At 44.7% G+C, this 70,371-nt stretch overlaps 2 protein-coding genes across 2 annotated transcripts; one reads left to right on the top strand and one right to left on the bottom strand.

Annotated features, from left to right (window-relative positions):
- Window positions 1-26,173: 26,173 nt before the first annotated feature.
- Window positions 26,174-50,257, bottom strand: GDAP2 (ganglioside induced differentiation associated protein 2). Its single transcript, XM_036389505.2, has 14 exons — window positions 50,164-50,257; window positions 48,395-48,641; window positions 46,698-46,837; window positions 42,648-42,801; window positions 40,637-40,725; window positions 38,671-38,747; window positions 37,491-37,650; window positions 35,873-36,023; window positions 34,878-34,954; window positions 34,156-34,232; window positions 33,454-33,593; window positions 32,792-32,846; window positions 27,868-28,011; window positions 26,174-26,947 (listed from the first exon to the last, which is right to left on the bottom strand). The coding sequence occupies exons 2-14, from the start codon at window positions 48,568-48,570 to the stop codon at window positions 26,900-26,902; spliced, it is 1,488 nt and encodes a 495-aa protein (XP_036245398.1). The 5' UTR covers window positions 48,571-48,641; window positions 50,164-50,257; the 3' UTR covers window positions 26,174-26,899.
- An 86-nt stretch (window positions 50,258-50,343) lies between these two features.
- On the top strand, window positions 50,344-69,784 carry WDR3 (WD repeat domain 3). The gene is made up of 26 exons (XM_036389296.2): window positions 50,344-50,584; window positions 51,933-52,142; window positions 52,551-52,669; window positions 53,620-53,698; window positions 54,031-54,126; window positions 55,249-55,362; window positions 56,072-56,173; window positions 56,294-56,391; window positions 57,327-57,422; window positions 57,769-57,999; window positions 58,738-58,831; window positions 59,162-59,263; window positions 59,946-60,031; window positions 60,446-60,581; window positions 61,288-61,344; window positions 62,025-62,125; window positions 62,269-62,380; window positions 62,495-62,629; window positions 63,903-63,953; window positions 64,161-64,226; window positions 65,033-65,125; window positions 65,680-65,727; window positions 67,139-67,182; window positions 67,637-67,765; window positions 68,245-68,338; window positions 68,957-69,784. Exons 1-26 carry the CDS (start codon window positions 50,414-50,416, stop codon window positions 69,110-69,112), a joined length of 2,820 nt encoding a protein of 939 aa, XP_036245189.1. The 5' UTR covers window positions 50,344-50,413; the 3' UTR covers window positions 69,113-69,784.
- Window positions 69,785-70,371: the final 587 nt, after the last annotated feature.

Raw genomic sequence — 70,371 nt, 5'->3', positions numbered from 1 at the left:
CTAAACTTGAAAGCAAACCCAGCCTTTTTCATTAACTGTGGCTTGGACTTAGTGTGGTTTACAGACAAGACATCTGTCATCCAAGACTTTGACTTTTTAAAAACTAACATGATGCCAGTGTTGTCATGTGTGTTAAACTTAGTGCAAGCTTACTGCTGGAATGCAATCCTAGGCAAGAATAACTCCTGCATGGAAAGCAATACTTGGCCTAGTATAGAGTGTCACTATAAAGAAGACTTAAGAGTTTGTAATTGCTGTCCTCTCTTGCATAGATGTTTTTGAAGCCAGCCTATGCTATAGCCATTGCAGAAGTGAACAGAGGGGCTAGAAGGTGCAGAAGGTGCCTAGAGGGGCTCAGACTCTGGTATCTGCCTTCTCTGTGATGTCATGGATGATCTTTAGGAATTGGTTTTGTGCATTGGCTTGCATGGAAGTGATGAGATGCTTGGGAGGAGTCCTCACAAGCTGGAAACATGGACTTGTTTTATTAGTCTTTAATGCCTTGGCTGCTGGACATCAGGCCAGGTGCATCTCCTGGAAAAGGAAATGCTAGAGAATGAAAAAAGGCTGAACTGGATTCCTAGTGAGATAGAGCTATGGAGAAGTTAAGTTTCATGCCATAACTATTGTGCTTTTGCTGATGTAACTTGATGCTGAGGCCTCTGAGGAAGCTTCACGTTGAATTGCTGCTCTCTGAACAGCTGAGTGCCTGGGTTTGAGCTTTGCAGGACTCTTGTGTTCCCTGTCTGGTTGTTAGGATGCTCTGGCATGTGGGAAATACAGATGCTTTATAACCTGGCTCTTAGATAGGAAACCCTCAAATGGTTAAATTGTATCCTGAAGCTGCACACTACCTGCTGCATTGACCCTGCATTGACCAGGGATTGCTGGGGCACGGCTCATCCCATTGCCTTCCAAATAATCCAGGCTTGGCAGGTAGAGGTGGTGTACTTGGTAGCTTTTCATCACTGTGCTGCAAGTGCTACCCCTTTCTGTTCTGGGTGGTGCTGGCAGCTTGATGGTGCAAGTGGCAGTGGCTCAATTTGCTGTGGGTTAGCTGGTTCGAGTTCAGGTTTATGGTGACCCCTCTTGCAAGGGGTAATTTGAGAATGAGCACTAGGTAAAAGTGATGACCCTGGGCCAAGTCTAGGATGCCTGCTTGGTTCAGTCACCCCTCTGCACTAATGATGCCTCTGCTCTAATAAATCTCTTCTAACCTCTTGTGTGTCATGTGGAGCTTAGAGAGAGACTACTGTGCTTCAGACTGTTACCTGATACATTCCCTCTGGGCAGTGGCATTAAAACAAAGCTGCAATAGCACTCAGTGCATCATTCCTCAGGATCAAGCTTCTACCAACTAGGCTGTGGTGTAAAATAGCTGGTTTCTTCGTGTAGCTTGTAAGCACTGCTAGACAAAGCCAGTCTGGGGTTAAGGACCTGTTGACAACATTTATTGCCAAGTACCCCTTGACTTGCAGTTTATTGTTGTGACTTCCTCACTGTAAGATAGACTTTTTTAATTGATGGAGATGCTACCAAAGAGACCTGGTAGAAGACAGTGTTTTAGTCAGTTTGGTAAAATCCCTGTGCTGATCCATGGTCACTGTGACAAGTTGTAAGCTTAAGCATAGTTTGTGCTTACTCTGCTAAAGATTGAATTATTGCTGTGTTTGTCCTCAGCTCAGTCAGTCAATCACTGAGTTGGGGGTTTAAGACTACTGCTTGCTTCTGAACAACCATTTTTCAAAAGATATTCATGCTTTCACTTATCAACTCCTCTACAAAGCAGTAGGTAGTATTTAAATCTAGTGCAAATCTTGTCACGGGCTGTGAGGCATTAGAGACATGGTAATCTAAAACTTTTTATTGAAACTTAAAGATCCGTATTTTGCACTTGAGTTCTGGGGTTAAGCATTCGGTATATGCCTAGGCTTTGTGGGTTCCCAATTCCTAGAATAACAACTGATGTTAGTGATCTCTGCATGTCACTAGATGAGTAGTTGGGGAAAGGCCTCTTAGAAGAGAACCTGGACAAATTGCCTTAATCCTAAACTGTCAGTGTACTGATGGTACGTGTTTCCCATTCCTCTCACTCAACTCAGTCAGGATTCTGTAGTTCTTAGGCACAGGAATGAGCAGTAACTGACCACAGCCACCAGCAGCTTCTTCTAATTTGGGCATTGGGTAGCCAAATGAATAATAAAACTTCTAGTGCTCACATCTAAGTCTTGCTCAATTGTTTCTTGCGTACAGTTAAGTGTATTTCATAAATGTTCTTTATTTACAGTGAAGCCAGATATAGAGTGGGATGTTGGTCTGTAGTAGAAACTTTGGGGGGAATGGTTGGAGCACTCTGGATTTTCTCACTTACATGTCTGGATTGGGCTTGTCTCTCTGAATAAAACTGCACTTCCCATTGAAATTTAGAAGGCCTTTTTTCCTATGTTTCTTATTATTTTTTACTATTAAAAGAAGTAAGCTCTTGGAAAACCTGTCATCTCTTTGGAAGAAGTGAAGTTTTTTTGGTTTTGGTTGGTTTTTTTTTGGGGGGGGAGGTTTGTTTGTTTGGTTGGTTTTTTGGGTTGGTTTTTGTTTTTTGTTTTGGTTTTTTGTTTTGTTTTTTGTTTGTTTTTTTTTCTTTCTTCCCCCTCCCTCTTTTAGCTGGAAAAACAGAGTACTAGAAATATTTGGATTTGTGATGAGCCCAAATGTGAGATTGGTCACAGTAACTTGGTCTACTGTTCTGCACTGTGGTGTTCATTTGTCATCCTTGGAAATTGGGGTTTGGACCTTAATGATGCTGAAATTCTTGTGCAAATAAACTTATGCTAAACCACTCTTGCCTCAAGCTATTTCTGCATCTGAATAATGCTGACAAAGTATGTGTAGAGCTTATTGAACAATGGGTGTGCAGGTGCACTTGTGAGGTGAGTAATAATGTGGGGTACACAGTAATGCTTGCTTTAGATGTTATTTGAGGTACATGTTTTAGATCTGCCTCAACTTATTGAAGATTAGTCAGTTGAGATGTGATTAATCTTTCACTATCATTAGAGACAGCTTCTAGAGAACCATTTTTTCCCTGTCTGACCATCATCAGGTCTCAACTTTAAGACATGGTGAAACACAGACCCAGACCTGTTAGGTAGGGTCTGGTCTGAGCTGGAGCCTGCCAGTCTGTTCTGTGACATGCTCCACTTTATGGAGCAGCACTCTGCTACTGCAAACTTCAACTCATGACCCAGGGGGGTGAGAAACAAAGTCAGCAATTGTTTTTCAGGTTGTTTACATGTTGAAAGCCTTTGCTTTCATGCTCTCCTAGACACTGATGCTACTATTAACCAATGGTCACTGGGAGTTGAGCAGGTCAAAGCTAAGTACAAGCTAGGGTTGTTTGGCAGTCCTGCTGCTCCTGCTCCAGAATAAAGAATAAATGCTCTTAAAAAGTGTGCTTGCTTCTAATCCCCTCCAGAGCTCAGACAATCTCCAGCCTCAGTAAAGTATTGCTGGAGAAATTCCAGTCTCCAGGACCTTCTAACATGTGCAGTGGAAAGGTCTGTGGAATTTAGAGGCTGTGTGATCCCATGGAAGCAATCATGAACCTTGTGTAGTCCCTTTTCCAGATCTAATTGCTTCCCTATGACCTTAAATAGAGAACTAATAATGCAGCTGGGCAACACAAACCATCTGCTGTCACCTAAAACTCTCTTACCTTAACTCCTGCTTGTCACACCACAAAAGCTGTGGAGTTATTTTGGGCACCACCCTTATGTTTCTAGAAAACCAAGCTCAGCTTTGCAGGGTCAGATAGCGAAACAACAAAATAGCTGTGCTTAGGCAAGTGCTGCCAGAGTACTCTGTATGTTCCATATAGAGCTTATACAAGGGTAAACATTCAGAGGTACTTAAGAAAGATGGTTTTGCTCTATTGCAGTTGTATTGTTAGTGAAAATAAGTATCCTGTTCTGGTGTATCTGCTAGAACTCTGCCTTCTCTGTGCTGTGCCAGATGAGCTCAGTCTTGTCATGGGCTGTGAGGCATTAGACATATGGTAATTTATATTATTGTCATTATTCTGTCAGATGTACTTGTTCTCTTCTTCCTTCTGTGATGGAATAGTTAATATTTTGAAATCAGAGTATTCAAAGTGCCCTTACAGAGACAGAGTAGTTGATCCTATGAAGGAGAGAAAAAAAAACTGTGCATTCCTGCTTCTTCAATATTACTTATTGCACATTAATATATTTAGTTCATCAATACATTAAATACTTACAGTTGGTATTTTCAGCAAAAACAAATTTTTATTTATTCAGCACTTGAATATGGGTATAAAACATGGCAGTTGTGTTTTGCTGCAGTAGCAGTACTGTGCTGTGTTCTGCTTTATCTCAAAGAGTTCCACATCCTATAGGCAAGGCTGCCCAGCCAAGGGACTATTCAGCCTGCCAAACCTTAGTGATTTTCCTCCTAGGAAAGGGTTGAGTCATCATGCTGGCAAAAAAGTGAGTCTTGACAAAAACTGTGTGTGGAGCAGCTGCTAGAGCCTAAGCTGGTAGTTTGTGTATAGGATCAAGGAATCCTATACATTTGTTAGTGTTACCCCTTTGGCCCTTGGATAAATGGTTTAATTAACCAGCAGGAATGAATTCCCTAGGCTGTGCAGCAAAATGCTGGGCTGTTTCTGTCACTGGTAAATAGATTAGAGGACAATCCATATCACGCCACTGCTTGGGGAATGGAGTAGTGCAAATTCTGGGAGAAGGCTGGCCAATGCAGAGGACTGGCTGGTCTAGTCTGTCAATAACCTTTTGTCACTGAAAAACTCTGTAGAAACTCCTGCATACTTCAGGAGACTCCCAAGGCTTGATTGCACCTCAAGCCAAGGGAGAATTGTCCTCTCTTGCAAGAGTAGGTTTGAAGTGTGAGAATTCTTATTTAGTCACTGCAAGGCAAATCTGAGTGTGCCAGATATGTGGAATGTGAATTACACCCACAGACTGCTCCCTTTGTGGGTGCCCTTCTTGCTTCAGAACTGACTGTCCACCTGCAACAGTTCCCTTCCCCACCCCCTCTCTGTTGCTTATCTGAGAAACTTACTCTGAAAGCTATATCTGAATGTTCCTCCCTGGAAATTAGTGCCCTGAGCTTACCCTAAAGATAGTGGCAATGCATTCTGTACTGGGAGAACCTGTTCTAATATTTGACTGTGGTCATTACTGAGAATTTCAATTGCATTTTCACACTGGGCTTTGGACTTCATCTTCAGCCTGTGGATTGCTGCATCCTTAGCAAAAAGGCTGAGAAGTCCCAAACAGTCTCCTGCTATCCACTAACCTCTTCAGTTCTTGGATGCACGGCAGAAAGTGGGCATTTTGTGTTGTATACGTTTGATTCAGAAGCTAGAAACATTTTAATCTCTAACTTCCTTGTTCCTGTTTCTTGTGACCCAGCACCAGCTGTTAGCCCAGTGCTCTACATACTCCCAAAAAATGGTGCTCAGATTTTGAGCAGCAAGTTCTTGATGTTTGTGTCCACAAACTCTGTCTGCCACTGTTACCTGTGGCATGCCAAGTGCTTGTGCAGAGTCAGTTATCCACAGTGATTTCAAATTCCATCTGCTGCTTTCTGAGGCAGCCTCTACCATCTGCTCTCAACAACATCTGTTCTCTTGGTTTCCAGATGTGGTATTTTGCACTTGAAGGTATTAGAAAAACATTTTGTCTGAATTCTGTGGGTGAATATTCATCTGTACTATCATTATCATAAGGGTGTTAGAAAAGTGTTTTGTCTGAAATCTGTGGGTGAATATTCATCTGTGGGTGAATTCTCACAAGGTGGATGGACAGAGTAACTCATCTTCATTGTTTTTCAACCATGCTGTTTTCAGTGTTGCATAGTTCTCACAGTTTTGCATTGTTCTTGCATACTGAAGGGTATGTGACGTGGCTGTGGGCACTCTGAAACCTGCAGATGGCTTAAAACCAGTGTCAGCACAAAGTCCACAGAGGTACTGGACGCAGGTTATTTTGGGAGTTTTTATTTACTCTGCAAATACAGAGCAGAGACAGCAAAGAAACCTTAGATTCTGTCAGTGCTTAACAGCAACTCCCCAGTCCTTTCTCTGCACCCCCACATTTAAAACACTGCAGTTGAAAATGTCCTTGGGGCTCACTGTCTAATTACTGATTTTACTTACTGTTAATAGGGAACAGATCAAAGGGTTAATAGGAACAGGTCAAAGGGTCTTTGGTTTGGCACAACTGAAGTGAAGAGCTCCATGTTTCTGCTCTTGCCATCACACCTGTAACTCATCACAGTCTTGCTGCTCCTGTGGGGCTCCCCAAATGCTGCACAGCCCTGACTAATTTAAATTTAAATCAGCCAGGACTGATTTAAATCTCTAGACCGCTGTGAGTTCCCTTCCACTTTGTCCTCCTGGGCAGCTTTTCTTAAGGCTGGGACAAAGGAAGTTATTTTGGGGATGAGAGCCTGCCATAGGCACAGTCCAAATTCCCTGTGACAGCAGTGGGAGTGTGTGCAGTGCTGTGAGGGATTTGCTGACAGCCTGGCAGACCTGAGTGCCATGGGCTCCTGTGTTACAGATGTCCTGCTGCCCAGCTCTCCTGGACTGTGTTTCCTCAACCCTGTTTGATCAGTGGGAGCAAAATGTGCAGATGGAGCTCAGCCTCCGGCATCAAATTCATGGAGTTACTCCAGAGAAATGCTGCTCATGGGAAAAATACCCCCAGCATCTGTTTTGGAACAGAAGAATATTTGAATGGGGAGTAATATTCCAGCTAAAGATGTGCATGCCTCAAAGTGGTGGTTAGCCTCCCTCCTTGCAGCACTTCTCTGGTAGAAGGAGGATTCCTGTTTGTTACCATTTCCCAGACCATGGGCCCTGAAGAGAGGAAAAAGCACATTTTGGTAACAGGCATCTGCCAGCAGGGCCAAGAGTGGATATTTTGGAAGCCCTGCCTGTTGATGGAGTGGGAAGGGAAAGGGAGGCTGGGTGGCATAGGGGCATTTCAGAAACCAAATAGAAGGCTTCAGGTTTTTAAAAAAGCCCACACAGATGACCCAGGAAACTGACAGAGAGGTGTTCCATCTTCTTACAAGCAGGTCTGACCTTGAAGTGCAGCAGCATATCAGCAGAAATTGCCATGGGGCTGTGTTATGCCCGTGCTTAGGATGCTCTACAAGTATAATTGGTGACTTTTGCAACAGTCGATTGCAATATAAATTGTGGCTAATGTGCTCTACTGTTATCAAGTGCTACACGTGGCTCTCCTCAGCACTTATGGTGTGAACTGTGGCCTTCAGAATGCTCAGCCAGATTTTTGTTGACTGGTTAAAATAAATAAAAGATTCCTATATGGGTATAATTGCAACTACAGTTACGAGTTTCAGTTGACCAGGACTTGAATTTTTGTTTTAATTGAAGTACTTGGTGAGAACATCTAGTTTAAAATATAAAAAAAGGAAATTTCTTTCATGAGTAAGAGTTCATTTACTAGCAATATGATACTTGACAAAAGTGTCTTGCTATAAAACTGCTTGTGAAGTTATGACTTTTAATTCCAAAGCAGCAGCTTTTACTTTGAGGTGCTTGCTGCCTAGTTGCTGGTTTTACTTACTGCTAATAAGGAGTAGATGAATACTCAAAGGGTCTCTAGCTCACCTCAGGGATCATTTGACTGATTTGCAGTATTACAATACCAGATCATCATCAGACAGTTTATGTGCACTGCAGCCAAAAGGTCGAGATCCCAGACCTCATGGAAAAGTACTGTTACAGTGCACTACAGTGGTCTAGACTTGAATGAGAGAAAAACTGCAGAAAAAAACAATTTAAACCTGTTTTGGTTTTGGAGGGTTTTTTTGTTTGCTTGTTTTTGGTTTTGTTGATGTTTTTTTGATGATGCCTGTTCTTCAGGCTGTTGCAGGCATGCTTGATAGATTCCAAGCCATGTTTCATTTGTGAGAGGGACCATCTCAGAGGAGAAGTTCATTTCTATACATATTGCAGTGGAATATGTGACAAACAGGCTGCAGTGTCATAGCACTGGCTCCTGGCACTACTTCAACCAGTCTGACAGCCTAAGTGGCTGAATTGTACATCCATTGAAGTGACACTACTCTTAAGAATTGTATCAGAGGACTGAGAAACTGCAGAAAGGTGTTTAAGGTTTATGTGGCCAGAGCTGTCTGAAAGGCAGTGGTGCCCACTGTGCCTCTGGAGGAGAGGATTTCTGTGCATGGGTCATTTTAGAGAGGGCCTGGGGTGCTGCTGAGCACTTGCTGAGCACATCTTGAGCAGCAGCACAGAGCCCTTCAGTGCTCTGCCACAGTCACTGCATAATGATGTGAAGTAAGTGTCCATTAAACCTTACCTCCAAATGGTGTGAGTTAAGTGGCAAGTTAAACCTTGCCCCCAAATTTAATCAGGCTTCTTAGAAACCTAACATACTTTTTTAATTTTTCCAGTGGTTTAATTTCCTTTTTATTTCCGTAGCAATGGATTCTTGAGAATCCAGACATGCCAGAGTGCTGGCAGTTTACCTAGACTTAAACCAAATCTTTATTCTCGCAGTATTGAGCGAGCAGAGAACACAAGCACTGAGTAAACAAGGTGTAACTGCTCTATAAATGTTGTAAACAAATCTTTAAAGAGTGAGTTTTAATGTATAGAGGACCCTTAGTACTTATTTTATTTTTTGCTATACACTTATTATATCTTTAAAGAGCTAAAATCTTGCTTTCATTAAATAGTTGCCATTTTCATTTTTCTTCAGGTAGGTGCTGGTTGTAGCCTGGCTCCCAGATATCACCTGGAGATTCCTGTCACAGGTGATAAGAACAGCAAAATGTAGGTATGGCTGTTGTTCAGGCTAATGTTTTACTTCCTGTGCTCCAAAGGGAAGGTAATTTTAAATAAAAAGAAAAATCTCGTGAAATATTGCACAGACTCACAACAATATTTTTCTTTCACAAAAGAGTATTTACATAAATTCTTTTCTTTAAAAAGATGCATTGAAGCAGGCCAAGGGGTTTATTTTGGCTGAGGGTTCCTGACATACAGCCACCCAAAATAAGCTGCTCATGGCATTTCACAGAGTGCTGTGTCCTGTGCCCAGGGTTACGGGAAGTTGAGGCAGCCCCTGATGTCAGTGCCTGGCTGCAAAACCTGTCTGGGGCTTTTCTGCTCCTTGGCACTTTGGCTTTGGGTTATCTGGGACCTGAGCTCAGCCTCTGGTTAACCTTTACAGCATTGCTTCTTATCCCAAACTGCTAGAAAATGACAAAAATACCAGGAATTCTCTTTCAAGCCCAGGGGAGATATGTCACCCTTTCTGGTGGCTCTGTGATAACAGCATGGGTCTGTTCTTGCAGGCTGCTGTGTTTCTTGCAGGCTGCTGGAGCCCTCTCTGCTCCGTGTCAAGCTGGCTGTCAGTGACTTTTTCAGCCAGAGTCTGCAGGGGTCAGGGTGGAGGTGTCTCCTGTAGGGATAGGGGTCTTTGAGTCTCCTGTCTTGTCCTCTCACGTGAAGCTGAGTGACTCACTTGTCTTGGCTTTTGTTTTTTTCCGTGCCTGAATGTGGCAGGAAGTGCTGCTGCCATGCAGGAGCAGAGGCTCAGGGAAGTCTGACTCAGAGGCCAGAGCTTTATCACAGAACAATTCACATCTTTAAAGCACATCCAGTCCATGCTCTTAAACATTTTTCTTCAGTTATCTTTGGTTGGCTGAAGTCACTGTCAACCCCATGAACTTCAAGGACTCTCCCTCATTTCCAAATGGAAATTACTCCAAACCATTTAGGAGCCAGATTAGAAAGCCATTTAGTACAGAGTCTGTGCTGGTGACCACACACCTGAGACTGGTTCAGCCAGGGACCATGCAGGGGTCTGGAAGCTGGTTTTGGAGTATCCAAATGAGAAACTTTAGGATATGAAACAGAGCATTCCTGCCAGTGGTTTGGTATATTGTGATGTGTCTCTAAAAGCCTAATGTCTCAACAGGAGGAAATTCTGAGGAAGATGGATAAGAAAAACAATTTGTGGAGAAAAAATACATTTTCAAACAGGAAAAGTTCCTTAGGAGGACTATATTAGTTAGACAAAGAGCTGTGTATGCAAGAGAGATGGCAGCTTCAGCTAAAACCCACCGCAATGAGCCCAGTAAGTTTGGAAGATGTTGACACCCCTGAGCTGGGAGGGGGTGGAAAAAGACATGCTTCAAACTCATTTTCCAATGTTAAAGTCCAGTTCAGAGTTTTAGGTGGTTTATTTTTAGTTGGGTTTTTTGTTGTTGTTTGTGTTTTTTGTTTGTTTGGGGTTTATTTGGGGGTTTTGGGTGTTTTTTGTGTTTTGTTTTGTTTTTTGTTTTTTTGTGGTTTTTTTCCTTCTGGTTGGCCGGGTGGGTTTTCTCCCTGTGAGCCAGCTTTCCCCGAGCAGCAGACAGTCCCTGTGGCCCGGGGGTGCCCGGCGGAGCGCTCAGCACCGCGGACAGCGCCCGGAGCCGCCCGGCTGGGAGGCGCACTCGTGTGTGTGTGTGTGTGTGTGTGTGTGTGTGTGTGTGTAGGACGTTCGGATGTTGCGCACATCCTTTAATTAAGAGGGCTAATTAACTCTTTTAAGACCTCTCTCTCATTTGGTGGAGGAATTTCCAAAAAATGAGGCGGAGGTGCTGCGGGCGTGTTTAAGCAGCAGGGAGATGGGGAGGGATGTTCCATGTGGTCCCGGTCTGAATGGAAGGCTCTAGAGGGAGAGCCTGTTTTCCAGGAGCTATTCCCACCAGCCTCTCTCTTCAGCTCCAGATGAAGCTTCATGCCCAGCCTTCTTAGGGCTCTTCTTGTACCTGTCACCTGTCCAAACATTGTGCATCCAAATACTCAGTGATCCTTGTGGCTTCCTAACAACTTGGGATATTCTGTGATGCTCACAGCCATGCCATATGTGTAGCAGTCCCATAGCCACAAATGGTTAATACCATTTTATTTAATCCTTTCACTCTGAGAGTCTCATAAGGACCAATTCATTTGCCTTTCAGAACAAGAGGAGAAAGTATTTTAACCCTAGTTTTATTTCACAGAGACCTGAAAAGAGAAGGAAAGAGAAGAAAATGGAAATCATCACACAGGAAAGTGCCTTTTTTTTGATCTTGCTATTCTGTGTCCATTCAGGGTCACCTCTACACTTCCCATGAAGCAGTTTTTCTTGCAGCTTGGACTCACAAGGGTTTCTTTGCTTCTTCCTCAAAAAACACTGACAAGCAGTCTCCAGGCAAATCCTCTTTAGCAGGCAGCTGCACAGAAGAGATAACTCAGGTCTAGGACTATAATAGAACAAATGTGAGAAGAGCTTTCCCACCTCAGCTCCTACCTTACACTCAGTGGATGCCAATCAAAACCCATGAGGGACTTGTTTCCAGCCAGCTGAGACCCCTCAAAAGGCAGAGCTTACCTGGATGTTGGTTTTGAACTGCAGATTCCCCCTTCTTCTTCTTCTGTGTTACAGTGTGAGCTCCTCACCTTGTTGCAGACTGTTTGCTCTGGGGCCTGAGACCACATCATGAATCTTGCAGCACAGTTGGGGCAGTATTTTAACTTGGAACTTCCAAGCCCTTTGACATGTGGTAGAAAATAAATGGGTAGGCCATGCTGTATGGGTTCCTCTGTAGATGTTTGCATGGAAGAGCATGATACCAGTGTGTGAAAGAAAATATCAGGAGGAGAGTGTGCAACTAAGAACAGGGAGGTCACGACTGGATCAGCCTGACCAGGGAAATGCCAGTGGAAGAAAGGAGCTGGAATACACAGATGACTTTTCTTGGTGCGCCTGTGAGAGCTCTGGCTGGGGTATGTGCCCTGCTGTGCCCCCAGTCACAGAGGACTCAGCTGCCTCCTTCCAGTGCTGCCCCTCTGGCTGGGGAGAAGAAGGGTGAAGAGTTTTGAGGGTTGGCTTGAAAGCCTGAGCTGTTTTGAGTGGTTTTTGACTCCCAGGAGAATGAAAGGTCCCTTCAACAATAGAAAGAGATGGAGAGGAAAAGCTGGGATGGGATTGAAGGGAAGAGGGGTTGTGCTGTGGAACAACGTGACCCGGGCTGGCAGCTCTCCAAGAGTGGAAGAATCATTATCCTCACCCTCAGGAATAAAAAGGTGCTGCTGATGGTGGACAACTGGGAGACCAGGACCCCACCCACCCAGGATGGCCTAGAGTTTAGGAACCATCCTTTATTCTCCCTCCTTTCTCACAGACCCCAACCCTCACAGCCCCTACTTGCCCCCTGCTAGCCTTCCTTTGCCATCCCTCTGCCAGGGCTGCTCTGCAGCTGTGCTGCTTTCATCCCCATGCTCTCCCTCTTTAAAGGCAGACCCCCATGTCCATGGCAGCTCTCCTGGCTTTTCCAGAGGACAAGGGCCAGTACCCTCCATCTCTGGGCACCTCTTGCCATGGGGGCTCAAGTCCTAGGCCTCCACCCAGCCTGGGCTTTCAGCAGCTCGTCTCTGCTTTCCTGTGTTCTCTGGGATGCTGGTGGTGCAGAATGCTTGGGGACAGCATTTCCCAGCTGCCCAGGAGCCCGTGTCCCTGCGGTGCAGGGGGAACCCCAGGCAGCTGTGAGTGCTCCTTGGCAGCCGGAGGGTGGCACGTTGTGTACACAAGAGTGTGTGAACTCAGTCAAACTTCACAAACAAGGATAAGAACAGAGCTAGGACGTAATCAGTGCTCAAATATAGCAACTCAAGGTCTCCTGGGAGTGACACAAGTGAAACAGTGAAGCAGAGCAGGTGTCACAGACCCTGTGGCTTTCACTTCCCCTTACCTTGGCTTCTCAGCAGTGAAGCTGGTGCTGGCCCCAGGGCCAAATTTAGACTTCAGACAGCAAAGCAGCCTGTCACAGGCAGCCTTGTTGCTATGCAGGGCAGGAGCCTTACTGTGCCCTATGTGATGACATGTCCAGAGCCATGCAGGTCCCTCACCTCTGGCAGGTTCCCCACCTCCTCCCCATGTCCATTGCTGCCTCTGCTGCTGCCTCAAAAGCAGTCAAGCATGATCCCAGCTGGCAGATTGGAGCAGCCTTGTAGCTGGCTCAGGAACCAAGAGCTGGGGGCTGTAGCTCTCTTGGCCTCTCTGACAGCTCTGGGCACAGCTTCCATGTGGGGGAAAGATTGGGCTGGTGAGGCATGACATGGGCCAGGGTGGCTCCAGTCTCTCTCAGTCCCTGGAAAGTGTTATGGGGAAGGTTGCCACTGCCCAGCAGTGTGTGCTTCTTCTCCTCTCCCTGGAGAGAAAACCTACACTATGGAAAAATGGAGAAATTCATCCCCTCCTGGGTGGGGTTTGGCTTTCTGAACTAACATGGGGCTAACCAGGGGTTATGCTTGTGTTTCCCACTGGTAAATTGCTGCTTCTCTGAGTCCCAGGGACCTGCTGGAAGAAATGGGCTCATGCTCCTGGGCTGTCCCAGGCATGGCTCTGAGCCACCTGTAGCTCTCTGTAGGCTTGGGCATGGCTTGGGATGAGTTACCTGTGTGTCAGACATGGCCTGAGAAAATGGAAAGGGAAAAGACAGGGCCAGGCTTAGAGCTCTCCTAGGGCTGGATCTCGGCAGAAGCTGGCTTGTGCTCAAGTAGGGACCACCAGAACATCAGCAGTCCCAGGAGAAGACCCTTTCTGTTGAAGGCATTGCCCTTGTTTTGTTTCCTGCTGTCACAACAGCAGCGTGGGCGACAGGTTCTGTGGCCATTGTGGCCATCCTGTTGCCCTGGAGGAGAGGCCGGGTTTCCTGGGGAGTTGGAGCCACAAGGGAAAACGTTTGGAAACAGGAGCCTCCTGGTCACAGTACAGCCAGGACACTTGGGGGCTGTCAGCATCCTGTGCAGCACATCCCTCTGCTGGCATCCATCAGCTGGGCTGGCTGCTTTGACCCCGGGGAGAGGTGCAGCAGGGCTTGTGGCTAGAAACAGCTGCTCTCTCAATAGCCTTTTCTGACTCAAAACAGCAGCTTTGTGAGAGGACACGGCAGCTAAAATGGGATGAGGTTGGAGGGCCAGGTGCAGCATGAAAGATTTCACAGTGTCCCAGGTGCTGATAGTGATAACAAAAGGAGAGAGAAGCCTGCTGCATCCTCCTGCCCACACACTTGGACTTCCAGCCAAGCACCTAAAGCAGGTTTTTCCTGGGCGTGTGAGTGAGTGGGCTCTGGGATACCCCATTTCTGCAAGATGCTTTGGTCCCCATCTTCCTCCTCTTCTCCCCTCATGCCAGTAGACAGTGTGGCAACTGAAGCTTCCTCTCTGTGCCTGACAAAAGGAATTTATCCCAATTTGTCCCCCTGCTTTCCTGCACTCCTACACCCCACAGAAACTCTCCTGCCCTGATTTTGTGCTCTGGCCTGAGCACCAGCAGGTAGGGGTAGGTAGGTGGAGGCCATGGCCTGCATGGAGCCCAAGGCAGAGGACTCTGCTCCAGCTCCATCCATCCTTTAAGTGTGGTAACCTGCAGGGTTTGACGCAGACAGTTGATGCACACCAGGCAGCCTGGCTGAGCTGGGTGAGGGTCTCTGAGCAGAGCTGTTGTATGGTGCCTTCAAACCCCTCAGCTCTTGGGGAAGCTGGGGGCTGACTTGCAAGCCAAACGCCACACACCAACAAAATCCTGTGTGTGCTGCTGTTTCCCTGGCCCAGCCCAGTGATGGACCAGGATCCCAGCACCAGCTGAGCACCTGCCTCTGGAGTGCTGTCCTGCAGTGAGGTCTGCAGCTCACCTGCTCCATGCACAGCCCTTCAGTGCTGTTTCCCAGCCCAGAGTCCAGTCCTGTGAGTGCCCAGTGCCACCCACAGCATGAGCTGCTTGTGCTCATCCCCATCCCATCCTGGGGAGCCTGGGGCTGCTGGCTGTCAGGGTGGGGATGTGCCCGTCCATCCTGGAGGAGCAATTTGTAGGTGAACCTGCTTAGGAAGGTTCTGAGCTGTTCATAGAGCATCTCTAACCAATCTGAAAAGTCAGTGTGTGGTCCCCAGGGATGCTTGCTCCTTTGGGAATGTGGAATAGCCCAATGTGTGATCCTACCAAAAGGTCCCTGTGATGCCAGGTGGGTTTGTACTCCCATGTCTGAGTATCAGAGCACAAAGGATGGAATGAATAACTTGTTCCTTGGCCAGAACCTGTGTTTTTGCAACAGGAAAGGACTCTTTGAAGGGAAGTCAGAGCTTTTCATGGAGTTTGGCAGCTGTGGATGGCAGACATGGTGCATCTGATGGAGTTCACGGTGCTGGCTGAGCCTCTTGACTGCTCTGTTCCATCTTGGGTGCCAGTACCCCGGTGTTCCTGGCTGGACCAGCACTTGGAACCCCAGGAGCTGCCTCTCAGCTTTGTAGGGGAGCCAGCACTGGTGCTGAGGAGCTGCTCAGTTGCTCTCTGAGAGCTCTGCAGTGCAAAATTCCTGAGAGCCAGTGATCCCTGCGAGCAGCAGCACGCTGGAGACATGACAGCGAGGTCAGACTAAACATCAGCTCTGTGCCAGGTTGTTGACATCTTGTCCTGGAGGAAAAGATCCTGAAAAGGCCTTGAGGAAGCAGTGAGGTGAGGCTCCATGCCAGGATGGGATCCTTGCCCCAGCCCTTCAGGAGAGGCCCTGGGTGGGAGCTTCCAGCTGCTTGCAGTGCTCGCTGTCCCAATGTGCATCCCCAGGCTTGTGGGACTTGGGCATTTATCCCAGAAAGGGGAAAGAATCCCTAAGGTTCTGCTGCAGCTCCAGAGTCCCATCATGTTTCAGGATGTTGCAGAGGCTGTGTCTCAAGGAGGCAGTGATGGCTCTAACCCCTCTCCTGGGCTGGCATCCCAGGGTCTGCCTTCCCTTCTTGGGATGGGCACCTGGCTCTGCTGGAGCTGTGGGGCATCGCTCCTGTGGCAGGGCCTGCTGGGCAGGTGCTGCTGACCCTGACATTTAGGGCCATCAGTAAAAGTGGGCCAAAAATAATGAAGAATGGGGTTTACTGAGCTGCTGTTTGCTGTTCCCAGGCCGGAAGGGATTAATCCAGTTGTGAAAGCACAGGACACTCTGTGGTGTCCAAGAGAAACTGCGTGTGGTGCCTTCCCAGAAGTGTCCCTCCAGCCACACTCACTGCCAGCCTCACCCCAAATCAACCTCATCTTTAGGCTCACTAATCTCAGTCACTGCCTTGGAAACCTGATCAAATATTCCTGTCCATTTCTACCCCTTTGCCTGGTTTCCATGGCAGAACTTCTCCCCTTTTACCGCAGCAGGCAGGACTCTCCAGTCTTCACTCCTCCTTACAGCACAGGAACCAACAAGTCCATATGGCCTGGCACTGGCAAGGAAGGTTCTAATATCTCTTTCAATAATCTTTAAGCTAAATACCACAAGGCAGAATGGATAGAAAGAAAAAAAAAACAAACAACCTACAAGCCTATAGCCATACACTGTGTCTGCAGATTACCTTAGAAAATACTTTGTTAAAAACCTCCAAAAGTCCAAATCAATTTTTGGGGTTTTTTTGTCACTTTTTGGCTGACTCATCTGACCATTCTGTTGAGTTTGTGAGATGATGGCATTTGCTCTGAAGCAGGTGTTCCAGGCTGCAGTCAGTGGGTTTATGAATTTTCTAAATGTGTCTTTGCTTATCCTTTATTTTTTGCCTTTGGAGATTTGCCAGGTAGGGGTTTAAGCCCTATGGTTCTACAGTTCTGTAAGTTGTGAACAAGCTTTTGAAAGTCTCAGCACAAATTGCTGGCATAAATTGGCCCATTTCATTCTGTCTCCAACTTGAAAACATTTTTTCTCTTGGAAAAGTGGCATTAAACCAGAAAAGAGGGTTAAGTTCTAGCCCATCATGCGAGAGGAAGGAGGATGGACAGTTGCTGTGTGAGAGATGGTTTTGGCTGTTTGTTTCTTTAAAAGCAGATACAAATACCTACAACTTTGGCAGACTTGAGGTTCTTTTTTTAAAATTTTATTCTATTTAGGATATTAGATCTTGATTGTTCTCTTTTTCCTGGAAGACTTTTGACACAATTCAAGCAAGGGGAAAAAACAAGAACAACCAAGAGGCTCAAAAATATTTTAGTCAACAAACAATTCAGAACATCTATGTTTTATGTTGGTTCGTTTTAGCAGCTGTTTGCCTCCAGATGTCTGGCAAGTGGTGACAAGAAGCACTTTATGTGAAAATTCAGAGAGTGGTCACTGCCTCAGCCAGCAATGGACACAAGGTTTCCACCTCTGTTTATCTTTACCTGATCATCTTCCTGAGGAAAACAGGAGTGAGACGGGAGACCTTGGGGTAAGCAGATTGTGCAAGGAGAACTCAATTCAGGGTTAAACAACAAATATATATTTAAAAATCTCTATTTAAAAAAAAATATCCCAAAGCCAAGTTCCTTTTCATCTGCTGTGGAGGTTTTATATTACAAGAAAGCAAAAGACCTACAACACCTGAAACTCAGCCGAGACACAAATTGCCTGGAACCTTTTGGAAATCACAAGAGGTTGCCACCCCTTGACTCTGTCTGTGCTAGCAATATTGCAAAGGGCTGACTCTCTCCACAGGAAGAGCCCTTTTTCTGCCTGGGGAGGACACTTCAGCTTAGCTGGCATGGATTGTCTCTTGGGAAGGATTGAAATTTTCTTTGGAAAACCTTGTGCTGGTTGGATCACTGGCTTTGCCCAGCTGAGGAGCTTTTGCAAAACATGAATGGAGTTTTAGTTGTTAAAACTTTGTGGGAAAAAGGGAGACAGCTGCATTGCTGCTATTGGTCTTGGAAAAAAGAGGCAATTGCAATTGTGTGCAGCTGGGCTCAGGGCTGCCCCTATAATTGTACTATAAATTTGTTTTCCAGAATAAAAAGTTAATTACTCCTTATGTGGCTTGGAAAGTAGTAAGAGTAGGATGCATGGAAGTTAAATGGGTGTGACCTTTCAAAAAATTGTCTGCCAGCAGGAAAGCAAATGCTGAAAGAAAAATAGGTTTTAAAAAGTGAAATATTTAAATTAAAAAAAAAAAAAGGAAAAGGAAATCCCCATTAGTAACACAGTTTGGGCCATCAAACAATATCCTCAAAGTTTATTCTTTGGTTGAAGACAGCCCTGTTCTTTCTGTCTCTTTTTCTGGACCATCATAAGATGGCCAGGACCTGTGATGTGCCTGGCCACGCTGTGTGTCTGTCCTAGAGCAATCAGCCTGCATGAACCAGAACTGAGCCCAGGTTAAAAAACAGCAGCTTTTTTGGCCTTGAGAAGCAGAGCACCTCATTCCCTGACCCCCTCCTGCATCTTGCCAAAGGGACTGAGAACTTCTGTGGGCTGTGCAGGCTCCCTGTTGCATTGCCTGATCCTTGGGAGAGCAGCTCCAACACTGCCCCATCCTCCCTGCCGGTCCTCCCCATGTGAGGCTACTCAACTGTGCATATGAAAATAACTTGGATGTCCCAGTTTATTATTCCTCCTGAGCAGATGAGAGGGTTGGAGGCTGATCAGAGCAGAGGAGTCTCCCGGTGAGTTCATTCTTCAAAAGCTCGTGACGGCTGCTTCTTGTTAGGGCTTGCTCTGGTGCCAGGAGAAAAGAAGAATTCTCTCTGGATTCATGTGCACGTCCCTTTACTGCTGTCCTGGAGTGGCTGCAGCTGCTCTGCTCTTGGGATTTTTCAGACACAGCAAACCCTGTGCTGTTTAGGCTGCAGGGGATGCTGGCAGCTGGAGATGGAGGGCTGGGAGCAGTGTGAGCTCCCAGCTGCGCAGGGCAGCAGGGCCATGCACTGACCTCCCCAGCAGTGCCAAGGTGCAGGCACACACTCCAGTCACAGGTGCTGCGATGCATCAGAGCAATTGGAGCATCCAGGGGGTTCCTAAACAGCTTTGCTTTTCCTCACCCCAAAAAACCTCAGCTGAAAGTCCCTCAAGAAGTGTCTGGAGTCAGCGTGTTTGATTCAACATTGAAGGTTTAAAACTGCAGTGAGCTGTGCTGTGGGCTGGGGGCACACAGGAACTGCTCGCTGCCCCTGTCATCCTTGCTGGTTGCTCCAGGGTTGTGGTGAATTCCCTCAGGCTGGCTGAGGAGCATTGCAAGGCCAGCCTAAGGAAGCATCCCCTGCATCAGAGAACCTTGCTGCTGGCTGCAGTGTGTTTCCACAGATGTAAGGACTATTTCTGGTTGTACGACTTGCTGCCACTCTGAATCAATAAAATAACTTACATCTATCAGGCCTTTCCCAACCAGGTGCTGAAAAGGTGTTGTATTTTGAGCCCCTTGGAAAAGGGCCACTGGAAGATGGGGCAGGAGGGAGCAATAGGTTTTGCAGGGGGGCAGCCCCAATGTCTATTTTTAGTAACTCACTTTGAAAGTTCATTGCTGATTGTGAATTATTTCTGTGCTGTAGCTTCTGTAATGACTTTCTTTGGGTCTCAGTATGCTCTGATGGACAAAGCACCCATCCCACAGCCCTGGGCCCTGCTCTCCTGAGCTGGCACATCAGCAGCAGCCACTGATGGCTGCTACTGCACCAGCCAGGCTGCAGGACATTTCTGCATCTCCTTCTTCATGGTTGTCAGCGCTTGGGGTTTAACATTTTATTATTATTATTTTCTAAATTCTTGGATCAGCCCCTCAAAAATGTTTTGGTATATGGCTGTAACTGAGTCCAGTTCAAAGAGATGCTCAAGTGCAAACAAAGGCACCACAACAGGACATGGAGCGTTTCCCTTCAATGTAACGACTTCAATGGGATCTGCCAAGCCAAAAGAAGCTATCCTAGCATTACCATAAAATATGTTTGCATTTTTTAGATGCTCTTGTCTGGTCTCATAAAGAGCAGCTCTTCTGCTTAGTGCTCTCTCTTTGATGGCTCTGGCCTTGGAAAAATTCTTGTTCAATGTTATCATTCAGACCATGATGTTGACCATTAGCTGCTCTCTGCTCAGTACCCTCTTACCAAGTTCAGATTTCCTACTGACAGTGTGTGCAAGCTCCTGCACGTGTTTTCATAACAAATCAGAGAGGCTCACGTTACTGAAATGTACTGTTCAGCACCTTTGGAAGAACTCTCTGAAATCTACTGGGACAGAAGAGGGGGATTGCTCCTGGCCTGCAGTGCAGAGCACTGTCAGGGAGAGTTTCAGCTATGCCCAGCAGTTTTCTCTGTTTTCCCCTCGCTGGCAAGGGATGGATCCAAGGGTTGGATGGGCTGGATTGATGAGGCTTTACCTGCTGACAGTGGCAGGTTCAGTGACCTCAGGATCTGCTCTTTCTTTCTCCACTCTTCTGTGCTCAGTGAGCAGTGGCCAGGCTGGGTCATCCACTCTCTTTGGGATCTCCCATTACTAGCTCACCTCTGGGGCCTTGCAGCTTGCTGAGGAGGCGACCCAAAAGCTTTTAGGAGCTCCTGAATCCACATAGGAGGTGTATTCCTCAGAGGGCAGTTGCATTATGCTTCACTCGTTATTGCTGCTGGCTGCTACTGCAGAGAACAGGTTCCAAGTGCTGTGGGTTCACCTGCCCCAAACTGCACACTTTGCATCCCATGAAGAGGGTGCCAATGGATCAATGGGCCAGAGAACCAGCAGAGATAATGAACCCCAGCCAGGCCTTCCCTTACTGCCCCTATTAATTTAGTCAAGGGGCCATTTTCCACCTTCCCTGTTCTTGTGGAGATGTTCATTAGTGTTAGTCTTCAATACACAATGAAATGTCCTTTCTGGGCAGACAGGGTAACATCTTGTTGCAAATAAGTAAATCTATTCAGATGATGTAAAAATGGCTTTTCCAGCCAAACCATTAGCAATTGCTAAGTGTGTCCAAGCTGTGATGGCAGCCAGATGCTGCTATTAAACCTCTAAACCTTTAAACCACAGCGAGCTCCTTGCTGCACAAATGCTCTGGTGAGAATGAGAATCAGGGTTTGCAAACTTCTCTTTCACTGAAGCAAGCATGATGAACTGATTGAAGACACTGGGCCTGTTCTGTGGGACAAACACCTACCCCCAGGGCAGGACACTCACTACAATATTTCTGTCTGCTCCTGTGCAGCATTGCTTTATTGTAGATGTCAGTTTGTTAAGAATGTCATGCTAGACACCAAACCTACAAACAAGACTCAATTGTGAATGCTCCTGTTGATAAAGCAGCTCTACAGCCACATTTGAAACTTGATCTGTAGCCCTCTCTTCAAGCAGAAGGCCAGGTTACAGCCCAGTTGCACTGAGCACACAGTGTCCATGTGCCAGGCCAGGACTGCAGCTTGGACAGCAGCTCAGGTTTGTGGCAATCATGAAGACCCTCTCACCCATAGCATTCCTCAGTCATAGCCAGAATCCTCTTTCCTGAAGGTACCAAGTATGAGGGAGATTTTTGGCAAAAGATGGACAACACAGGACCCCTATTGCTCTGTGACAGGCCACACAGTTACCCCAGCAGAGGTTTTGAGTACACCACTCCAGAGCTTCATTAAAACGTTAACGATTAAATAAATTTTCTTATCAACTACTTAAAAATTGCTTTTGCTTTCTGAAAAATAACAACATGCAACAAGAACAAACCATCAGGCCGAGCCTTTCCTCTGTTTACCATTCGTGTCAGTTCTCAGTGAGTTACAGGACCTTCCCAATGGACTGAGATTAAGCCCACCACATTTGCCCACAGCTTCTTTAGTGGATGGATCTGAAACTCACATGTGCAGGCAGCAAATGAGCTGCAGGCACCAGGCAGAGATGTGTCAGGACCACACTGACTGACACAGTGCAGAACTGGTTCTAGTCCAGGAACAGTCTATCCTGAGCATTTCTGCAGGACCTGGCTCAGGGTACTCCTGCCATTACTGGTTACCTGGATACAAAGCCACATCCTGCTCCCAAAACCAGTTCCTCTTGGAAACGTTGGTATTAGAGGACACTGACCTGTTTTTGACACCTTCCACAGCACAAGGGTAGGAATTTAACAACCTTCCTTGCTACCCCTCTCAGAAAGAGGAGAGGAATAAACTGTGGTAGATGGGAGGAATGAAGGAGAAGAGGCTCTGGTACCTACATCTTCCCTGGAGAAAGGACTTCTCACAACAGCTTGGTGAAAGTGTTGAGCACACAGTAACATTCGGAGTTTTGCTGCTCTTGTGCTAACCACACTGTAATGGAAAGCAGTCCTGCCACATCTGGATGAAGAATCTGGTTTTCAAGGGAAGCACAGCTGAGAAAGGCTTCAAACAGGATCTGATGGACCGATTAAAAACAGATGCTGTCCTGGCAGACAGGCTGCTGTGGATCATCTGATACAATCCCCTTCCCCTCGTTTCTGTACATAATGTCCTTCCAAGCAAAGCCACCTCCTCCACAGCTATGTCTAAATTGCATTAGGAATCTTGGCATTTTTTCAGTTATACATATTGAGAATGGTTTTGCCATTTAAAATATTTCAGGGGGACTGTAGAATCAAGCAGTAGACTGCTTATCAGAAATCCACCTGGTACTCCAAGAGGCAGAGGCCATGCTGCAGAGCGCTCATTTTAATCCCTACAGTCCTTAACCTTTACACAGCACTCTCCCCCCTTCTCCTGGAGGAGGGAGCTGTATCAGCTCTGGAACCAGAGAGGAACACCCTCCCCACCACCTCACACACTGCTTTAATTTTAAGCACATGAGCAAAGAAGGCTCTGTATTGCAATACTGAGGCATGAAACATCTCATTTCACTTTGGAAGGAAACAGCACCTTGCAGCAGGTTTGCTTGCCTCTACCTGCTCCAGTATGTCCAGTGTGGCTCAGGGCTCTTTAGCTCACCCCCATCCTCACCCTGGCCTAGCACAGAGGCTGGACACTGCACATTGCCAGTCTCTGTACTCAGTTGTTCATCCCTCTAATTTGGGGATTATTACTTTCCTGGGGAGACTGAAGATAATCCAGTAGGCCAGTTGCTGTAGGAGTACTGGCTATATATTCGTTTTAGTCCTCCCTGGCACTAGAGGATCACAAATTGAATTGTTCCAGGTAGTTTTCTTCTTTCCCTCTTCCCCAAATACAGTTGAAACAATTCCCATACTCTCCCAAGATTGCACTTGCTAACAGAAGTCATTGGGATCAGTTCCTATTTAGCCAGAATCAACATAGTCAGGAATTCCTGTATTACACTTAGAGGTGCAAACAAGTTTCAGACCAGGACTAGCTGGTTGCTTGGTCACAAATGTAACAGGAGATTCATCCCAGAGAGGCCAAGGAAAGGGGATAACTCCTTTTGCTCTTGTTTTGCAGTTTGACAGGGGAGAAGGGCTGGTATCAGCTTGCTGAATAGCAGAACCATCTAAATTGATTTCACATGGCGTGTCTGCTCTCAGCAGCAGGATGCTAATCCTGTGCAGCCCTGCAGCCACGGGAGTGCTCAGGGACAGACTGGGGAGAAGGCCTCCTTCACTGCAAAGCTGAGGCAACAGAGGCAGCTCCAGTAGGAAAAATGGGTTCAGGCAACCACTGGCGAAGAGATGTCCAAGAAACTCAGCAGCTCTATTTTCATCCTCAGGTTTTTGTGAGCAGGAGAGCACAGGAAAAAAGAACAGTTCAGGTTGAAGTGTACATAGCAAACGAGGCACAAGAACAGGTTGTCCAGACAATCTTTGGATGCCCCATCCCTGCAACTGTTCAAGGCCAGGTTGGATGGGGCTTTGAGCAACCTGGTCTAGTGAAAGGTGTCCTTTCTCATGGCAGGGGAGATGGAACTGGATGACCTTTTAGACCCAAACTGTTCTGTGACTCTATAAATTCACCCTGGCTCAAAGGCCTGTAGACATTGACTTCACCCACAACTTCTTGCCACTCCCCAACAGCATCCAGCTGAGAAACCAGCACAACACTCAACAAGAGCAGCAGCCACCAGGTAATTTATCTGTCACTGTCCTGGCAAGTGCTACAAACTCAGCCTGGGCAAATGAGAACAGGTAAGCCCGGACACTGTGCATGGTCAGACTTAGGACATCTAATGGCAGTGCCACTGAGAGAACACAGGATCTGTCAGAACAGGGTGGCCAAGGAGAGCCTGAGCACCACAGCTCAGTTTTACTGACACTCTACCACTGTAACACCCTGGGCCATACTGAGGTGAATAATGACCCTCATAATTACACCAATACACTTTTCTGAGGAGACTCTCCTTTCTGAGCCTGCAGATGGTGTAAGATGGCTTTAAGCAAGACAACAAACCCTTCATCAGAACTTTAAATGCTGCAGTGGGTAGGGATGATAAAATGCACAGACTGCCTCCCTGGCCACCTTCCAGAGCAAAGCATCGTGTCCACCCTTAACTAGGGCAGGCCAGTGTTTATCACTGCCTAGAACAAATGCAGCTCAGCTGGTTTAATGCAGTTTTTTGCATCTTAGAATTAAGCAATGAAACATTTTAATAGCAGTGAATATCCTGAGCATTTCAATGATTTGGGTTTCTTCACTGTCACATTACTTTTTCAAATATCTCCATTAAAAACATAAAACTGGTAAATTGTCACAGCTCCAGACTCATTGGAAAATGCAGGATCTTTGCAGCACAATGCAGGTCTGTCTTGCCACTGAGATTTGCAAGACTTGGGTAAAAAAAATAAGATTTAAAGCAAAGTCTTTCAAGGGAAAAATATACACAATAAGATGCACAGTGCCAAATTCTCCTTTCTGCTCTGCAAGTGCTCTGGAGGCACATTCACACTTCACTGAGCCAAATAATTTCTGAAAATGACTGCACGTTTGGAAAACGTGCAGACTGAGTCCTAACAAGAACTGTTTAGGTTTTATGACTCTGAGCCATCTGTGAGCTAAAGGGACAAAACCATCTAAAAACTGTCAAGCTGAGAGTTTGGTTTCCACAATAAGCTCTGAATCACCTTTAATCTGCCCATTAAGTGCTCGCAGGCAATTCTGCAGCAGCCTCACTGGAAAAGCCAGGGGTGTGAAAAACAGCAGATGGTTCACGGGGGTGGAAAGCTGCACAAATCGTTAGAGAAGCATGGAAAATTCAGTGCTGGCTATAAAAGTCACTGGACAAGGGCAGCTGTGAACAGCCAGGTGAAAAGGGGCGGGAGGGACACGTGGTGGCTGCTCTGAACAAACTGCTGCTGTTTCCTTCTCCAAAGCCACCAGGAAAGTGCTGAATCAATCCCATGTGAACAGACCATAAGGTGCAGTGCTCCCCAGTATTAGCACTAAGGGAGTTTTCCATTGCACTGGAGTTTCCAGGTTTTAGCAGCACCTTGGATGTGATTATGGAATCACTTAAGGGACACTTGGAAAACAAACCCACTTGCTTTTTATATGTTTTATATAAATGACAGTCACGGCCCAGGAAAGTGATTACTGTAATCTGTGACTGACATAGCAACAGATATCCCAATATGTGAGGATACGTGCAGGATAAACATGACACTGAGCCAGGAGGCAAAGGTGGGAAAGAAAGGGAACTCAGTATGGCCTGTCTTAGACCACACTCCAAACTCTCTGACTGCAAACAGAAATCATGACATGCAATTACATGACCAAGAGAGAATTTGTCCCTGCTTATCCCATCAGTTTACAGTATCTTTAAATAAGACAGGGGTATAATTTCCAACCAGCTCAACAGGCATGAATAGCCACCTTCTAGGATATCTCACAATGACTTCTGCTAATGCATAAATAAGGTAGTTATTGCAGAAGTGGAAATCAATTTTGGTAAACAGATAGTAGCAGATACAAGTTGGAGCAGGAAAGCAGCTAGAATCAAATAATGAAAATCATACCATCATTTTCATATTCAGTAGTGTTGTGACATTCTTCCTACCAAGGATTTAGTTCTTATGCTCTTGGGTCTGCCATCCCTGATTATGTTTTACAAGGGAGCCTTCTCCCTCCCCTTTTAGCTTTCCACGGGCAGCCCTGAAACACTTCTCACCTCCAGTTCCTCAAGTAACCTGTGGCTAAGCTCTCTGGCATTTATCATGTCTGTCAAAAATCAGTGAGTGTCAGTGTAACAGGAAATCAGAGGGACACTGATACCTCCAAAAAACAATCTCTGCCACCAGAGGCTGGGGTTGGAGCCACCGTTTCCCCATCCCCTCCAAGCCCAGTTTAGGCAGATGGCATCCACTTATACCAACATAGCTGGCCACAGCAAAGGAGAACATAAATGAATACAGTTAGAGAAAAGAAACCACAAATGCTTTTCAGTTTTATTCTTACTGGGAGGGTAGTGGCATCCTGACATGGTCCTTCACATCATCCAATGAAAACTGGCAGGGACTTTTTCAAGGCTCCTAGCAGTTTATGGGACTAAATCCTGGAGTAATGTTGGCTTGGCTGTAGTGCTCTGTCAGCCTGCAGACATGGCATTCCCAATTCCAGATAGTTTTGTTGGGTCAAGACTAAAGTAATCAGTACTAACAGAAAGGGAAAGTAATCAGATGTGAAACACAGACCATATGATGAGCGATGCGTCAGGCTGGTACAACACAATACTTGTACAGACCAGTCAGAAATGGTTATTACAAACAGAGCTGGAAAATAGTAATAGTTAAAAATATGATCAAGTGCTTTTGATGGATTTCCCAGAAAAGAGAAAGTCTCTTCAGAAAAATAATGTAACAGCTTCAAAAAAAACAACAATAACAGCAGCAATAACAACAAAACAAACAAACAAATGCATCTAGTGATCTTTAAATCAGCTTTTCCATTGGATAAATATATTTGAAATAGTTGTACAGTTCACAGTGGCATAAAGTTCTCTGATTGCTTGAGTGCTTGAAAATATCTCATCAGTAAAAAAATACCAGAGCTGGGGGAGGAAAACCCTCTCTCTGAATTCTGTACATGGGTAAATGCACAGGTTTTGGCAGGCATCAGGTCATTGGATCCATGGGGAACTGGCAGCATCACAGGACTGCAGATCACAAGTCAGGGGATGGAGGATAAGAGGAATAGTAAGGCCCATTTTCCTGCAATGAGAACAGAACAAGCAGTTGAACAGAAGTCTTCTCCAATACACCTTGATGCAGTGATAGTGCCACAGAGGCAGAAATAATTAGGTATTAGGCTTTGTTTTCCATGGGTGAGTGAGTGCCACAACTCACCCAGGAGAGGACTGTGCTGCTAAACAAGCAAACACAGGCCTTGCTTTTGCCTATGTTTTAAGCATAAGCAGGAAGTGCAAGTTAAACTTTTGCCATTAAGCCAAAGCAGTGACACTGCTTTGTTGGCACAGCCAGTGACTCAGACACAGCTACTAATGCAGACACACAGCTCTGGCTACTCCTTTGGACTTGCACCACATAGTCTTTGGAAGGATTTTGCCAATGCAAGCCATGTTCGTGCCACCATTTGGTTAGAGACTTGAGGTGCAGAAGGGAAGAGGAAGAGGGTCTTACACAAAGGCAGGACACTTTTCTACTGTTCCATTTTTCCCTGCCGGTTTTTTTTTTTCTTTTGCTTTTCCTGCTTGATTGTTAGTATGTGGGGCAGCAAAGATGAAACACAGCTACCATTTCTTTTTCCAGTCAGTATAAGGTGTACAGCAGCTAACACAAATTTTATCTTGTCCACAGGCTGTTAGTATGTTATGTTACAGTTCTTGGCTGAAGAAAGGTAGGCTGCCTTTTATGCACATAGGAGACTGCTACTGCTCTAATTGGAAAGTAGCCCTCCTTCTTAGCCAAGGCCTCTGCTTGGGCTGATGTAGACAAAAAATTCAGGGAATCATTACTCACAGAACAACACAGACTCTCCAGAAACCTTCCCTCTTTCTTCTCCCCATTCTTAAGGTGTGGAAGTCAGTGCCCTTAAAGACTTGCAGAGCAGAATGGGAGCAGAGAGCTGCTCTTAGGGCAGAGTTTCATGGCGGCCACAGGCAGTCACTTACCCTGGCGTCGTACTCGAGCACGAAAGGGGGAAGATCAATCTGTTCTGGGGGTATGGCTGTGAACAACTGCTGAAGGCTTTCCACATAGTGGATTTTGTCCTTTAGCCCTGAGACTGTAAAGGTTGTGAAAAACCATGCTGAGACCTGAAAATAAAACCCCACAAAAACCAATTAACAAGTGCTCCTTCAAAACCTTCAAGTTCAATGTAATACTCCGCAGTGAAACAGGCTTGAGTTGAACTTGAAACACCAAAATCATTGCCATGACACAACAAGGCCAGGAAATATGCACCACCAACTGCTAGCAAGCAGTGTCTTGAGAGCTTCAAGCTGGTGTTTTCTGACTCTACACTCACTCCTCCCCAAATGCCAGCTTAAGGTGCCTTTCTCCAGTCCTAGAGTGGCAGCTATTCTGCTATTTTTCCTCAAAACCCCATCAGGATAGTGGCATGTTTTCACTCCAAGTTTAGCCAGTTCAGAAAATTACCTATGTGACTCTGTCAGAAGCATTTTCAGCCCTTTACATTCAAGCCTTCACTTGAAAGAAAGGCCAATTAGAGTGACAGAAAGGAAGAAAGGGAAAGCCTTTTGGCTTTTCCAAGATTGTACTGAAATCTCCCTCCTGCTTTGGGTTGTCTGAGTGAGCTTTTGTTTTAGCACATTTTTTATCAAAGCCTTATTAATGTAACTCTACAAGAATAAGCCTATCAACTTTTTCTACAAGATTTTACTTTAAATAGTCACAGCTCTCTCTGTTTTGGGTACAAACAGGATAGGGAATTTTTGGTTTTGAAGACCAGTAAGACAGCAATCTAATCCTGCTTATTGACTGCGCAAGCTTTACCTTTTCAATCCACCTTCTCCAAAATTAAGTACTGTATTACTTATTGTTTATTCCTTCTCTATTCTTTTCCTGGCAGAGTGAAGGAAAAGAAAAAACCTGTTCTACAGGTCACAAATGCTCATAGTAGGGATCAATCACATGGTCCTGTGCAACAGCTCTTGCTGAGTCTTCTTCAGCCAGAGGTCAGAGCAGATGACCTCCAGAGTCCTTTACAACCTTGACCATTCTGTCATTCTCTTTGATAATTTTGCTTTGACTGCAAGAAGTTAACAAAAAAGAAGCAACACTGCAAGAAAAGCCTTGAGGAAAGCAAGAATTTAAAATAAACTCTAAGATTAAGTCAATAAAAATGATCTGTCTGAATACAACATTAAAGAGAAAGTCAGTTCCTAAAAACTGTCCAGGAATAACTGGAATGTCTCCTCAAAACAGCTTATTTTCATGAGAAAAGAACAATGAAAAAGAGAAAAGGAGGTAAAAACCACAACAGAACATTTGAAATAAATTCATTACTTTGAGGGCAAAATTAGAGATTTATGTTAGCAGAAAGCAGGGAGACAGATTTTACTGGCATCCATTATTCATTATATTGTTCTAACAAGACCTCTTATGAGTGACACTAAGTGACAGTTTAATGAGTGAAAAATACCTTCTCAGTCTTGCACCAAAGTAGCATGGATTTCAAGGTGTGTTATAAATGACACTCATTAAACATAATTGCTGTGGATGTTTAATGTATAAAATCCTAATATGGGATATTTTTGCAGCCATCACAAAAACTGCTGTTGGGAAAAGTGTTTTTTCTTTTTCCCCTCCTTCCTCTCACTATACAAGCCACTGCAGCTTGGCATTACCCAGGAGCACAGAGAGAAGGGAGAGTGGCAGAAATGTTTCTGGTGAATTTTTCTATTACCTCTATTCTTGATAATCACAGGTTACAGAAACAGTAATACAAGAGCAGCTCTATTTTCTTACTGGTAACAGGACATGGAACTTTAAATTAAATTAAACTGTTAATGCACTGAAAGTAGAGGAAGTTTTACCAGAGCAGCCAAAGAAAGTTAAAAATCAAGACATCTGCTGAAGTTTCCCTTCATTTTTCTTGTCCTGATATTCTGAATCTAAATAGAAGGCTGTCAAAATCACTCTGCCAGGCTATAAACCCACAGTTAAATGTATGGCATGTCTCCCACAAAAAACCAGCAACACAGATTAGCTATGTCTCTAATCTCATAATTTGGGCATACCTCAAAGAGAAATTTACTAAAATCTGGGAAATTTTATTCCAATTGGAAGGATCTTGTGCAGAGAAAACCTAAGTGATTTGCAGCAACCTTTCCACTGGCATCTGATCTCAAGAAACTGCTTTTAGGACCATTACAGAAAAACAAACCAAAAATTGTTCATGATAAACACAAAGAGTGTGATGATTATGAGTATCTAGTTTGAGTCTTTGGGTATGTTTCAGCTGTGAAAGATTCTTGATTCACAGCCAATTAATGAAAACAGAATTACTCTGGGTGAGACAGTTTCAGATCCAGCCATTTATAGTTCAGTTCAGAATGCAAGCTCTGAGAAAGTTTCTTTGGAGAGCTCTCAGAAGAGGGGAGCTGAGAGGATTCACATGAAAACGCCTCCAAAAGCCCTTTATTTATCTATCAGCAGCTTCATCAAAGACCAAGCAGGAGGAACTTTGCATGCATGAGTACAAAGGAACTTGTGATGGCACTTCATGGGTGCCTTGATCTGAGGCCTGGCAGTGAAGTGCTCATGCAGCAAGAGCCACTCCAACCTACAGAACTGCTGACATTTATACTGTGATTTCATGACAAGCACAGCTCCACAGATCACAAGAACACTCAAAGCATGAGGAAAGGCAGGAGCACTGAACCAAAATGTGTGCACAGTGGCTCATCCTGCTTCATTTACTCTGTGCTTTAGGATAATGGCTGAACCTTCCCTCCATGTATTCTAGACAGGCCATTACCCTCAGAACCACACAGTTTACAACAGTTTCACACCTAGAAACCAAACAAAGAATCATTGTTGGCACCATAAAGTACATGGAGAACTGTGCTGGTTTTCTAGGGACATATGATTTTCCAGAAGACATGATGAAAAGCCTTTTGATCCCTTTTAGCCCATAAATCAGCAGAAGTGACTCTAAGATATGGCAGCCATCCACTGTGCCAGGATTCAACCCTGCTGTGAAAGGGACAATTTATACCAGACATTTAAGATCTGTGTATGAGGGTGATGTGTTTGGGAAGTCACATGAACGTACAGACCCTCCTCCTGGATTTGAGGCATGGGGTATTTCCTACTACTTCTAGGAAAGGAAGTAAGTAAGTGATCCAAATAGGAAGATGAATGTGCCAAACATTTTTGAAGAAATTTGAAGCTTTTGAGCTAGCAATCTTCCACGGGAAGAAGAGCTCTGAAAGAGTCAAAAAAAGGAGGGAAGAGAAAAATCATTCCCTCTTAGCAGCCATCTTCTTCACCAACCATGCTTTCTGCTGCATATTCCCTATCATGTTTCATAAGCTGATGGTCCATGCAACAGTCAGAAGCAATCCTGCTTGCCTTCCAGTTATAGAAAAGATTGGCAGAAAGACATGGATAGACATTCTCTTTTGCCTCCAGCTGTGCTGCCAGAATAGGATACAAACCAATACTATTTCCAGTAAGTTAGAGAACTCTGTGTCTCTCACCCTCCCTGCTTCCCACCAACCATCTGCTTTGCCTACAGATCTGTTGAGTACCACTGCAGTTTCCAAAGGGACAGACAAGATGGCAATAGACACCAGTAAGGATGAGCTGTCATCCTCCAACAACAAGAAAAATATTTCTCAACTAAACAGAAATGTATGGGAAGAGAGAAGGGGGGTGAAGTGCTGCTGAGAATCTAAAACACTAGTACTTCCTAGCTTCAGCTTTTCCACTCAACTCTGTGACCTTAGTAATGTTCTGTGCCAGCTCCTACATTTTTATGAGCATCAGAGCTGGAAACTCTCATTCTAGGACACAGACCTCTGATCTGTATCCTGTGGGAGTAACAAATAACCTAACAGAAACTGGAACCTACACTGCTGGGAAGCCTCAGTCTTATCTCCGTAAAAACAAGGAAGCTCCAAGTCTCATGGTGTCCCAGCTGTGCACAGGCAAAGAAAGGATGCTTTGGAAATTTAGCAGTCAAAGAAATTTTTGCTGAACATGTGCAAACAGATGTGTTTTTCCAGGCATATAATTTTCTCAAATTTGATTAATGTCAGCAAAAAGCAGAATAAACACAGAGGTTAATCTGATGTGAACATGGAGGATCAGATTTCTGTTTTAATTGGACAAACAAAAATTCTAGGAAGGGCTGCTGCTACCACTTAGTTAATCTGAAGTACTCATAGTGCTGCAGTAGGAGTAGTGGATGTGAGGTCCAGAAGGGAACCAGCTCCATCTTCTGTTGCCCCACACAGATCCCAGCCAAGGGTAATAACTTAGTCCATGACAAGTTCAGTTTTTTTGTCTCCTGATGGATTAACAGGATTTTTTCTGCACTCCATCAAAGGCATTCTTCCCAACTTTCTTTGCTGCTCTCCATTCTAACCCTGACTAATCTCACTGCTGCCTGAGACTGCTCTCTGCCCTTCCCAGGGCAGCTCTGAAGTGACACACAGGACACACGTGGTACCTCTTGTGGTGAAAGAAAAGGTGAAACAGCCAGGAGATGAACTACACAAAAAAGAATTCCCTGAGTGTTTGGTCATGGTTTGTGACCCTGCCAGCAGGAAAAATGACAAGATGTTTCCCTTTGAAAGAGACATGATTCAAAGCTTCCACCTCTCTCTGGTAAGAGCACAGGGCGCAGACAGCGCGCACGGCACTGGGGTTCAGCTCATCACAAAGGTTGGAAGATTGCAGCTAGATCAAAGATGGGATGAATTTCCAGTCCTGACAGTGGATCCAGAAGATAGTGCCTAATTTTGGGAATCTTCTGTACATCTCCACGTTCCTCATGCTACAGGCTTACAGGTGCTACTCCACCAACATGCAAGATACATTTTTCTTTTGGAAGATTTACCTTACCTTTGAACGAAATGTTGGATGGACAAAATACAATGCCTTCAAGTTCCTCTTGTACCTGGTTTAGAGAAGGAAAAAAATATTTAAAAGTGAATGCTAACTAAAGTAATTTACACAAACTAACTGTCAAAAGAGACCATTTTTCTTAAGTGCCTGTGATGTAATTTTATAAAGTTAGATCTAATGTAAGCGCAGACACCAAAAAGTAAATGTAAAGGGAAAAGAAAATTTAAAAAAAAAGCAGAATGGTTATTTTTCAGTTAAAGACGTCACAGACTTCAGTCTTTCAAGTAGGAAGTGAAAGAAAGTTAAGGACAAATTATGACTGCCACTGTTATCCAAACCTCTCCTTTCACAACCAGCGACACACTTTAGCAAGGCCAGGCTCCAAAAGCTCCAGCTCTGGATTGTGACAGACAAAACAACCAGAGTGCCTCCCTAAGAGCTCTAGAGGGAGACTGCAGAGGACAGAACTTCTGGTTAAAAAGATGGACTTGAGAAGGAAAGAAAACACCTCTTCCTTCTTCTTGCCTTTGTTAGTTATTTAGGTCTTTGTCCCAGCCAAACTCTCTCAGAAATAAATGGGAAATCAGATACAGGGAAAAACAAATATTTGCATAGCACAGAGGAAGACTGGAACATGTTCTTTTCCTATTGACACTCACTTGGCATCAACAACATCATAGAGTTTCTTCAGGAAGTTTGAGTCTAGTTGATTGTAATCATTTGTGAGTGTATGGAAGTACACCAAGACATATTCCTTCACTGCAATGTGATCCATGACATGGATGAAATACAGAAGAGCCTGAGGAAGAAAGAAACAAAATTTATATTTGCAAAGAACTCTTTCACAGTTGCACTACATCTTAATATACTTCCCTTATTTCATCTAAAAATCAGGAATCATGAGGCTGGATGGCATTACATTTCAGCTACAAAAGCAGGGCCAACATTCAAAGTCTTCAACCTGACTGTAATAACTTGGAAGTCTTTTGTCTATCTGACCTCACAGATGGAGATACATTCTTGCTGTTTCCCTGAAAAAAACTACATTTAAGTCATTACGTTTCACTCTTCACATCTTGGCAGTTATAGAAACATGGTAACTCCTTCTTCTTGAGAAGAAAAAGAAGTCCATACTAGACCTGTTTTTTCTAAAAATAGCCTAATTGGAAAGTGTCAGCCCAGTGCACACATAGCTCTCTAAGGGTATACATTTTCATCTGCCTATAAAAAAACTTTCTAGTTAACATCTTAAGTCCTACAAATGATGTTTTCTAGTATTAAAACTGAATTACCCTAATCAGACTTTTCCATCCAAAACATTCATATGTAACCTACACAACTCTAGTTTTACAGAGCCTTACCTTTTCCATGTCTATCAACGTCACAGGGATATTCCTTCCAACCACCACCATCACAGTGCGGCCACAGTTATCTACACCTACAAAAGAAATAAATATGTCCAAACTTCTCTCAGCCATGCCAGGTTTTGTAGCTGGGCCCTTTCAAACCAAGGAGAAAGAGCCTCAGCTCAGAACTTTTGCAATGCATCTGGTTTCCAGCAGAGGAAATATGCTTTGTTACTGCTCTCACTACACCAGTACCTATTCTGATCAAAAACCCCATGTATCTGAGAAACTTAAGGACTGCAATTTTATGTTGCCTGTGTACTCTATAGTTACCTAAATATCAAATAATAACATGGGTTTTATTTTAAAAGACCCTTCACTTGCAATTATACCACCAAAGCAAAATCTTTCCTAGAAACCAGGCTCTGAACTCCAATGCGCAGATTTCCAGAGCATGCCTTATGGACCTCCTGCAGCTCACAGAACCTTGTCTAAGGCAAATAAAAGAATTGAAATTTGCAGCTACTGAGCAGAAGGTGTCACACAACCTTGGTATTTACACAAAGATAGAGGTAAGCTCTGGATTTTCATGAGGCCTAAGAGATAGCCAAAGTGCTGAACAGATTCTCTCCAGAAACACAGCTATGCTTTCAGCATGACCTATTGTATAGGCAAGTCCAAAGAAAATGGTTTTACTTTAAGACAACATAGGTCAGTCATCAGTACCCCAAACTTACCTGTCTGGTACAAAGCTTTAAGAGAAGCAATGTCAGAGAGGTCTTCAGCTCTTGCCTGACACAGCCAGCGATTATAACTAGAAAGTCAAAAACATCTGGTCAGATCTAATCCCCCTTTGGATTAGCAGTATAAGCCTGAAGAGGTATATGGGAAGGGAAGGACAAAACAAGCTTTTTCTGACTGAGCCCTCTCTGATGTTGCTGTTTTCTGACCTATGGAGCAACTATCAAGTTTTTAAAGAAAGATGTGTTAAAAAATAAAATTTAGTGTCTTAGTGTCTTACACACCTAATGATTTTCACTTGGGCAATTAATAATTATTAATATATATCAACCAGTAACTGTAGAGGCATTGCATTTGGGCTGAAAATATCTCAGAGGTTTTTCCATTTAAATATGTCAGTATTTAAAAGACACGAAAAAAAAAGAAAATTTCCTTTAGAAGCCTAGATGTTGAACACAACTGTGCAGCAACCAGTTTCATGAACAACTTAGTGCCTCATCTGACAAAACAAGCCAACACCAAGCCTTGAGAGATTTCCAGCATGGAATTACCTTCTAGAGAAGTGATCATGCACATTAGGGTTACCAGGGCAGGGAGGGGGAGAAAGCCTGAGCCTTCTTTTATTTATCAAATGGAAGAAAAATGTTTTGCTATCTGCACAGAGCCTCAGGAACAAGTGGGTAGTACCAAAAGCAGACGATGCCACTACTAAAAGTGGTGACAAAACAGTGACATCTTGTGGCAAACAGGTAAGGCAGCTGGCTGGATGCATTGGGTGTAATAAAGGGCTCATCACAAGCTTCCCTCTTTCTCCTACTGCCCCATCCCTTCTCCCTTCAGGTCAAAGAGGCTACTACATCAATCCAGGGTGACACCAGGCTTTACCTGTATTTGTGTGCTGGATGATGAGGCTTTGCAGATAACAAAACCATCATTCATAAGAGTTGGTCCTAACTAACACAAATATTCATATGAACAAGCAAATTCTCACTTCCTCTGGTGCTGTTTCTGCAGTGCTGCCTCTGACAACTGTCCCTGAAGGATGAGGCGCCTCTGTTTATCAACGTCCCCCTCCATGCGGGCAAAAGCATGGGACCCAATGAAAGACAAATCTGCCTCCAGACCCTCTTCATCTGAAGCATCTGCAGTGGAAACAAAGATGGTATCAAATGTTTGGGCTGTGTACAGGACAGCAATGCTGCTGATGACATGGTACATGTCCCAGTGAAACAACACAGTCATTCTGCTACAGACAAAGCCCCCGAGGTACCTCAGCAGTACCACTGGCAGATCACAGCAGTGATTGAGAACCACTCCTTTAAAGTGTTGGTTTGCCTGGAAACTAACTGGGAAGTCCTAGTCATCATGCATAACAAAGGGTTTACTCTCCCAAAAAAAAAGGCCTGGAGAGAGTGCTTCAGCTTTACAGTCATCCTACTTGAGCTTTTACAGTCATCCTACTTGTCAAAAGGGGAAAATTAGCATGCAGAGGCACAGATACTGCAGCTTTATTCAATTTAGAAGCTGTACTGTAGAAAGGGCCCATTTCTTGTATCACTGACACTTCCTGAACAAATGCTGTAGTGATCTGAGTGTAGCTATTTTTACAGTATTGTTTACAACGTGACTGGGTGATGAAATAGAAGACCACAGGCTCAATTCCTGGTGACAATACCAGAATGCTCCACCGAATTGATGTCACCCAGGCATGTTGCTAAGACTTCTAGCACGGTCTCTCTGGCAATCTGGACAGGAACTCAGTTTCCCCTTTCAGCACTATATGCTATAGTAGCAATGGAACAAGAGTGCAGGACTCCACTACTCAAATTCACTCTTACCTACGCAAATCCAGTAATTTCACAAATTATTAGCTAGTGGTTGAATACCTCACACTGATCAGCCACAGCAGCAAATATCAAATATTCAGCCTTATCCCAACTGGCTATGCAAAAGCAGAAAATTGAAATGAATTCCCAGTTATCTGCTTTAGATGGTTTAAGGCTGTAAAACTTGCACATCGCTGCTCAACAAGTAAGGCAGAATGTGTCTGCTCTGTCAGTTAATATATTAAATTGTTTTGCTACACTGTATCTCACCTCCACCCTGACATCTAGGCAACCTCCTCACAAACAGACTTTCACTGAACTTTGATAGCCACCTCCAAATACTGTTCTCTGGGCTCCTCTAGTCATTTTATATGTTTTAGGGAGTTTCTGCTAGTTTTCATTGCCCATTTACTAGTTGGATGCACTATATTCCGGCAGTATCAATACAATTCAAGACAGGACATTGACCATAATACCTTTTTCAGTTAGGGGCTGCACAAGATTCTGAAGGAACACCTTCAAAGTTCCTAATAACTTTGGGAAAAAAAATTACAAAGGGAATGAACCACCCACCTCGTCCACCAAGAAAGGAAAAGGCAGAACAGCTCTACTGCAGTTACTGCTGAGGAACACAAGAAGCCAATGAGGCAGCTTGAGAACTGGAATAATTGTAACCTGACTTAGGTGAGATGAGGTAGGAAAACATTTCTCTCCTTCCTTTTCTGTTTCTCCCACTGACTTTCCCAGAGAGACACTTATTCCCAAGTCCAGTTCCACACTCACCATCTGGAACACCTGGCTTTTCAGTGATCCTGATCTGCCTCTCTGGTACTACCGGCTCCCCTTCCGCATTGCCAATGTCTGCAGGGAGGTAAGGCAAGGACTGGACCTCTTCTTCCAATGATCTTGGAAAGTACAGAGGCAGCAACTTCTGGTAAGTGGCCTACAAATAAGAGAAATGCATGAAGGATCTGCCTTGTAGCAGGGAACTTGTCAGCAGCTTGGAGGCAAAGTACTGCCTCCCTCAATGGTTAATTTGGGCCGTGAGCTGGGACTACTTCACCAAGTAATCTTGATAAAGCTTAACTTTTTGGGTCTTTTTGCCACACTGGCAAATGACTTTGAGAGGACTTTGCTAAAACCTGCACAGATTCAGGTAGATTGCAGATACTTTATCTTTGTAATAAAGTTAAAATATGCACAGACAACAGATTTGAGCAAATGTTGCTTATGTTAAAATGTACCACTACATAGATCACCTTTAGTGATCTGCCTGGGAGAAAAGAAAAAGCACCAGCCAAACAAGAAAATCCCTCCCCACAGGAAGGAAAATAGTGAAAATCTCTACAGAATGTATTACTTCATGGGCTCTCTCCAACTGATTAGCAGTTTTATGACCCCAAACAAATCAGTTATTTTCCTTATCCATATGCCATAGAACCTGAGCACAGCGTGGGTGTTCTGCACAGGAACAAGTTTGATGTACAAGGAAAGTCAATATTCAGACTGCCTGCATCTCTCAGAACACAGATCATTAAATGTCAAGTTTGCTATTCCAACAAAGCAGCAAGCAGTGCCTCAGATCTTTGTAGGTGATCTGTTGGGATGCTGAAATGGCCCTCTTCAAGCACATCTTTGTGTAAGGAGGAAATTTTGTGTGAGGAATTTCCTTTCTGGCTAACAGATAACATCCAGCACAACTGCATGCTATCACCTCCCCTACTGCTCCCTGTCCACAGCTCAGCAAGCTCAGAAGCCAGAAGCAGAAAGATTCTCAAAGTGTCCATAGTGACTGCTAAGAGCATGAACAGTTCTGGAAAAAACGCTATGCTAAGAAGGAGGCAGAAGGATGCTGCAAGACCAAAAGTCCATGTGATCTGGAGGGAAAATCCAAATCCAGCTTCACTGGTGCAGAGAAGATGAATCATGCCCAGGAATTTTGGTAGAATGAATGCCAAGATACCTCTTCAAGCTCAGAGACAGCAAATACCACCTTCTCCAGAGTCTCTCCATGAACCTCCAGAAACCTCCTAACTGTGCCTGCAAGGAAGCAGATTAAATGTAGTTAGCAAAACAGAAGGAGAAATCTACACACAGAGCTACAAGTGAAGAATTCAGAGTGCAGAAGAGAGATACATCTCTCCTCATACTAAATAGGTCCACAGGCTGTAGGCAAGTCTGGATTAAGTGGTGGTTTAAGGGGTTGCCTGGCATATTGGAAGTTCCATCTCCACTCTCTCCTGATGCTGACTTTAGAGAGAGACACGAATAGAGAATAAATCTCTCTCATTTTAGCTTACTAGGATTCCTTAGACTGTGAAATGTGATTCAATGGCCTTGAAAAATCAAGCCAAATCCTTACATTAAAGAGTCCTGTGCAAACTGCTAAAACCAGGCATTCTTAAAACAAGCCACTGTGCCTGAAGTTATCAGCAAAGCAATATAAGCAAGTTACAGTAGAAGCTGGTTCAAGGCAGGGTCAGCAACACAAAACCTCTGCCAAAAATATACAAAATCTCTAGTTGTAAATCATGAGAGAAAGTGTCCAAACAAATTCGTTGGTACGGGAGTATTTTATCAAGTATCACACAGACCTACAGAGATAACAGAAGACAGCAATAAAAGAAGTTATCTACAGAGAATGTTTTTTTGGGAGTTCAAGAAACAGCAGAGGGGAAAAAAGGAGCTATTTTCAAATACTTCCTGTGTACTACTGTACACAAATTCCTGTGTAATCGTGTCGACCTGAGACATTACTTTACACAACAAATGCAGTTGTGCAGTTTCACAGCAAACAGTTCTGAATGCATGTGAACATGTGGAAAAGCCAGAAGAAATGGGGGAAAGTAGGAACCAGTATATACAAGAGTATATAATACTCTTGTTTGAGTATTTTTCTATACTTTATTTTCAGCCTAGGATGTTTTCTGATTTGTTTTCAGTGATCTTCATTTTTTCTTTAATATAGTTTCCTCTGGAGTGCAAGGCAATTTGAAAAGTTTTAGCAATGCTTCTTAGTAAGAATTGCCATAAAACAAATAAAGCATAAGAACCATTTCCCCTTGTTTGTTCTGAACTGGCATGGTTTGATGGTTCTTATTCTGGGAGACAGTGAACAGCTGATTTCTTTTCACCATTTCCATGCCACTCATGAGTTTACAGACATCTATCACACTCCTCTCAAGTCAGGTATATTCCAGTCTGAAAAAGTCTTGAGCTCATTTCACTATTTCTTGATTTTTTCTATTCTTGTTGACCTCCTAAACTTTTCTGTCTACTATACTATTTTTGACTCTGCAGCTTTAAAGAGTGAACAAAGCACTGATTGATTGCAAAACATTCTTAATTTTGTTGTGTCTTACTCAGCTTGCTGTTCTGAGCTCCTCCCAAGCTGTTGTTTTCATGGAAGAATTATCATTTGAATGTTTTGCTCCTATAATCAGCCCATCATTTTGCATGTGAAGGCAGAAGCCTGTAGGAGTGGGTCAGTGGGGGAAGGATATCACTTTACACTTGGATGTGCTGATGACACTAAAACAGCAAATGAAATTCACTGTTGCTCTAGTCTGCCTACAAGTATTCAACAGTAAGGCCTCATTTTGGCTCTTCTGAACAAACTTTAATTACCAGCAAACTCTCTCACATCATGTTTAACATATTTTCCGGGTTATAAATTAATACACTGAAAAATGCAAGTTCCAGAACAGATTCCCATGGATCTTTACTGATGAGATCCCAAGAATCTTTACTGAGAGAAAGGATAATTTGTTTCTATCTTCACTTTCTGATCTACCATGGTATGCCTTGCCTTTTTACAGGCTCTAATGAACCACAGAGCCCTAAACAAAGGTTTCCCCATTTCAAGAGCAATCTGTCAGAGGTAAGTGACCTGCTGCCATCCAGTTTATGCTGTTTTCCAACACACTTACGCAGTGCTATGTGGGTCGCATCCTCCAAGGGGTAGCATCTTTTCAGAGTATTAATGACACAAAATCCTATGGAGCACATTGCCTGTTCCCTGGAATCCAGAAAAAGAGAGACAAATGAATAGACAGCCAGCTGCAAACAGAAGTCTGCCAGGGCAGTAGGGAGCACTATTAATTTCTTCTCTGGCTCTAAGCAGCAGTAATCCTCTTTCAGGTTTTTGCAGGTGGATTCTTCTCTGGCAAGATGCACACACCCTCATTAAATAGAGGAGAGAACCATTAATTATTCCCCACTGGTTCCTCTGGTGCTTGTTTTCAGATTTCTCCTTCTACCTCAGGTATGTTGTTCCTACAGTTCCTCATATCCTGAATTAAGTTCTTCCCTCAAACTTCCTACAATCCTTGCTCAAAATACTTTTGTTCCTGTTTAGGACTGACAGTAAGGAGAAGGAGGGAAAAAGAAGGTGCTCTTCAATACATACACACTCCTGTTTCTTCACCTGACCAATGATTTTGTTTTGTTAGAGGTCTGGACACAGGCCAAGGTGGCTTACTCCATGTTAAGTATGATTAGACAACCATCAGAATGGAGTCACACACACTTTAAGATCAGTAAGATGCTTCCAGCACTGAGCCATATTTTCAGAAGAGTAAAGCAGAGCTGTTGCCAACAGTAATGAAAGGAGTTTGAGCAAGCTCAGAGATGGTAGACGATTTCACAAACATCAAAAGTTACTCTAGAAGACAGATTGACTGAAAGTCATTCAGCATGCAGAAGAATTTTAAAATAGTTTTTAACATTTTCAGTCCAGGCCTGAATTTGCTAGTAACTTCTGAGGCAGAACAAAACTGGCACATGCTAAAAATCATAGCTGTAGTCTTGAGTTTGAAACAGTTACTATTGTGTCACGGACATATTTTATGAAAAATCCTTTCCTTAGGATTTTTTCTCCTGAGAAGCTGAGAGGCCTCAGGAACAAAATGTAAACAATGGTTATCTGCTGCTGTAGAATGCAACAGGTGCATCTGTGATTGGTCTCATGTGGTTGTTTCTAATTAACGGCCAATCACAGTCCAGCTGTCTCAGACTGTCAGAGAGTCACAAGATTTTATTATCATTCCATTCCTTTCCTTTCCTTGCAAGCCTTCTGATGAAATCCTTTCTTCTATTCTTTTAGTATAGTTTTAATATATCATTTTCTCTTAATATAATATATATCATAAAATAATAAATCAGCCTTCTGAAACATGGAGTCAAGATTCTCATCTCTTCCCTCCTCCTGGGACCCCTACAAACACCACCACAACTATTGCACTGCAACACAAAGTGCAACCTTGGAAGAATTGATCTTCCCAACCCTAAAAAATTGTTAGGTATGCTTTCTGACACTGCTCTTGCTCAGGTGTATTTTGTGACTGCTACCACTACAGCAGCTATCATGGGAGAAGAACAGAAAACAGAAAAATAGGAAGAAAACCCCTGTTAGTTAAGAGGAAGTAGAAAATACCACAGATGGGAGGGGAAAAAAAAACTACAAACCTAGCTGCTGCAACTGTAGATTTAGAAGTAACCTTATAGCCTGACTGAGAATTTTAGCTGTCTGTTGTACAAGGGCAGAGAAGCCAAACACACAGACACAGCAGTCAGATCTGCCTGTGGGTGTGTCCCCATGGCTGCAGACACACATGGAGCTGCTGCTGGAGCAAGCTCCAGCACAGAACCCAAAGCAATTATTAATGTTTCTCCTTTGAAGAACCGAATGCTGCACAGCTCTAGCTACTCCATTTCAGGACTTGAGCCAGCTCAGATCTCTCTGTGCATATTCCCTACACCACAGCAGAGATAACCAAAGGCACAAAGCAAACCGTGAAGCCACTCCTGTTTTCATGTCCTTAACCAGACCCAGCAAACACGAGAAGAGGTTCTCAGAGGTGAGACCTTTGTGCAGAGCTGAGTTTCCAGGCTCTGTGTCCCAGCTGGAGCCCAGCGTGGGCTGTGCAGTGCAGTGCTTACTTGGCGAGCTGCAGGACGTTGCGGTAGCAGGTGTACAGGGAGCTCTCGGCCGCCGTGCGGTACCGGCTCTTGTACTTGGGGCCCACCGTGTGAATGATGAAACGCGCTGCCAGGTTAAATCCCTTCGTCAGCTTGGCCTCGCCTGTCCTGCAGCCTGCCACCAACAGAACAGCAGGGTGAGTGTACATGCCATGGCAAGAAAGGCACAAGTGTTCCAGCCCTTGTCTTCCTCCAGTCAGACAACTCCATACATAGAAGTCAGTGTTCTAGAGATCAAATATTAAGGATAACATCCGAACTCACACCAGCTGCTTAGCACCTAGTCAGGCTGAGGAAGTGAGAACTGTGCTTGTTCCTCTCAATTTTAAAATTTAAATTCAAAATTTTAATTCTAAATTCCTCTCAATTTTAAATTTTAAAACTATGTGTATAAGGACTAACCAGATATTGCTAGAAATTCTGTCTTAATTGCAGTGCTTACTAGACTACTTACAGAGCAAAGGAAGAAATGATTTAGTAATGTGCAGAGAACAGATGCACAAGTATACCATACAGCTAGCAATAAAAAGTCCTTCTGAATTTAACAACTTGGTTTGGGGAGACTGATTTGTGGATAAAATGACTACAAGTCTCCCTAATTAAATAAATCAATTGTTTATTTATTTAAACCAGGCAAAGCTATTAAAACTAAATAGAGAATACATTTGTTTAATTTATGCTCTCAGAATGAGGTAGCTTGCTTTGTTTAGCATGTTTCTTCACGTCCACAAGGCAGACATATGATCCTCATGCAGCTCAAACTCTGTGGACAGACCAGTTGTCTAGTTTCAAGGAAAGGAAGTTCGAGCAATCCATGTAATTGTTCCATTCACAGCACTCTCCAGTTACATACTCTAGGAACAGATTCTGTGTTTGAAGTCTGGTTTTCCTTTAGCACACAGAAGAAAAGTCTGCTAAACTTCCCCTTCTTCACCTAAATCTAGTCCACTCCAGGTCTGGACAGCTGAAGAAGTACTTCTAGCCTCTCTCTTTCCCTACCCTCAAAGACAAGTGTTTTCCAACCTTCTGCTTGCACTCCAGCTTTCTGATCTGACTGAAAACCAGCATTTTCATTGGATTAGCTTCCAACCTTATTGTCTTATAGGTTGCTGGTGGCCACAACAGGGAATGAGCCAGAAGAAGCAGCTGCAGGCAGCCTTCAGGCAGCAGTGCTGCAGCAGCTTGGCTTAAGCTGCCCACTGAACAGGTTAATGCTCATCTCTCCCACTCCACTCCTTCCTCACACTGCTCAGGCAAGCTAGCAACATGCATGAAAGCATATTTTATGGGAAGAGACACCCCAGGTTGAGAATCTTCCTCACCCAAAACTTCAAGCATATCTTTTTAATGGCAACCACGCACCGCCTTGAAGCCAGCATCTTGTAACATTTTTGATCCAACAAATCACATCATTAGCTTCTATAGACCTCCACTGTGCTTCTTCTGGATTAATCAGAAAAAAGAAAACACCATACTAAAACTAAGCATACTCTTCTGAATTCCTGCACAGCCTCTAACACAGCTCAAGAGACCAATTAAATAAGCACAATATGGAAAAAGGAAAGCCAAACCCAAAACAATCTATCAGATATCAAGTTACTTTTCTTCCTCTGCAGTCCCCTCACAACCAATGAGGAGCAAGCTAAGGCCTGTAGGAAAAATTTGTGAAAAAAAAGAATGAAGCAAGTTTGGTTGAGGTATACTCATGAATTCAGTAGGGAAATCAATAAATTCAGGGAAGCAGATGTAGCATTGGTAATCTTTAGCTATACTCAGATCGCACTTCATACTTCCCAAGGCATTCTGCCTGGAGATGTCAATACAACCTATAAAACTAAAATGAGCAGTAGGTATTACTCTTAAGATACAAGGTGAGGGGAGCTGCACAAGTCAAGGTCTGTGGCAAAACTGAGAACAAAGTCAAGATCCTATTTTTTACCTGATGAGATTTCAGGTTTTAGAATAGCTTTCTCAAGTTTAAAATGGAAAGTCTGAATTGTCTACATCATGTGTGTGGCAGAGAAAAAGCATCACCAGAGCTATAAGTGCCACAAAAAGTCTTTATTAGACTGCAACATGTATTGATAAGCAAGCTTCTATCAATAGCACTTCATCTGCAAACCTGCCCCTGGCTGTAGTATTTCTTCATTAACCAAAACTCATGCTGCTCCCAGGAACATACAAGTTAGCTGAGCCTTAAAGAAGGCACAGGCCTTTGAAGAGTCAGCATGTCACATGCTTTCAGGTCATGATTTTTCTTGGAATCTATGAAATGTGAATTTATACCAAGCAGCAGGAATAAAGCAGGAGAGACCTAAATGAAAATGTATTTTACAGCTTCAGAACACAGACCATGCATTTTCCCTTTTTCAGCACATTCTCCAATGAAAAAATGTCAAGGCTGAGTGGAAAGAGGGGAAAAAAGGAAGCAGAGATGACAAATGAATCCTAAACTGATTTTTAACTAAGCTCTCCATCCACTTCTGCTACTGTGACAAATACACTATGGGTGCTTAAATGCCAAATCTGTAACCCAGCCTCTCTTTCCTCCCCCACAAAACATGTCAGTAGGGTGTCACAGTAGAACTGATTTCCATAAAGCTCTTGGCACAAGATTAAAAGAGAAGTGTCTTCACAGGGAGTTGTGAACCTGCAGAATGCATTACAGGGAGAAGACATAGTGTTTTCACTGTGGTAGAAGATGCAAAACTACGCAGAACTCAGCAGGGTAAAAGGGAATTTAAGAAGCTGAGCACAACAGCTCCCTACAGAGCTGACAGATCTTAGGCTTTAGGACTCCTTGAAATGCAGTTCCTCTCTTCCCACCTCTCAGTCCACACAAGAAACCCAAGTGTATTTTAGAAGAATTTTGGTGTACAATTGTGGGGTCCTAACTATTCTAGAGCACCTATGATATTTTAATTTCCACCCACAGCACACACTGAACTTTTGCTCTGTTATAAAATGGCTACTCTTCCTCCTGTTTAATTTCTAGGTTACTCAAAAAAAGCAAGCAAAGGATGATTTTATAGAAACAGGACTTCTATTCAATTGCAATTTAAGCTACTGAGAGTTTATATTAGAAATATGGCTCTTCTATATCCATTTTGTTACTATATAAGGAGACCAAGCTGTTATCCAGAGTGAGCAGTACCACACAGAGACCTCAAAATTCAGTTCAGTACCATAGTTCCTAGAGATGTGAATTTTTATCTGTAAACCATATTAGACTTCTGTGTGACCTTGGATAACTATAAACTTTTGTTTGTCACACACAAAATAAGGAAACACTTATTCCCAGTGCCTGTTAGATGAAAAAAAAAGGCTGAGTATTCATCTCCCAGTATCAGCAATAAACTCTGTTAATAAAGACTCTAGGAAAACCTCATCAATTTCTAGAACAGCCTTGCATTAAGGCTGCTCTTGTAGCTTTCCAATAAAGTCATTCGTTGTACACAAGAGACAAATGAACCAACCAACTTAAGAAGTCACAAAGACTTTATTTAGACATGCAGTGTTTTATCAATCCATCTATTATTATCATATCTTTCTGAAAGACTGTGTGTATATAAATATCCTGAAAGAAACAGGATACACAAAGTGCATGACATAATCCACTTAATTTCTTCAATGGTGAACTTCAGTTTCTGTCTTTCATTATGTATGCACACTGAACAGGATAAAATCTCAAGATGTACGAGACTGCTCCCTTGAGCAAAAGCTCTGATAAGCTAACTGCTCAAAGTGGCTTCAGATAGCAATGGGAATTACTGTATCACAAAGTAAGGGCTCATAAAAATCAAAATATCTGCCACAGGCTTTCAATTATCTGTAACATGAGCAGCAAAAAGAGACTGGACTGGCAGGTGTTTCCCCCATTTTTTTCATGTTAATATCAGCTGTTGGGGGCTGGGCAAAGCTCTACCTTTTTCATTTGCACCCCCATCCTGATGTTTTGTACTACGCAAGGACAGAGATTTCAATAAGATAAAAATGTCTCTGGCCACTTACCTTTGAGCTTCTGGAGCTCATCCTTCAGGTCAGGCCCAGCATGCATGAATATACTTTCAGACACTGGGTTCTTATCCGTGAGAGTCTCATTGCTGGTGTTTACGATGGCCGTGCAGTTCAGTAACGCCACATCTCCTTTCCTGAGGAAACAGTTTATTGCAGCCTGAATGTACAACTGAGCAGGATATTCTCAAATCAGTGCTGACAAGCAAGGAAATGCCAAGTTCCAGGAAAGGCATTAACAGGACTCCAGTGCCCACACAGCGTAGTGTACCCTGACGTGCTCACCAAGCCGAATCATCTCTGGCCTCTCCCTGATGGAGACAGACTGCATGCAAAACTCAGCCCCCTAAAGAGCCCCAGCCCCAGCAGTAACTGAGGGATGTTTGTAGAAAAGGCAGTGTTGTAGCTGTATGTAGGGCAGCTCAGGCAGCAAACATGCAAAGCAGCTTGTTAAACTGATGGAGTCTAACACTTCCAAAAACCCTCATATTTTCTCTTGGGGATAAGAAGACAGTCCTTGTGTAATATTATTTTCAAAACTTAAACAACTTTTTCCATGTACTTCTTTTTTTTTTTTTTTTTCAGACAGACTATCCAGGGCACCTTACAGCTGCTGTTCCTCAGACCACTGTGGGTCTACAGTGACGCTACAGCTGGATAAGCTTTTTTCTTCTTTTTGCTCCCAAATTGTGAACCCTCAAGTTGATCATGTTCATTCTGCTGTCCAAAGATCATACAAGCAGAAGATAAACAAGTCACAGATGAATAAGAGACAACGGAGTAGCAGAACTTTGACCTGCTTTTTGTCACAGCAACAGCCATCAGGGATTTTGGGATCAAAGAGCATAGGAAGGGAAATAAAGATTCCCACGCACAGGGAGCAACTAAACTAACAGTTGAAATTGCATACATTTGCCCAAGCCACAAGAGATGTTTAACCTTTTACTCCTCTCTTTCCTTACTCTCTGTTTTACTCCTCTCTTTCTTTATTTAATTGAGTTCAGGAAATCCATGAACAGTCCCATTTCCTGCATATATTAACCAGAAAGAGGTTCAGGCTCATTCCTGAATCTGCATCCCTGAGAAATCCTTCTCCCTTCACACTGATTAAGTTAAGAGTTATTCATCTAAAGAGAAGCCTCAAGTATCTGAGTTACAGGAAAGAAACACTGATGGAATAAGTACAGCATACTGTACTTTATCAATAGATTTTGGAAGAAAGTCGTGGAGATAAAACACAGAATGGAGCAAGGAGGGGTAGGAAGAGCCAAAAGCAAGCCACGAGAATCACAGAAAAGAAATACTGAGTTAAAACAGAAATGTGAAATCAGAATAACACTAGCAAATACAGAAAAAAAGGTACTAAACAGCAAACGTATTTTTTTTTTAAATAAAAACCTCATATTCAAGTGCCCAACTAGATTTTGATACTAAGCATACAGTATCACAGTAGGAAGTACAGCTCCAGTCTGCTGCATCAAGGACTGTCTATGAGCACAACCTATGAGCAAAATCCCACACTTTAAAAGTTACCGTGAACAAAAACATCATGTTATTCTCAGATCTGTAATGTTTGATTCAAGAAAAGAGGATTTAGAAGTTTTATTCTACAGCAGTAATGATTACACGAAGATATGGATCCTGCAGTAAATGAAGAAGTGATGACTGACACATGAGAGCCACAGCGAACTTACCACAAGATTATTTTTTCATTGATGTCTTTCCTGTATGGAAAAGGTGATCTAACATCAACTTGAGCTTTTTCAACAGGACTTTGGTGACAATCCAGCTGCTTGGCCTCATAGGCATCACTCCAGCCTGGCAGACTATCAACATCCACAAACTGGGAAGGAGCACCCAAGGGATCCATGGAATGGAAACAGCAACTCCCTTCCTCTGCTAACTTGTCACACTCCAATTTTCACTGGAGTTTTCCAGGTGCTTTAAAGAAAAAAAAAAATCAAACCAGGTCACCAGCTGTTCACTAAAAGTAATTGTCCCACAGAGACCTTTCACAAGACTGCAATGTAATAACAGCAGCAGACAAAAGAAAAACAGATTTCTCACTCAAACACTCCCTCTTTTGTTACCTGCATGCAATAAGGCCATGCAGATACTCACAGTGAGACAAACCTCTTCCAACAATTCAAGATGAAAACACATTCTCTACTATATTGATCCAACTGACTTGTGATCTTGCATTTTGGAAATTGCAAGGACAAATTTCCAAGTGCAGAGAGGAACTCAGTCTTTCTGAAAAGAGTTATTTCTTTATCTACACTCAAAGCAAATTTGTAGCAGGGAATGTATAATCTATCCTTTCAGAGATACTGGTAAATACTTATGTGAAAAAGAAAAAATACAGAGCTTCCCAAACCACAATGCCCCTAACCCTCCAAAACCCCAACCCTTACAAACAAGCAAACAAAATCCCTCCCTCTCCCCGAATAATACAGCCCTTGCAGTGCAGTGAGTTCTGAACTGCTGCACGCAAGATTTACTGTCACACGCTCTTACAGCCACGCACTCAGGCACAAAACCCCTTTGCCCAAATCAGTTTTGCACGAAAGAGGAAAGCTGTAAATGTGAACGCTGGCCCAGCACATTTTAAGACGGAACTCTGCCACCTGACTGATGTTGAGATGACACTCGAGATGAAGGCTCAAACGTGCAGTATCACTTTTCAGCTGCCAGCAGGTAACGCTTTGGCTCCTACATTCCCATAGTGACTACTGAGCTGCACTAGTGAATCAAACTAGCGCAAACATACCCACGTAAGTAACTTAGCCTGCCACATACACACCCACTATTTAACTCCTTTTACAGGTTCGTAATTGACAATAATTTAAAAACGATCGCGCCCACAAGGAGAAATTGTGAAACGCGACTTACTAAGTACATTCATTAGCCCGGGGAAAACAACACAACAGAACAAAACAAGCTCACATTGAGGGCTAATAAAGGCTGACACGAGGACAGAGATAGCCGCAAGAGCATCTAAGTATAATTTTCGCTGAGAGAAAAGGCAAGGAGAGCGAAAGGGAAGGTAAGCGCGGCTACACTGGCCCCAGCCGGGAGCTCATGTACAACAGCATCTTCCCACTGCTGAACAGCCAACCCCAGGGGTCTGGCTATGGCAGCGAGAGGAAGGAGAAGCGGGGCGTGCAGCTCTCCGGGGTGTCTCCCCCGCGATCGCTGCCGGGCCCTCCCAGGGCGGAGGCGGCCCCGAGGGATTGTCGGGCTCGGAGCGGGGCACAGAGCGCTGCGAGCGGGGGCCGCGGCCCCAGTGCCCGGGAGGCAGTGCCGTGCCCGTACCGAGAGGAGAGCCTGCCTCTCCTGCCTCTCCCGCCCCAAGGCTGGCAGCCGGGATTCCGGCACCGCGCTCCGCCCGGCATCCATCGCCCCCCGCCCGGCTCCCGCCCAGCGCAGGCCGGGCTGTGCCCCAGCACCGCACCGCACTCACGGGCACAGCCGCAGAGCCGCCGCCAGCCCCGCCCGGACAGACGGTCCCGGTCGGCGCCGGTCTAGCGACATCACCCAGGGCAGCTCCGCGTCCGCCGCGCTTCCGCTTCCCTTCCCGGGCGGGGCTCGGGGCCGCGCTCGCAGCCGCGCCCGCTCTGACGCACTTCCAGCGCGGCGGGCCCGGAGCGCCGCACGTGTGGCGGCCGCGGCTCCTCCGTGCCCTCGTTCCCCGCATTGCCCGCGCCGCCGCCATGGGCCTGACGCGGCAGTACCTGCGCTACGAGCCCGCCGCGCTCTTCGGGCTGGTGGCCAGCGCCAGGGCCGGCGTGGCCTTCGTGGCGCTGCGCGGAGAGCGGGGCCGCTACGTGGCCGTGCCGGCTTGCGAGCACGTGTTCGTATGGGACACAAGGAAAGGAGAGAAGGTGGGACCCGAGTGCGGTGCCGGGGCAGGGCTGGGGTGCAGCGTGAGGGGCTTTTAGGCCGCCTGAAGCGAAGCGATTTGTGTTACTGTGCGGCGTTTGGAAGGAAGCGACACATGCACAGCATCCCTGCCTCTTGGGAAGGCTGAGCACAGCGTGAGGTTAGGCTATGGAATGGGTCTGCAGCTCTGGCTGCCTCCTGGCCCAAGGTGCCGGTCTCTTCTAGTTCTGCAAGCTGGTCACTGGACTAAAAGGATCCTGCATTGTTTTCCTTTTGAGTAATCCAAAATATACTGCAGTGTTGGATGTTTACAAGAAAGTCTTGCTAGTTACAAGAAAGTAATTGGTTATTTCTGTTTAAGGAATCTATAAGGGTTGCATTTGTTGAAATCCAACAGGTAGCACCAGCACACACCGAACAGAGGAGGCTGTGGATGATTTGGATCATGGGTGTCTGGAATGCAGCAACTCTCACCTTTTGATTTCCTTTGGTAGTAACTTGTAGCCATCAGTTGTTACAGGAGTGGTGGTCTGCTGCTCTGCTCTTACAGTGAGAGTAATTTATTTTATCACAACTTGGTCTTAAAATGAATCTCACTGTGGATCCCTGTGAGATTTGCCTCAGGACCTCAGTTGTGGAAGAGTAATTGCTGTCGCAGTAACTGGAACGCTGCTCCTGGTTTAGCTGGCTGTGTGAATGTTCTTGTACAAATGTCACAGAGTTTGTGTTGTGGCTGTGGAACTGGGCATCCCATGTAAAAGCTGTATCCCATAGGGGGGTTGTGAGCTGTAACTTTAAGGACTTTGCCACACACTGTCTCCTGTGAGATTCAGAAGTCACTGCAAGTAGTACTGTCTGCTACACACTGAAATCTGGTTTTGTTTCACAGTCTCTGGAGTGCTGACTGCTGGTATGTTGTTCTGGAAATGTTTTCATCATTCTCAAGTTCTTGTGCAGTCTGTGGAAGAGCCACTCTGTCCTATACCTGAGAAAGGCCAGGCAAAGAGAGGATGGAGTCAGGAAGAAACTTTTCAACTTTTACTCTCAAACAATATCTCTTGCTCTCTGGTTCATAATATATGGATGCAGAAATTTCAGGTTCTGATTTCCAGGGCTTGTTCTGCACTGGTTTCTTGAGAAATTGTTTCACTTCTAGCTGCTGTTTACCTTGGAAAATGGGGTTAACGATACTGTATTTGGTGCAGGAAGTTGAAAAATGTACTTAAAAAATGGCAGAAGCGCTCAGTTGGAAGTTCAGGAGAAGAATAGACTATATTTTCTCTGCTAAGTATCTGTCTCTGACATGTCATTTATCAACATTATGCATGTTTTGTCTCCTAAAAATTGCAGGTTCTTATCCTTAAGGGTCTCAAGCAGCAAGTCAGTTGCCTCTGCCCCTCTCCAGATGGGTTGCACCTGGCTGTTGGGTATGAAGATGGAGCAATCCGTGTCTTCAACCTCCTAAGTGGAGAATCAGCTATCACTTTCAACGGGCACAGGGCTGCAGTTACAGCCCTGCAGTACGACCACCTGGGTGGCAGGCTGGTGTCTGGCTCAAAGGTGAGGCTTTGACATCTGAGCATGACCCTGTCACAACCCTGAGATGCCCCTGGGGAAGGCTGACCTGCACTGAAGTGTTCAGTATTTTAAGTGTGGCTTCTGCCCATAGCCAGAGGATGGCAGTGAGAGGAGCTGGGGGAGCAGCAGGGGCTGCAGGCAGGAGTAGGGCATTGGTAGAGCTGTTAAGGTGAAGAATCTTGTGAGATCAGGAATAGCAAAAGTGTCTCAAGCTGGGATGATGGTACATTGATCAGTCTGACTGCACCTCTGGGGAAGCAGTGTCCCTTGCATTAATCATCCTTGTGATTGAGAGTGAGAAAGTGTGCTCTCAGGTAATCTTTTCAGTCTCATGGCAGGAGTTTTGCAGAGACAAGGGCCAGTCCCATGGAGACACTCTCTGTGTTCCAGGATACAGAAGTCATCGTGTGGGATGTCATCAATGAGAGTGGCCTGTACCGCCTGAGGGGACACAAGGATGTCATCACTCAAGTCCTCTTCTTGAAGGAGAAGAACTTGTTGGTCACTTGGTGAGCCAGACTAAGAGAAATTGTTGATCAGGAAAGCTGGGCGCGGTTGTACTTGCAATTTAGATATTCTGTGTGCTACAGCAGTTTGTATTTTCCTTCTTGTCTTGTGATATCTCAGACCCACCAGCATCTTTGAATATGATTTTGTCACATCCATGGATTTTTTAAGTCTGGTGCCTGAATCCAAGTCTTTGACCAACTGATATGGCCATACTGAAAAAGGTGTTTGGAAAAGGGTTTAAACTGTTGGTGAATCCATCAACTTAAAATTATTGTAACAAAGAATAGTGATAACATGTTCATTATGTATGTAACAGTTTTTGGGGTTTTTTTGGTTTATCTTGAAGAATTTAGTAGACTTACCTTCTGTATTTGTAATTCACACAGCAGTGTGACAGAAAAATTGCTTTCTTGTAAGCTGTAAATACACAAATTAATTAAAAGATAATAGGCTTTTTGTAGCTGATTTTAAGTTATTCAACCAAAAGAGCTGCAAGTTGATTGAATCCCTTTGATTTGTATTTGATAATTGATACCAATTGATAACAGGTTGACAACAACAATCACTAATGTTTTACTTTTTAATATGCCATTTACTAGCTTAATAGAAGAGTGCATGCGATCAGTCCAGTTTAAACTTAAAGCAACTTTCTTTTGCTTTTTATTTCAGATGGAAAAAGTAGTATTTTGTTGCTAGATCATACCTATTTCTTAAAGCAATTTCAGATATTTGCAGGTCAGCTTCAGTGACTTGACAGATATCTTTTTGCAGCATTGTTGTGCCTTTTTTGTTTGGCTTGTAAAATGTCAATGTTTGAGCAGCTGCTCTGTGATACGTTCTGATAATTTTTAGATTTTTTTGTTTTAGATTTTTTTGATTTTCTACCACTTAGAAAAATGGTGAGCTCTGCAGTCTTTCCTTATGTCTGAGTTTTTCTTCTTTGTTCCAGTGCCAAAGACACACTGGTGAAATGGTGGGATCTGGACACCCAGCACTGCTTCAAAACTCTGGTTGGACACCGAGCTGAGGTAAAAAGAGGTTGTGTGGAAACGTTGGGCTGGAGGGACCTGGGATGTCAGGGCTCACTCTGGGCTTTCCTTGCTTTCAGGAGTTGCAAGCTGGCACCATCATACATTTTACTTTCATTAGGCTTTAGGAGTGAGCAAATGAGAAACTTCCAAACATTTCAAGAGCTGTCATCAGATGCAGTGGGTGACAATTCCCATGCACATGTCCCCAGAGGAGATCCCAGCTTGATCCATTCTCTATTTGGTTGCTGTTTAAATAGGTCATTTAAAGATGCTGTGCTTTTTTAATGATAGTTAAGGGAGTCAGTTCCTCACATTGTGTCTCTGGACAGGTCTGGGGCATGGCTTTGCTGTCCCAAGAGAAGCGTCTGATCACTGGGAGCGCTGACAGTGAGCTGAGGGTGTGGGATCTCACCTACATCCAGGAGGTAAGACATTCCCCTGTAACCCCTCAGCCCCCCTGCCCAGCTGCTTGTCTTTGAACTGAGAAAGAACTGGAACATGTTCAAATCTGATGGATGTTCTGGGAAACAGCCAAAGCAATGTCTTTGCTATCTGCGGGGTCCACAAGCTGCTCATGGGATGGGCTTTGCTGTTTCCTGTCTTTTGTGCTTTTAAGTGAAGCTGTGAACACTTCCAGAATGAGATTTCCACAGTGTGTCAGATCTTCCTGCCTTCTAACTTACTGTCTGGGTTTTGAAAGACAGGTGTCTGCTAAGGAAGGCAGGAGCCTCTCCTGAAATGGAAAATGTAAACCTCGTCCCTCCGAATAGCTATAAATTTTTAATTAAGGGGCTTTTAGGCAAAAACGTGGGAGGAGGAATAACAGTTCTTTATTAGGGAAGAAAATAAAAAAAGATAAAATAAACAATGCAGTAAACTAAAACAACACTGACAGAGTCAGAATACGACTCGACACCCTGTGGGTCAGGGTGCTGGTAGCAGTCCAATTGGAATTGTGGCTGCAGTCCTCCTGCAGTGCCAGGTGTGGTTCTGTTGGAGCAGGGATCCTGTAGAAAGAGTGTAGTCTTCCTCTGAAGATCCAGTGGAAGAGGCAGCTGTTCTTCTCAGAAATCCAGTGGAGAAGCCATGCAGGTGTTCCAGAATCTCAAGATTATATCTGGGTAGGAATGCTGGGCTCCTCCCTCCGTGCAGAGCATCTCACAGTGGGATGCTATAGTTCTTATCAGTCATGCAGTGACATTCAGTAGCCTGTTATCAGCAGATGTCTCCCCTGAGAGAGGATTGGGTGTGGAAGAGATAAGGAAAGCTGTCCACAGAGCAGAAGACACCTGTCATACAGATGGCAAATAGAATACAATTTGCTTGGCAGTCTAGGATACTTACAGCTGAGGAAGACAGTCTTGTGGGTGGATGATAGTCATGGGAGCACATGGAGTGCTTGGTGCCTACAGGAATTCTGTAGGACACTCCAGTGTATGCTAAACAGTTGTATCTCCAGGGAAATGAACTGTGAGCCAGAAAGCACAATACTATAGCTCTTGAGGTTTAAGGTTCTCCTTTTGTTGTTTTTTTTTTCCTGTGAGCAGGTAAAAGATCCTGATGAACCAGAATCCAAAAAGAGCAAAGGGTCATCTTCACCTGGAGCGGAAGAAAAAACTGAAGAGGATGAGACCTTAGAGCTGGATGAGCATCCTGAGGAAGTAAGATCAGTTTTCTGTGCTGTCTCTGAACTGGTGTATCTAACCCCATTTGCATGGTTTATATCCCGAGTGTCATATTTAGCCTGTTTGGGAAAATGTGATAATTCTTGTCTTGTTCCATAACAACTTCCTCAGCAGCAGTTGCTGCCTCATCTACCTGCCAAACATCAGCAGAAGTATGTGTGCCAAAACACCCACAGATTTATTCTCCACTGACAGTTTTTCTTTCCTTTCTCTTTGAGAAGAACTAGCAAATGTATAAATTTAAACAGTGCTAATAGATCTCTTTCATCAAACATCACAGATATAAAATAGTTCCTTGCTGGTTTGCAGCTGCCAAGTTCAGTACTCATGCTCAGCTTTGCAGAAACTGAGAGGTCAGAGTTGCGCTGCAATGAAATATGGTGTGAGATTGGATTGCAGAAAGCCATTCCCACTTTTCTGCTACTGGAGGAGACTTTACTGAATCTGTCTTTCTGGCAGAACTTTCTGGAGTACTGCTCAGATCTCAGGCTGCTTGACAGGAGATAAGCTTGTAGCTCACACAGATGCTTGTTTTGTCCCTTTATTATCCTTACCAGCTGTTCTGCCAGGACCCTTTAGGTTCATTTCCCCCTGCCCTTGACTTTTCTTGTCAGCAGGTTTCTTGAGTTTTCCTGAGAAGATCATTTGACCTTTCAGACCCAGTTTTGTTCCTCTTTCCCTGTAGCGCATTGTGAAGTGCAGCAAGGCTGGATCCATCATGCGGGAAGGGAGGGACCGAGTGGTGACTCTTGGCACAGAGCGGATGGGCAAGTTTTTGGCCTGCCATGTGAGTAATGGGGGACTCTGCTACTGAGCTGTAGAGGAGGCTGGTAGAGAGCCTGGGTACTTTCTGTAAGGGCCAGCCAGGGGCTTTGCATACCTTTGAATTTGTCTCCTCTGACTCTAGGGAACAGATGCTGTTCTGGAAGTGTTCTCTGTCCTTTCTGAAGAGGAAATCCAAAAGAAATTGGAAAAAAAAATGAAGAAAGCAAGGAAAAAAGCCAAGTAAGTAATGTTTTGGATGCTGTCTGTGTCCAGAAGGCTCTAGAAAAACTCTTCATTGTGTAGCATTACACAGTGGTCGAAAACTCCAAGCTTCTGGCCATTCTCTTTGTGCTAGCTGTTGTATTTTGGGGTTGATCTTTCTGTGCATCCTTGTGCTTGTCTGAGCAGCCCTGTTCCCAGAGACTAAGGAAATACCTTTCTTTCTGAATCTTCCCTCTGAAAAAAGAAAGCTAAAGTGTGCAAAGAAATGGATATAAAAAGGGTTTTTCAGAGCTGCTCAGCTCTACCTGACACTGGTGTTTATACTGCTTGGTGCATCAAAGTAAGGTCTTGGTAGGCAGTGCAGGAATGAGAGTTTCATCTGAGAAGTCACAGAGAATCTGATACTTCCCTTTCCTGTTTTACAGCAGGCAGAGATACAGGTGAGAGTTTTCTTAATTGGTTACTCTGTGTTAAGTGTTTCTGTGTATCCTGGCACTTAACAGGTGCCTCAGAACAGCCCTTAGGGAGAAGTCTGGCTCCAGGGTAGAAACTAAAGCACAGGCCATCTGTCCAAATCTGCAAATCTGAAAATGCATTTTGGCAATGGCTGAGAGCTTTTGGTGAGTGATAGGAGATGAGCAGAAGCTGGTCTCGCTCTCAAATACAGCTTCTATTCTCTGTTCTGTATCCATCTTTGTAATGTGCCTTGTGTTTTGGCTCCAGAGGAGGAGGGTTTTTAGGGCAGTTTGTGTCTTTAGTAGTCTGCATACTGGCATGAACTTCACTGTCCACCCTTCACTGTCCCTATTCTTCAATGAGGTTAGCACTGCTGGATAAGAGGGAAGTTGTTTTCAGCAGGCTAAGTGGTTTCCTTATGTTTTCTGTGTTGCTATGTTAGTTTGTGTTGGCTGTGCCGGGTCATTTGACTCTCCTCCCTTATCTGACATTTCCAGACAGAGCTCTGAAGAGGAGCCTGAAAGGAGTGTGCAGCTGAGCCTGCAGGAAGAGATTCAGCGGGTCACTACCGTCAAAGCTTCTTCTAAAATCAAGTGAGTGGAAAGGCTTTGTAGAGTCTGATGAGTGGTTATGCAGCACCTGGGGAGAGCTCTGCATCGCTCAGTGCAGGCAGAGGAGGAAGAAGTTTCCCCCTCAATATATGTTTAGCTTGGAGCTGGGGAGAGGCCTGCTGTGATTTCCAGTCCATTCACACCTCTGTGGCTCAGTGTGTACTTGCTTGTTGGATGTGCTCTGTCCATATTCCTCTGTCTCAGTTGCACTTGATAATTTATCCCTCCAATACTTTGTCTTATTACCCCTGTGTACAGCTCTGATTTTATCTAATCAAACAGGTCATATTGCCCCTGTGTACAGCTCTGATTTTATCTAATCAAACAGGTCATTTGACTTGATTCTCTCTCCAAAAGGAGAGCTGAAGATGGTACTGCTGCTCCAGAACAATGTCATTGAATTGTACAACCTGGACCTGTCAGCACAAGTGGCCCAGGCTGTCCGTGTGTCGAGGATAACCATTGGAGGCCACCGCAGTGATGTCAGGACGTTGGCTTTTAGCTCTGACAACATTGCCATTCTCTCAGCAGCTGCAGAGTCCGTGAAGATTTGGAACAGGTACGCAGTCTGGTTGTGTCAGTCTCCCAGAATTGAGGGATGCTCTGTTAAGAAAGGAAGTGATAAGAAAGAGGAGACAATGGAAAGAGATAAAACTGAGTGAAGGAAGCAAATAGAAAATTATTTTTCTTTTTTCCTTATTAGGGAAACTGAGAAACTATAAACCTAAAATTTCAACAGAATGTATAAACACAAAGGTCCTGCGTAGCAGTCAGGTATAGACTACTTTGCTATGGGTTTTTTCTGTTTTTAAATTTTTAATAAGAGATATTAACTGTTACCCTAAATAATCTGTTCTTTAGGGAACATGTGGGTTTCTTGGCATCTTATCTGAAGGATCGAGTATTAGACTGTGTAGGCTGTTGTGTTGATCTAGAGTTGTGTGTTGATGTAGAGTGCTGTCCTAGTGTTTCTTGGGTGGTGTTGATTTCAAGCTCAGTTTCCTCTGAGTACACTATCTTACACTCCATCCCTTCCTGAAACACTGTTTAAAATTATGAGTTCTGTTCTTGTTCACAGCAGCAATAGGTCGTGATGGTGGACAGCACAGAGGCATGTATAGGAAAACATTGTTAGCAGTAGTGCTGGGTAGTGTTTGGGTCAGTAGGACGGTGGTGGCTTATCTTCTGACCCCAGCTGAAACACAGCTGTGGGTAGAGGCCACACTGGAGCATCTGTCACTGAGCAGGCCAGATTCTGTGGGTGATAAGAGGTTTTGGGCTCTGTCTTTGTCCACAGGTCGACGTTGCAGTGCATCCGGACGATGGAGTGTGAGTACGCGCTCTGCTCGCTCTTTGTCCCTGGGGATCGGCAGGTCATCCTTGGGACCAAGGTAAGGAGTGTCCCTCTAACTCCAGACTGCCCAGGTCTGGGAATGTGTTAGGAAAATGTCACTAAGGCAGCCTCACAGAAAATGCATTGCCTCTCCTGATCTGGAGCACTGCTCTGTTCCCAGAGTCATTACAGGACTCTTGTGGCTTGAGGTGGGAAGCAGAGTAGAGCTTTGGGAAGGCCCTGATGGAGGTCAGGAGTTTGGCTGTGTGTAACAGCCACCTAGTGAAGCTGGCTGCTGGGGGCATGGGTGGCAGGTTGCTCTTCTGCCAGGAGCTGTCATAGTTGTGAGCAGAGGCTGATTCTGCCTCTGTGATGTCTTTCTCCCCAGACAGGGAAGCTGCAGCTGTATGACCTGGCTTCTGGCAGTCTGATAGAGACACTTGATGCTCACGATGGGGCAGTGTGGTCTATTGCTCTTTCACCAGACCAGGTAACTCAGCCACCCTTAAAAGCATCATCTGCACATTTTTTCATGTAACTCTTTCCTATAGTACTGTGTTTGCACCATGGAATTTCTTTGCACTGCATGCTTTGTTCCATGGAAGCATGGAACTTCTCATCCTCAGAGGTGGAGGATGCAGCTGATAGTGTCTAATAACTTTCTAGTGGAATCAAAACCATAGCAAGAAATAATCTGTCTGAAATTCATCCACCCTACAGATGAAAACGTATGGGATAGATTTTACCCTCCTTCTTAATGTAAAATGTTGAACTCCTGTTCCTTTAGAAGGCTCTGTTGTAGGGTGGTGGTCTGGTGTGTGTTATTCAGTAACAGTGAGAGTCTCAAGCTGGTCACAAATCAGAAGCATATTGTTAGCTGCAGCTGAGATGACTGCTTTCCATCCCAGAGTTTCAATCCAGGTTTTGTTTTACATTTGAGATCTTTGTCTTAGCCCTCCAAAACAAGCTAGAGCTTTTGAAATTATTTTTGGTGCTCAGGCAATGTGTGCTCTAATCAGAGCAAATGCTCTTGGTGGTGTCCACTTAATCATTAATGGTGTAGGAACGTGGGACATCTCAAAAACCTCCTCTCTGTTGTCAGTTCCTTGCTGTAGTCTTTCTCTGGATGATAGGAACTAGTTTCACAGCAGCTTTCTTGTTCTCCCCTACAGCATGGCTTTGTGACAGGAGGCGCTGATAAATGTGTCAAGTTCTGGGAGTTTGAGCTTGTGAAGGATGAGAGCAGTGTTCAGAAAAGGTGAGAAGATAAACCTTGTGCCACTGTTGTTGATGGGTGCTTTGGCCTCTGCTGCGCACTGCAAGAACTGCCCATGACATCAGCGTGGGACACATGGAGGAGAGCGTGGGCTCACTGCAGTTTTGTGGAGACCTGAGCTTAGGTGGAGGAGGGCACTTGCTCATTCTGATGCCTTTTTGTGTGTGTGAGTTTAGTGTCTAATCAGGCTGGGCCTGCAGATCATTACTGTAAATGTAGCAGTGAAGTTCTTCTGCCACCAGCGCCTGCTTATTTCTAGTCCTGTCATAGTGAGGAAGGAGGTGCTGCATGTTGGAATTCACTTCCTTTCCCAGAGTGCAGTGTGGGACTTGTATCCATTTCTCTTCCTAGTTTGTTTGCTTGGGTTACCAGTTGTTTTTTCCCTCTTGCTGCCAGGCTTTCCATGAAGCACGTGCGCGTTTTGCAGCTGGATGAGGACGTGCTCTGTGTGCGCTACAGCCCCAACCAGAAGCTGTTGGCTGTCTCCCTGCTCGACTGCACCGTCAAGGTTTTCTACGTTGACACACTCAAGGTGCATGACCAAACAGGGTGTGAGGCTGTGCAGGAAGGGATGTAACAGTAACCTGCAGGAATACAAAGGAAAAGTGTCTATTTTATGTGGAACATGCATTCTCCTTCAGGGGCCTGTTTGCTGGCAAACCTGACAGAACCATGGTTGTTCCACACTGGGAACTGGGAGATCCATTTTTCATTTAAAAAGTGTTCTGAGCCTACAGGTGGCAAGGTTCATTCTAAACCCTGCAGATGTGGTGGTACTCCAGATCTGTCAGGCACTGTGAAGGTGGGGGATGAATGTGTCTCATGTGGTGTTAAATAGGGCAAGGCAGAGGCAAAGCCTGTGGGAGGAGAACCTTCTTTGTGAGCAGTGTGTGGTGGATTTGTGAGCTGTGTATTAGCATATGAATGTTATGGAGTGACACAAGACAGATTGGTGCTGGCAGTTATGTGGAGAGAAACAGAAATGAACTTCATTGACACTGATGATTGGCACCAGAGTTACTTAGAGAGGAAACAGAGCTAGTTCAGCTTGCTTGGCTACTTCCATCTTCTCAGTTCTAGCCTCATGACCCTGCTGCTAACAGTGTTCAGGGCAAGAATGAAAGTGAGACAGTGCTAGAAAAACAGCTCCTGAGGCAGAGCAGAAGTAGCCTGGAGCTTGAGATTTGCACACCTCTCTACCCAGCATGTCTAACTGAGTCATCTTTCTTCTGCTTCAGTTTTTCCTTTCTCTGTATGGACACAAGCTGCCAGTGCTGTGTATGGACATCTGCTATGTAAGTATCATTAGGGCTGTGTAACTTGGGACTGTGGTGGTATGGATGAGTGTGAGAGCCTCTGCTGGCATCAAGGCCCCTAGGATCAAGCTTTCTTGTCACCTCCTTGCTCGTGACTTAGCAGTTTCTGGGTGGGACACAGCAAGCCCTGTCTTATTCTGCAGTCCTGTGCTCACTGGAAGGGGTATCAGAGTTGGGGACATGACAGAACTGACCCTGGGGCATTTTGTGAGTGGAAATCCAAATGCTGTGATGGTCCCTTGCACTCATTGTAACAGGTACAGCCTGCTTTCTGCTAAAGTTGCTGTGTGAGGGGAGCCTGAATTGTTAGTGGGAGCTGAGGGCAGGTGCTGAGAGGAAGCAGCCTCTTTGTGCCTGTTCATTCTTGGGCTGCATCTCGCTCTGAGGTGTCTTTGGAATGAGGCTCATTGAAAGCCAAGAAGAATGTCAGGATATAGCCAAATACCTGCAGAGGGTCAGAGGAGGGCCAGAGTGCTGTCAGTGGGCTGTGCCAGTGCCAGAGCATGGGCCACTGGGAAGGAGGTGGAGGGATCAGGGGGCCACATTTCAGGAGCCAGATGTCTGCCTACTCAGCAGTGCAGCATCACTGGGGCAGCAGCAGTTCCTTGTGGGGCTGCCAGCTAACTCCCCACACCCCCTCTGTCTTTGTTGCTCTCTAGGATGGGACTCTAATTGCAACTGGCTCTGCTGACAGGAATGTGAAGATTTGGGGCTTGGATTTTGGGGACTGTCACCGTTCTCTCTTTGCCCATGATGACAGGTTAGTCAAATCCTACAGCATCTTTGGATTGTGGACTTGTCTCAAGGAGTTGTGATCCAGCAAGATGTCTTTTATCCAGCATAGACAGGGGGAATTCTGCAGTGTTCCCCAAGTGGGTAAATTTGAGCCTTTTTCTTTTCCAGCGTGATGTATCTGCAGTTTGTGCCCAAATCCCATCTCTTCTTCACAGCTGGAAAGGACAACAAGATTAAGCAGTGGGATGCAGATAAATTTGAGCATATCCAAACACTGGAGGTAGGAAGTTTTGGAGTCTGTTGAAAGGAAGCATTTTCCCTGCATGAGCAGGATTTTCCTCATGGGTGCAAGTTGGGTGATGTTGATGTCATAGCTCTTCTGTCATCTATGCAGGGGCATCACCAGGAGGTTTGGTGTTTGGCACTCAGTCCCAATGGAGACTATGTGGTGTCAGCATCCCATGACAAGTCCCTGCGCCTCTGGGAAAGGACAAGGGAACCACTGATTCTGGAAGAGGAGAGGGAGATGGTGAGAGTTGCATCTTTCCTACCAAAACTACCTTCCAGACCTTTTTTTCCCTTGGTCTTCAGTGGCTTTCTGCATGTGTCTTGCTTACAGTCTTTGACATTCTATTGTGTGCCTTTCAGCACAAATGTATTTGGGCAGCAGTTCAGCAGGTGGCTGATGGAGAGGGATGGAGAGCACTGCTCCTGTTAAATGCAGTTTGTCCCTTTTCCAACTGTAGAGGTCCATCCTGTCTCAGTACCAAGGCCCCAGAGCTCAGGTATGCTGGAAGAAGCCCCTTCTATATAATTTGAGCATGTATTGGGAAGAATCATAAATTCAGAAGGACTTCAGTAGGAAGGAAAATCTGGAGGTCTCTAGTCCAACCTTTTGTTCACTGCAGGATGATCTTAATGCTGTATCAGACTGCTTAAAGACTTTCCTTCATACACTCACATCTCCAAAGAAATAGATTTTCTAGACTGAGCACCTGTTCCAGTATTGAGCCACCATTGGGGTTGGCCAATGTGTTAGTTTCACGTGTCCAATCACAGATTCCCTTGGAACAGTTTGTAACTCTGCCTTTTTGCTAGATCCCTCAGAGAAGCCTGTTCCTGTCACTTCTTCCTAAGGCAGTTCTTAATCCACAGTGACAGGGGAGGAGGCAGAAATGCAGAAGCAGGAGTGGATGAGAAACCTGCAATAGATGTTTGGGGGTTTTTATCCCAGCCTGTTTGCAAGAGCTGACCCACACACTGTACCTTGATGCCATGTGTTTGGTAAAAGGAGAGACAGCTCTTTTCCAGATTCCAGAAAAATTTGTTTTGGGTCAAATTTGAATAGCAAGGTGGGCATAAATACATGAGTAGTGAAGTATGCATAACATAATTGATGCCCTTTCATGTGAGAGATGGCAGACCAGAGACTCTTTCCTTTTGCAGCCCAGGACAACCCTGGGACTTTTCTAGATTTGTTCCCTCTGTGTTGTGTGGCTGGTGAAAGGTGTGGTGCTGAGCTGTGGTGTCTGTCTCAGCTTGGCGGGATCCTGAAGGGCTGTTCCTGCACCCAGAGCAGAGACCTGGATTTCTTTCTCTGTGGGAGATTCTGAAGTTCACTGTGGGGTTGAGACCAGGAACAAATGGGCATTTTGCCACTGGCATTGTTGGACTCTGCTGATTGGTCCTGGTTTTGCAATGGGCTGCATGAAGCCCTCCAGGTTGTCTTGCTCAAATAGTCTGGAAGGGACTTGCACCCTTGCCTTACTGCTGTTAATATGTTGTGTTCTCATCCTCTGTAGCAACGAGAAGCTGAATATGAAGAGAGTGTGGCAAAGGAAGAGCAGCCTGTGGTGAGTTGCACCATCTGAATGTGTGTCAGTCTGACTGTACAAACTCTGGAAAAGCTATTTCTGTAAGAGGCATGGAAGAGGTATCAGGCAGAAAGGAACATTTTCTTGCTTTGAGGCAGTGCAGGGGGGAAGGGGGTGCTGGAGCTGTGGCTGCTCTGTGGTGCTGTGGAAGGATGGAACTGCAGCTCTGTATTTTGTATTTTGTAGGTGGCTGGAGAGAGGCAAGGAGAGACAGGGCTGGCAGGAAAGAAGACCATTGAAACCATCAAAGCGGTAAGATGCTGTGGCTCTGCCAGCGTGGCTTTGTGCCTCAGCAGCCTCTCACAGGGGCTCTCATGGGGTCATAGCATCAGTTTGGAGAGTAACCTGTGCTGTCACATAGGGACAGATTGCTCTTGCATGCACAGGCAGTCTGTCCTGCTCAGAATCTAACACGGGAGGGTTTTGACTCTGGAGAGTCACATACCAGGAATTCTTTCCTCCTGAGAGGAATGAGGTGTGGGATTCCTGCAGCTGCCTGTCACATGTGGAACAGACAGAGCTGCTGTTCTTGCCCTCTGGGGTTTGCATCCCAAAGGAGCAAAAGGCAGCTGGGGTGTTCTCAAGGCATTAAGGCTCTCCCTGAAGGGCTGTGCCATCCAGTGGGGTTCTGTGGAAGGTGGAAATGTATTGTGGTGCTTGATGTGGGAGATGTACTAGGAAGGTGTGGGGTGGGTAATTCCATGGCTGCAGATTTCAAAGGTTTGCTGATTTTCAGAGGAAATCCTAAATCTGAATAGTCTAAATGGCCTGACCCTGGCTCATGCCTCAAAGAGACACTGCTTGGGGGTGGTGGTCAAAGCAACACCTGAAGCTGCAGCAGAGAGCATGCAGGGCAGTGGGGGAATGTGAATGGTGTGTGACATCTTCAGGACATGACTTGTGTGTTCAGGGTAATGGTGCAATCTGGAGTAGAGGTTAGCAGGGGAGATGACATGTGGTGCTCTGTGTCAGCACCTCTGCTTCCACCTCCATGTGTCCAGCTGAGCTTTATCCTGGCTTGTCTGGTGTCACTGATGTGCTGTTCTTGTGCTGCACAGGCTGAGAGGATCATGGAAGCTATTGAGCTGTACAGAGAAGAGACTGCAAAACTAAAGGAGCACAATGCCATATGCAAAGCTGCAGGAAAAGAGGTAAAAGACTGAGGAATGTAAAAATCCCAAGGTGTATTGGGCATATCCTTCCAGCTCAGGTGGAAAGACTGAGCATGCAGATAAAGACTGAACAGCTGAAAACAGCCGACATTTGCTCAAATCTTTTGGAGAACTAAATGGCATCATGCATGGGGCATAATTAGGGGTTCTCTCCAATGATCTTTATGCCTAAAGTCTTACCAGTATATAGGTTTTGTCCCTGGAAGAGTGTGCTGCTGCAGGTTCATCCTCAAGCCTCAACTTTTCCTTCATCTCAACACTCCTTGCTGAGTAAGGGGCTGTCATAGAAGTGGGAAAAGTGACAAGAAGTGGAAGGAAATTCATCCATGTTTGAGTTACTCATATATGTCTGAGAATGAGATTGTCTGATGGCTTCACATGAGGCCTTCAGCAACATTCTAGGGAGGGTGGAGGTGTGGGAATTGCAGGAAGACACTCAGTAAAAGCTCTCTTCTACTGTGGGTAAAAGTTTGCTCTGAATATGTGTTTATACTCACACACCTGCCTCATTCTAACCCATTGTGTGTCTCTAGGTTCCCTTCCCTGTCAATCCCATTCTCCGTGCCTATGGAAATATTACAGTAAGTGGAATGCCCAGGCCACAGGCTGTAGTCTATTCTCAGCTTGAGTGGGGCTGGTTGATTTGCTGGCTGAGCCAACATGCTGGGTTGCTGTGGGGCAGGACTGCTTAGTTCAACTTTTTTCGCTTGTGAAAAGTGAATATAATTTAGGTTTTCTTTTTTTTTAATTTATTTTGCTATTTTTTTATTTTTATTTTTTAGCATCATACATGTGTATTACAAAGGTTTAACCCTGTCAAACAGGGTTAAACAACCCTGATGGTAGCCATGACTTTATGATGTTCCTTGTCATGAGCCAGGGGTTTACAGTCTCCTCCAAGATACAGGAAAGCTAGTTCAAACCTTTCCCAGGTTTATTTATGTGGTGTTGCTACAATTACTGTTGTTGTTCCTATTCCTGCAGTGTTTACATTGAGAAAATTCTGAATGGAAGTTCAGTGCTCGGGTATTGCCGGCTAGAGCTGGTGCCCTTATTCATTCATGTCATACACAACAGTTGTCACTAAATTCTGTGGGTTTTTGACATATTACAAAATAGGCAGGCATGGATGTGTGGATTTCATTGATAAATAAAAGTCCACTACTCTGAGTAGATTAGTTTTTGTTTTTCTGGTTTATTCCAGTGTGCACTCCCAGACTGTGTTTTTTAAGTACCTTTAGGAATTTCCCTGTTTTTTCACTCTCCCCTTTTCATGCAATCATACAATGGCTTGGATTGGATGGGACCTTCAAGATCATCTGGTTCTAACCCCCCTGCTCTCGGCAGGGACATCTCCCACTAGATCAGATTGCTCAGAGCTGAATGTCAGTGCCAGATGAAACAGCCTTTGTCTTCCTTCTAATTACCTGTAATCACCTTGCAAGAGCCCTTCTGTCCCTTCCTCCATGATTATAGGTCTATTTAATTATAAGTTGGATAGACTTAACAGAAGGGATGGAAATCTATGTTTTAGTAGTTAGAGGCACTTTTCTTTCCCAATTCCCAGCTCTGCTCTGGAAATTCTTTCCTGTCTGCCAAACTCTTCCAGCAGATAAACAGGAGTAGTAGGAATTAAGTCTGGGAGATTAGTTTGTATAAAGTTTTTTATATATAATTTGTTGTACCAAACTTTTTGTCCAATTTGTACAAGATTGATTGACATAAATTGAGATGACTTAGCTGATTAAATATAAATTTGATTTTTCACAATATTCTTCACCAGTGTAGAGTATCCTGAGAACGCTGAGGGAGAACTTCTCAGAGTGGCAGCTGATTGAAGCTGAAAGGGTTTCCTCTTTGTTATATTCAGTTTGATGCGTCTGTCTCACAAGATGAGATGTTGTGTTTTTAACTGTGTGAAATGGACCTTAGGGCATGTTGGTCCTGGAATGTTTCTTATTAATCAGGGCTGGTGTCTTTCCTCTGTTGCAGCCTTCTGCCTACGTGCTGGAAGTTTTCAAGAAGGTCAAGTCGAGGTGAGTCCCAAGAGCTTCATTGCTGAACAGATTTGTGACTGAGTGTTGGGTTTCTAGGCCTAGGACTGGCTGGGGTCCTTGAGTAGTCTCATGCAAGGTATGGGCAGTGCTAGAGAGTCTGGAGTCAACTGTTTCCAGCAGCCTCTTTTGGAACACGCATGGAACTGGTGAATGGGAAGTGTGGGCTGAAGCTTCTGGATGTGGGTTGGCTGCTTGGAGATGTACAAGGTATCTGGAGAGCAGTTTGGGGATGCTGAGGAGGGAAGGCTGTGTACCTGCTCCCTGTGCCACAAGATGCCTGGGCTGTGCAGATGCAGGGCAGTCATGAAGCAGCTGTGAGAAATGCTTAGCACAGCTGAGTACCAGAACCCACCTATGTGGATGTGTTTCCTGCTCATCTGTAGCAGTGGAGTGGCTGAGACCAATGCTTGTGTCCCTTTGCTTTTTCCCTCAGTGAGCTGGAAGAGTCTCTCCTGGTGCTGCCTTTCTCCTATGTCCCTGACCTGCTCAGACTTTTCAATGAATATATTCAGCAGGGCTCAGATGTTGAGCTTCTGTGCCGAGCTCTCCTCTTCCTGCTCAAGTGAGTCCTTTATCTGCCCAGACAGGATCTGGGCTTTCTTCTGAGTCTCTGAAACTCTTGGGAAGCATCCTTGGGAATGAACACATGGTCTGTGCAGGAGATAAGGAATCTCTGCAGCCCGCAGTGAATGGTGTGTGAGAATGAACTGCTTGGATGCAGAGTGCTGACATGCCTGGATGGGAATGCTGGTCCTGGTGGCTCAAGTCTCACTGGGATGAGAAGATCCCACATCAAGTCTGATGAGGCACTGTTGGTGGCACAGAGTCACTGTGGAGCCTGTGTTCTCAGAAAGACCTTCCCCCTGAACCACTGTTAAACTTAAGAAAACAGCTTTTCCAGATAATTTTGTCCATGTTCAGTGTCTGGGGAAGACTGATTAAAAAAAACCCTGTATGTCCAGAACATACAGAGGCTCAGGAGAGGGTCTTTGTGATGTTTCTAATAACAATTCTGCAATACACTGTCTGTTTTGTTCCCAGGATACATTTTGGGCAGATCACAAGCAACCAGATGTTGGTGACAGTGATAGAAAATCTGAAGAAAACCACCATCTCCAGAGTCAGTGAGGCCCGGGTGAGTGTTGCATCCTCCCCTTTTCCAGGATGTAGAATAATGGGATGAGCCAATGTTTGTGAGCATGAGTTGTCTGTGGTGTCCAGTGGGGAAGCTGGTTGGTGATCTGAGCTCATTTAAACCATCCTCTTTTGCAAATAGGCTGCCTTTTCCCTATATTCCTCCTCATGTGAGAATACCCCAGTGGTGAGCTTACTTGTGCTCCCTGCCTCATTTGCACTTGGTTTCCTGATACATGTGCTTGGATCTTGGCTCGCTAGTTTCTAAATATGTGGGAGGTAAAGTAACTCCCTGCTTCTCTTGGGTTTTCTGTGGGCTGCTACCTCAATGCAGACTCTGCATTTTCCCAGAGGAAGCTTCAGGTGCCTGCCAGCAACTTCTCTTTCAGAAAATGTGGTGGATTATAGCTGCTCTTAAGAGAGGACTGTGGGGAACTGAGTGCAGGACTGGCTGTTCTCCTGGTCAGATGAAGTTTACATTTAAACTAACATTGCTTTCTTTAAATCTGTGGATTGTCTTCTTTTCATCATCTCTTAGTAGAGGGTGGCCAGTGCAGGACTCTGCACCCTAGCTAGCTTGGGATGTGCCTCACAGTGTGGTGCTGGTCTGTCTCTGCAGGATGTGCTGGGATTCAACATGGCAGGGCTTCAGTTCCTGAAGAGGGAGATTGAGGCCAAGGAGGAGGTGACATTTTTTGCTGATGCTACTGAACGTTTTGAGGAGAAGAAGAGAAAAAGGAAGAAGAAAGAAAAGATGGTTCTTGCAGTGCTCTAGCATTTGCTGCCCAAGACCCAGAGCACCTGGATGGACTCATGTAGCCTCACTGCTGACCATGGAAGTGTTCTTGTGGCTGAACATCTGTGATGATGTCCCGTGGCTGGGACAAAGTCTGTCCCCTCCACATGTGGTGTAACCCAGCATGTAAACCCAACTCAGAATGGTTGTCTGTGAGATGGACTCTCCAGTCTGCTGCAGATGGATGCCTTTGGACTCTTTCTGAGGTGGCTGGCAAAGGCATGTGCTCTTCCTCTAGTGGAATGCCTGTTAGAAATGGAGTTGATTTATTCTGGGATCAGCTCATCCCGGCAGCATTCATTTGATGGAATCCAGCACAGGTACTGCTAGTGAGACCATGCCTTTATCCAGGATTAAAATCCTGGCAGGATTTTTCACTGACACTTGCTGGTGGCTTGTGGCCTCTGGAAAAAGCTCTGTGATTTCTGCTGAAGTGTGAGGACTTGATCTACAGCCACTCACTCTTTAGTGGGACAGGGAGGAACATGGCTGCACTCTATTAAAGGCATATTTATATTTGCTTTGTGAGACAAGTTTGTTCATAGTGTTTTGTCCTGGTATTTCCTTTTGTAAATCCTCAGTTGCCTTGGCCTGTGTATCTGTTTTCAAAGGATTTTTTACAGAGAATAAAATCAGTGGGAGCAAATGAAAGGCCATCCCAGATTGTGTTTTTCTGGAGAGCTGGCAGACCAAGTGTGAGAAGCCTGGATTGTTTGCCTTTTACTTGCTCCAGGCTTTAGAAATTGCACTGATTGGTTGCAATGTTGTCCTGTGTCAGATAAAATGATTTATTTTCACAGCAGGGGCAGTGGGGCAGAATGGAGTGAACAAGTCTCTGCTGCTGTTATTAATTTATAGCAGATGCTGTGTCTTTTTCACCAATAGTCAAGTCACTGGTTTGGGGGATGTCGTGGGGGCTGCTTCCAGATACTTTGCTGAGTGTTGGGCTCACGTGTCTGACTTAGGTACTCAAAGCTGAATTTCTAACTTGAGTTTCACATGGATTTTTAGTTGCATCCCAGTTGTGGCTGACTGCTGTTTTTGACTCAGGCTGTCTATTACTAGCAGTTATGCAAAAGGCCAGCGGTTCAGTTGGTCATTCTCCAGGCAGCACCTCAGGTGTAACAACTATACCTCGGTTGTTTGTAAGTGACTGTCAGGGGATGATTGTTCACTTGCCTCTTCAGAGTCTGGGTGATTCACAGGAGCATTGTGCTCCATTTCCAGGTGGTTCTCCG

The sequence above is a fragment of the Molothrus ater genome, chromosome 2 (assembly GCF_012460135.2).
Source record: "Molothrus ater isolate BHLD 08-10-18 breed brown headed cowbird chromosome 2, BPBGC_Mater_1.1, whole genome shotgun sequence".
Taxonomy (NCBI): domain Eukaryota; kingdom Metazoa; phylum Chordata; class Aves; order Passeriformes; family Icteridae; genus Molothrus; species Molothrus ater.
Note: the sequence above shows the minus strand (reverse complement) of the source record. Positions and strands in the feature narration are given on the sequence as shown.

What these genes read in the sequence shown, in the direction of transcription:
- GDAP2 (XM_036389505.2), bottom strand. Translation starts at nt 48,570, where the DNA reads ATGGATCCCTTGGGTGCTCCTTCCCAGTTTGTGGATGTTGATAGTCTG. An exon ending in CTGTCTCTGAGCTTGAAGAG is followed by an intron (nt 37,651 to 38,670) that starts GTATCTTGGCAT and finishes TCTTATTTGTAG; the next exon opens with GCCACTTACCAGAAGTTGCT. An exon ending in ATCCAACATTTCGTTCAAAG is followed by an intron (nt 28,012 to 32,791) that starts GTAAGGTAAATC and finishes TTTTATTTTCAG; the next exon opens with GTCTCAGCATGGTTTTTCAC.
- WDR3 (XM_036389296.2), top strand. Translation starts at nt 50,414, where the DNA reads ATGGGCCTGACGCGGCAGTACCTGCGCTACGAGCCCGCCGCGCTCTTC. An exon ending in GCAAGTTTTTGGCCTGCCAT is followed by an intron (nt 56,174 to 56,293) that starts GTGAGTAATGGG and finishes CTCTGACTCTAG; the next exon opens with GGAACAGATGCTGTTCTGGA. An exon ending in TTCAAGAAGGTCAAGTCGAG is followed by an intron (nt 67,183 to 67,636) that starts GTGAGTCCCAAG and finishes TTTTTCCCTCAG; the next exon opens with TGAGCTGGAAGAGTCTCTCC.